The sequence below is a fragment of the Leptodactylus fuscus genome, chromosome 1 (assembly GCF_031893055.1).
Source record: "Leptodactylus fuscus isolate aLepFus1 chromosome 1, aLepFus1.hap2, whole genome shotgun sequence".
Lineage (NCBI taxonomy): Eukaryota > Metazoa > Chordata > Amphibia > Anura > Leptodactylidae > Leptodactylus > Leptodactylus fuscus.
The window spans coordinates 67385045-67457133 of NC_134265.1; the positions used below are offsets into that span (position 1 = coordinate 67385045).

The following is a 72089-nucleotide window of genomic DNA, read 5'->3' on the forward strand; positions in this document are numbered from 1 at the left end:
CTAACACAGCACGATCATCACTGCTAAATATCACATAGCCTGTGTGATAAATAGCCACTTATAATATACTGTATCTTATAAGAGTAAAATGACTCCACTTATCAGACTCCTTTTATTTTCCCCAATTCCGCCTAAATTATTCATTCACTCTGAATTATCTGCTGAACCATCTTCAGAGATGGATTGTCAGCTCACGGAGGGATCAGATTACTTGCTGCCCATATGAGTCTATGGAGAGGGGAGGAAGGAGGAGACGGAGCCGAGCAAAAGATTAGCTGAGGCACAGATATGGAGTTGCAGCTAATAGTAAGTTTTCACTCACCTAACCAATATTCACTACAATACTGATCAGTACTTCTCTATAATGACTGTATTCTGATTTTCAGTGAGACTTGCAGAGAAGTATCTCCTCTGTGTCCTATGTACAGAAGATGTAATACAAGCTGGTCTCCTCTCAGTAGTCCTAGGACAACTGAAAACTAGAAACAGAGCTCACAGAAGGAAAGACTGTTAAAAAGTCTGAACATATTTATGTAATGAGCAAGAATGGAGTTATTCCTCATGTACACATGCCACTGCTTATTGTAAATTCTACGTAAATGACAGGTATACTTTACGATGAAATATATGCAAAATCAACGTTATTGGAAGGATGTAATGCAGAACTGTAATAAACTATGAGAACCTTCTACAAGCTCTCCCTGATAAATAACATATATACAAATAGAGTACAGTCAAGTGTAAAGCTGTGTCACAATACCTTTGGTTGCTAACACAGATGACATACCTAATAATACAAGTATGTCTTTCAATGAAATTTTTTCACCCTGCACGTTTCACATCTGGTTTTGGCCTATAGGTACTTATGTAAAATACCAATCAGAATAGTGCAGTGTGAATGTGGCCTTTAGCAGAGATCCTATATAGACATGCCAAGTCAATAAGGTGTACTTACAAATATCAGCTCTTAAGCCCATGGAAAAGCATGGTCAAAACTAGACATTTTCTTTAAGACCATATCTGCCCACATTATTATGGTATATGAGAGTCATATAGGAGGGCTCAGCTCTGAGGACTTAATGCGGCCAGATGTTATAAAGTTGTTTTTTCATTTAAAACGTGTAATACCACTTTCCTCCACTAGTGTGCGGCTCTGGTTAAATGATAAATGTTAGGTAGATTGGGGTCCAACCTGTGGGATCTCTACAGATTAATCCAAACTCTTTGGATGTAAGGGAAGCAGTAGAATGATCCTTTAAAGCTTGAATGGAATACCAGGAAGCATGGTCGATGACATTCTACCCTTACCATTAGGCCGGGTTCACACAGGGTTATTTGGTCCGGAACCTGAGGCGGAGGCCACCTCAGTTTCCGGTCCAAAATACGACATCCAGTTGCACACTCCGCTCCGGATTAGGCCCAAATGAATGGGCCTAGTCGGGAGGGAGAGTCTTCAGGCAGATGCCACGAGGCGAATCCGCCTGAAGAATGAGCATGTCCATTCTTTTTCCCGGGAGCGGAATAAACTGCTCCTGGAAAAAAGAACTGACTGGCTCCCATTGATTTCAATGGGAGCCGTCGTTTTGGTCAGGATTTTGAGGCAGATAAGGCCTCGAAATCCTGACCAAAATACCCCTTGTGAACTCAGCCTTATCGTGTAGGTGGGACAAACTTGGGCTCCATTTTCCCGGTACACCAGTCCCCCACTGGTCTAGGATTTGTCACCGAACTAGTAGATATCCAAAAGCTCTGTGGCTGACCTGCCTATATTCGTTGTAAAAACAGAACTGAACTGTACTAAAGCCGCATTTTTCACATACGTCTTGTAGATCCATTAGTCACGACTCTCTGGCCATTGCTTCGGTGCAGTTGTTACATTTGGAACTCTCTAAGCTGTAAAATCTCAGTATGACTGTATGTGAAAGTAATGTAGAAAAACAGGAAATCCAGTTTTAAGAAATATAGTCATTAGCTTTAAGTGTTAAAAAGACACCAATATCTTATTGCAAATGCACAGAATTAAAAGGTACAAGCGCAGAGGGAACCTATCCCCAGAAGTTGGCAGCATCTACACTGCTCTTAATGTTGTACATGTTGTCTCGGCGCTGTTTGGTGAACACATTCGCTTCTCCCTTTTGTAGTCGTCTTCTGACGGCAGATTTCTGCTGCTTTGTCAGCTGTCTCTTCACCTTCTGCTTCACTAGTTCCTTTAAAAGAGCAAAAACAACAAGTTAGGGAAAGCAAAGACAGCTGTAAACGTAGAACTTATCACAAAAACTATATTACTTCACATGACTGTATGGTATATAGTCTGTGAAGTAAGTCTGAGTATTACATGTGTATGAGATCTGTATGGTCTTCCATACGTCATCTATTTTTCATGGATGTAAAAAAAACATGGAAAGTCCCAATTCATTGAAAACACCCACGGGAAGGTAATCTGACCACATAGAATCCATTTCTGTAGCTTTAAAAGAACAATATGGAAGGCTTCCACATGCTGTCTGCCATGTGGCTTGTGCCTGATAATTCCCATTGACGTGAAGGAAAATTCTGCCTGGTTGATGTAGAATTTTGGTCAAGTAGAAAAATTCAGCTTTGAATTCATGATGCTAAATTTTTCAGCTTGTACAAAATTACACCATGCAAACATACCTCTATGCCACATGCAGAACCGCATTTTTGGTTGGCGTGCTCTGTTATTGCAGATCCATAACAGATAGTACACGCTCCCATTCAATTCTATAGCCCCATGCACAAGGCTGTGTGAGGATATGTGAAGGTGCTGTAGGACTGATCCAAAAGTATAGAGCAATTCTTATTTCAGTTTGCTTTATGGCTGGTGCGTCTACTCTATTCAATCACCAAACCAAAAACACCAAGAGATGATGACCAAGGCTGAAATAAAGGCGACCACAGAGGCAAACAAAGAGCGGTACATCGAAGAATGGAGAAACGAAATAAATAACTCCAAGAAACTTACTGTGTACCAATTCCTGCAAAGTGACTACACCATGGCCACTTACTTGGAGAAAATACACCACCCCAAACACAGACAAGCCCTGAGCCGGTACAGACTGAGCGCCCACAGCCTAGAGATTGAAACAGGGCGACACAGGCAGACGTAAAAGCTACGGGAGAACAGACTATGTCAACACTGCAACCAAGGGGCTCTAGAAGACAAGGCCCACTTCCTGCTACACTGCACCAAATACTCAGCTGTGAGGGCCGTCTACTTTCAAAGACTCTCTTCCCACATCCCGGACTTCATATCTGCAGACGAGAAGAGGAAACTCTACATCCTACTGGGAGAAGGAGAGGCCACTGTGGAGATCACTGCCCAATATGTGTCCAGCTGTCACCAAACAAGAGGAAGATGAGACGCATGGACTATCAAACCCCCCATCCCCCCATGGACTGTTAAACCCCCCACCCAAAAGACCACTAAGCCCCCCCCCCCCATCACCCGTCTACCCCATACCCACACGCCCTAAACAAGAACAACGAGACCCTAAGGACACTTAAACCCCCAACCCACGGATCCCTTACCCACCCCCCCACATCCTTATTGCTTTGGCAACACCAAAGATCTTATTCTTTGGTAACGCTAATAAAGAACATTTGTATTTGCATTTATATTCATATGATTTGTAGAGTACAAATACAGACGAAAGCCGCCACTGTGCTGTCTGTTTCCTTTTCCACAGATCCATACACAAATACAGTTAAAAGATTTGGGCTGAAGCCATACAGATTTCTATGATTTATGGTAGAATTTTTTTTCTTTTCTTAAAGTGATAAGACCTGTTATCAGAGTTAAGAAATCGGACCATTCTTTGTTATGTCTACACGAAACATAAAAAAAACTCTGTTGCGGTTTGCCGAAATTCCTTATGGTTTTGGATCTGTGAATTTAAAATTCACTGCGTAAAATTCACTGGGCTAATCTTTGTGTGACATCACAGAAATCCAATGGCACAACTTCTGATATCTATCACGGAAATACACATAGGACTTTAATATCAAGTTTTGGAAAATCCCTTTAATGACCTATCATGGGCTAGGACAGAGGTAGGCAACTTTCGGCACTCCAGCTGTTGTAAAACTACAACTCCCAGCATGCATACTTGCTCTGCTGTTCTTGGAACTCCCATGGAAGTAAATGGAGCATGCTGGGAGTCGTAGTTTCACAGCAGCTGGAGAGCCGAAGGCTGCTGACCCCTGAGCTAGGACATTAATGTGAGATCAGTGGAGGTTGGACATTTGACTGGGAGCTGTGCTGAAACAATGTGGGAAGGTTGCTGCCCTGTTTATAAAGATATCCGCTTCCAGCTCGAAAATGGTTGACTAATGGGTATCCTGGTTGCCAGACTCCCCTCACCCCCACTTATATCATAATCCTCCCCAAGCATATTCAGCTGTCATTACCATGTTGCAGAGCACATTACAGTGATAACCATATCTTTGCTACATGTCACTTTCAGAGTTTTGAAGACAAAAAACAACAACTCTGAAATCTTATGCAAATGAGGCAGTTGGTGCACTGGGGGCGGGCCTTCAGCTCCCCGGAGCACTGCTCTTGTCACTCAGACGTCTACCATCTCCTGTCCATGCCACCCCTGTGCAGTGAGTGTTGACATTTCCACCTATATGACATCACCCACCCTACGGTGCTCCAGTGCTACATATAAGAAAGGCATATTGTTTATCAGTGTAATGTGCTCTGGAACAGGTTGGTGCTAGATTAAAATGCTTGGGGGAGTTGACAGACACCCTTTAATTTGAGGTCTTGGAGAACCCTTTCATCTAACATGTTATTGTAGCCAATAGTCGTGACAGTTAAGAGTGATCTTCCCCTTTAAGAGTTGGTTAATCCTTTTCACTTACTAGTACAGCAGATGAGTTACAGTTACTTCCATGTAATACATCCATTACTATTAAATAATGCTGCCTTTGTTGCTGGGAAAACTGAGAAAGATTTGTGTGGAGCAGTAAACAGGGGAGATCTGGAGCCCGGTCTCACCTCCTCCTACACTTGATAATGTTCTGAGAACATGGAGAATTATGGATTCCCAATGGAGCTCGTGATATAATGCCTTCCATCATGCAGGCCAGATGCAGGAGCATCCTGGCAACTATTCATGTGCTGGATGAATAAACTGGGCGGCCACACACAGACTTACATGATGATCTGGTTAAGATATTGCTTTTTCTTTCTGAACTGATCAAGGAACAGAAGGACGGAAAAGTCTTTTGATGCAGATAAAAACGCACCCAGCAAAAAACACAAAGGGGAAAAACACAGAACGATATCCCCCACACATTTATACATATGCACAGAGGGAGAGAGGGATAGGCCATTAATAAGAGAAATAGGATAACCCTTTTAACATGACTGAGCGAAATACACTGGGTGGGATTCATAAGGACTGTCATATTGTGTGCCAGTCTTTATGCCCCCAGCACCTGGTGAGGATGAAGTTTAGCCATGTGCCTTGTCATGAGTTAGGCACATCCTTACAGCTTCCTTGCTTCTAGGTGATCCCCATCCTTGCTGGCAGAGATGTTGATGTCATTTACAGCACAAAAGTCGTATAAATAATTAATGTAGTGCAGCTATAAGTAAGTACAATAATCCCCCCTCTGCCCAATAATGCCACCTCTTTAGTGCACCCTCAGCTGTCTCTTACTGCAGCTTCAGATTTTAGTTTTTTTGGTTGCATAAAAAAAATTTACGGCATGTAGAACATTATCATACAGAGGAGACTGCTAGAACATTGTGTGGGAAGTCAGAGCTCTGTTCAATCCCAAAAGACGCTCAATCTCATAGGAATGAACAGAAAAGACAACGACTTGAGATTTAGAAGTCAGATTGGGGGTCATGTGGTCTAACGGAAGTCCCGAACAAAGGATAGAAAATACTTAAATACAGAGCGCAATAAGTTATTTAACCAGTTCAAGACCAGACCATGTTCCCTGATTTACTAATTTGTGCCAGAATTCTAGTGTAGTTTATGTCACAAAACTGTCTGAAAATTGTAAGCAGCCATTTTCTCGTGGCCTGTGGGCATGCGCAGTCTGCTCTGCCCGAGGCCTAGAAGTCGGAAACCCGCACTGGAAGAAGAGGATGAAGAGGACGCTGCTGACGAAGATGAAGGCGGTGCTGGAGAGAACTCTCACAGCATTGGAAACGTCCCCAGTGCTATTTGAGCACTGGGGCCCGCCCCAAGTGCTGCAAGAGAACTCATTTGCATACTGTTAAAAACCGGGATTCCGATCGAATGGCGGCGCGGAGAAGACAACGAAAGATAAGAGAAGAATAACCTTTCTTATGGCTATTCCGACGTGTTACTCAGAAAAAAAAAAACCTTTGTATGATAGGATCCCTTTAAAGGAAACCATTTTAAACCAATTTTTTCTGGGATATTACTCCCACGATTCTTTAATATTAAAGAAACTAAGCAATATCAATCAGATGTTATATCATCATATGATATATCTTCTTTGGCAAATATTCAGCGTCCTGTGCAGTCACTTCCTGGCACAGGAAAACAACTTAACCTTACAGATAAAATAAGAGCCAAAATCATCTCCAACATTTGTGAATGCTATTTATTTTAGAAACATTCTGAGCATCTATTAGGTCAACTTCTTGGCGCCATCTAGTGGCCATTTATTGCTAAATGCTTTCCTATACTATCCTATTATGCCCTATAGAGCAGGCTCAAAAGTTGTTTAGTATAAGAGAGGTCAACACAAAGTAGCACTTAACAGTCAGGTCTAATCCTTTTCCTCTAGTTAGCCATTTAAAGGTTTAGAAGATAGATAGACCAAAAAAAAAAAAAAAAAAAAAGAATAATGTATTGTTGCTCTGTTTCCACTGGTTTCATGCTAGGGCTTCTATTAAGTGACAAAGTATTGGGCGGTTCTGCTGAGAGTTGCTGTATGACAAGATAGCTTTGTATGCAGACGACTTTCTTTCTGACCAATGCTGAGCCCACAAATAGATATAGAACAAATTAAGTAGCACTGAAAACTGACCATCATGTGGTATGTATTAGTCAAGTCACCACTGGACTGGAGAAATCTGATTAGACGATGGGCAAACCGTTACATAAAGTGTATCCAAATTTATGTATTATATGACATATGTATTTATTGGATTATATACGGTTAAAATGATCAATAACTAGAAACAGGTAACAAAATATCACAATCCGTGATGAAGCACATAAATCTTCTCAAAATGGTACATTTGCTGGGTAATTCTGTGCTGTGGCCACTGTCAAGCATACCGGCCTTTATTGGTACCACAGTGCGAAAAGGAGGGGTTATGCTTTTAAACGAGTTGTCAACTTAAAAAAACCCCAAAACATTAAAACCCTTTAAGATGGGGACCCACGTTTCGAAAACGCAGCTTTTATCTGCGAAAGAAACAATGTGGCAAAAAACACAAATGTTTTACATTACCTGCAAAGTGGAAGGGATTCTGTCTAATCCCATCGCCCCCTTTCAATTAAAAAAAAATAATAAAAAAAATCAGTTGAGGTCTGACACCCCCACTGACCAGCCGTTCTCAGCAGCTGACACGAAGAGCTGGAAGCAGACAACTTTGCGTAATGGTGAAACGGAAACAGTGCAGCTTAGCTCTCATTCATACGAATGGACGGTGATCTGCAGTATCTGATCTGACCACTAAACAGAGAACATTGCTGTCTGCTTCCTGCTCCATTCTCTGTGTATCAGCTACTAATAAGAGCTGATCAATGGGGTGTTGGGAGTCTGACCCCGCCCCACTAATCTTTTAACTAGACAACAGCCTTCAAACAATCAGCCAAGGAGATCTTACATGGAACTTCTGGCGCTACTTGGTTAATCCCAAGGAATCTTCAAATGTCACACCATCTTCGTCATGCACCTGCAATGTCCCCTTTTACAACCATGTGGGTCCTGGTGATGATGGGCAGAGGATTTGTATTTCCCATTTTAAGTGACTTTGTGATTTTCACTGGACAGACCCCCCCCCTCCCCTATCCCTGTGGAGAAGGTGGTAAATGCTGATGAATGGACCCTTTAAAAGCCCCCTACTCCAGTTCTGCAAATAAGCAGCCAATAGAAGCAACAGGAATGGCATGCCAGAAGAATTTACCGTATGCAGTACAGAAGCCCCCTCCTAGTCTCCAGGGGAGCATAGAGAACCAGGGTGGTAACCTCCAGGCCAATGAACTCTCTACTGAATAACTACATTGGGAAACCCTGGTTTTACCTCAGTTTCCCTTGAATTCATGACAAGTACTGAAACGCTTTGTACAAACAATACTACTTGAGATTCCTGCAGCTTTGTGTTCCTCTAAACCTCAGCGCAGAAGAGAAAACATATGAAAAATACCTTCTTCTGCTTCCAGAGCCAGGAGAAAGTCATAAAAGTTTTGTTTAGCAATTAATATGATTTATGTCTCATGTATAACGGCTGGAATCCCTCAATTCAGATATTATTTCAGGAATATGGACAATGTAGGAGGTTTCGTTAGAAAACATAAATCCACAGGCTACACATGAACATATTATGACCCGATGTCTGCATAATACTTACTGTTACATTACAATGGATTTCTATTGTGCTGAAAACAAACTTTAGAACTAGAAATATAGAAAATTGTGCACGAATAACTCTGATCTTAAAATTTGTGGCATAAGAAGTCACTTACCGGAGCAATTGTGGAGCAGCTGCCGACTGTACCCATAGAGGTCACACTGGTGGTTCTTGTGCGGTGCCGATTGATATGTTGCAGACTGTCCTCATCTCTGCAAAACAAAGACATGGACTTATCTAACCTGCACGTAGCCTTCCAGTAAGCCTTCAACTCTGGGGATTTTGTCTAAAGTAAGCCATACCCCTTTCTTGACCTTTAACATTAGCGGTGTTAGGGTGCATGCACACTGAGTAACGCCGGGCGTGTATCACAGCCGTACACGCCGGCATTACAGCAGACTGCCGAACACTTCCCATTCACTTCAATGGGAGCGCTCGTAACAGCGGCGTTTACGAGCGCTCCCATTGAAGTGAATGGGAAGTGTTCGGCAGCCCTGCTGTAACGCCGGCGTGTACGGCTCTCATACACGCCCGGCGTTACATAGTGTGCATGCACCCTTACACATGGTGTTATGTCATTGGACTACGAGGAAGGCCCCCCCCCCCTCCCACCGGGTGGTACTCTTCCTTTTACTGTTGGTGGGGCATTTCTCACAGCCCAGTGATGATGCTGAGCTGTAAGGCCGGCCCCTCTGACAGTACAGGGATATTGGTGCTGAAGCTAGCGGGGCACCGACATCTTTACAAGTGGGGCACATACCAGCAAAGCTGACAAGGTGCTAAAATGTAAAACTGCTAATGTCAGAGGACATGAAAGGTTCTCTTTAAAGGTATGTTCATACCGGTAAATCTGTTCAGTCAAGGGCTGAAATCAGCTGACTGATGGGCTGTTGGTCCCCCACTGTTCTACTAGTTATGACCCATCCCAAGGATAGGACATCAATAGTAAAGTTCTAGGAAAACCTTATCAGGCCTTATTCACACAATGCAGACTTGAACAATATTTGAAGCCAAAACTAGGACCAGGACCTAAACACTGGAGAAATATAAGAAAAAGATGAATATGAATACTACTCTTCTTTGGATCCACTCCCCATTTTGGCTTCAAAACACTGTTGAAATAAAGCTGAAAAAATCTGCAAAGTGAAGGGAATGACAGGAATATCAAACTGAGGAACAACAACAGAGTATATTGTGAGTGGGAGTTATATTCATCAGAAGAATCCAGATTACCATGAGCATTTCCTTACCTGAAAGGTCTGTATTCTTTATTTGACCCAGAAAGACCAACAAGGTCAGGACATTCATCTTCATAATCCTCAAGCTCATCACTTCCTTGGCTCCCAACATCTTCATCTAAGTTTGGCTTTTCATCCCCCGATCTGTCACTTTCATCACTGACGGCTGCACGGACCTCAGTGGTTTTCTTGTCACTCGTTTCAGCAGTTTTACCATCTAGTTCAGCTAAAGCTTTATTGAATTCCGCTATGTCTAATCCTGGCCCACAAGTCTCACTGTTGATTTTGGTTTCAGAGTCTTCAGACGTTCTGTCTGTGGCTTGTAATACACTGGTGTCTTCTTTGTTTTCTTGCTCATAGTCCCCAATATGAGGGGTACTGGCTGTTCCAGCACCTTCCTCCTCGGCATCATCTGGACCAGCGGGTTGTAAGAGCTCATCATCCTCCTGCATTTCCTTGGTGTAGCCACTAACTTCAATTTCTACATCAAGAGAGCACTCTTTCCTTAAAAGAAACCAGATCAAGAATCAAGATCTGAGGTGTCCATCACCATATTAACGTAAGTTGATACAAACACATGTCAGTAGTGAAGCCTTGGGCGGTGCTTTTATTTGTAGATATACTGCTTATTCTACAGAGGATGGATTTCCATCCTGTACTCCAAAGACATACTGATAGGGAAAAATATACATTGTGAGCCCTATGTGAGGCTCACAATCTACAAAAAAAAAAAATTGGTTCCAACTCAGACTCCACAGCCCTGGTGCAAGTAGTAAGGATGGATTGGGAACTGAAGAGACCCTGAAAAAAATGGGAGGCCCTAAATAAAAAATGTAAAAGTGGCTCCATTTTATAGGCAGACTCAGTACAAGTAGGCAAGTCCAGCACAAGTAGATCCTCCACGCAATGCAGTCCTGTATAAAGTAATTTTGCACAGTATTGCTTTACATGGTGGGAGAGGCAGCAGTCCTATGTAAGTTACCATGTCAGACAAACTTTAAGTTCCATAGGACTGCTGCCTCTCACTCTAGGTAAAGCAGACATTTTTGGTACACAGGGCTGCTTATATATATGCAAAGGCAGCAGTCCTATGTAAGTAAAGTTATAGGCAGTAATGGAGCGGCAGCCCAACCTAAGTGATTACTGCTCCATTCACATGGGGGTGTGTAGTATGCAATGACAGAAGATAGCTTGCTTAGTCTCAGACTATCAAACAAACATTGTAAAGAATAACATGCAAATTCCTTGTTAAGAACAGATGTTTGCAAGTGCACCATGAGAGTAGAGAAGTCCCTGCATGCTCAGCCACCATTTTATTCACTTCTATAGGTAAGATAGAGATTGCCGCTTCGGTAGTGTCATAAAAGAGTGAATGGAATGGTGGCTGAGCCCCACCGTATTATGTACACGGGACACCTGTGAATGGCAGGGAAGTGGTCTGAGCGAGCAAGCGCATGATGGAGATAAATGTTATTACTGGGATTTAAAAAAAAAAAAAAAAAAAAAAAAAAAAAAAAAAGTAAAAAACAATGCCTTTGCGGGAAATCCTTTGGGGAAAATAAAGAATGCAGCAGACACATGAGAACGCTATATGTTATCATATCTTCTGCTGTATTATTCTGCAATAATGTGATTCTCTATCTGCTGGGAATTGCAGAGTATACAATTCATGTGAAAACTAAAACTTCCTTGGCACAGAAACCTCACTTGCTTCTCAAGCTCCCATAAACCAATCTACAGTGAAAGAATTTGAGAAAAAAAATAAAATAATAATAATCGGTCCCGATGGAAAGCTAGTGGAGGGACTAGAACACAACCCAATGACGTCTCAAATGTTCTTTCAATATGGCCAAGCAGAATTCCCTGCAGCATTTAGTATCGCTGGTTTGCAGGGCAATTTACATATTCTGTAATATTATCTTTCAAGGATGTCAATTAAGCCAAGTACGTGTTTGCAATGTGGGAGGAAACCCACTCAAACAATGGGAACTGGGAGAGCGGACAAACTCTATGCAGATGTCCATGAAGCTTAGAATTCATTTATGGAACATTTCTAGAATATTCTGTGAAAATTCAATAATTGTTTAGGAGGAGAATACCCATTACTACTCACATGTAAAGAAACTTTAATATAAAAACATATTAAACAGGGACTGTCCTTTGTCACCCTACATACATAGGCTCTTAGTTTGAGAACAGAGGTCAAGCATTTTCATCTCTGAACCGTTGTTAAAAACATATATTTAAATCATACCACGCACGGTGCACGGTGATGCACGATTCGACATCATCTTCTGGCACGCCTACCTCTTCTTTCGGCGACGCCCTCCAGTCCTGGCTCCTCCCCGGCTTCATCGTCGTCTTCTTCTTCCGGCGGTTCAAATCTGGCACGTGCGCACTGCCATTGAGAAAAATTATGTCGGAGCGTGCGCAGTAGCTCAGGAGGGAGCGCTACTGCGCAAGTGCCGGATTTCAACCAATCGGATTTGAACCACCAGAAAAAGAGGATGATGAAGCTGGGGAAGAGCCAGGACCGGAGGGCGTCGCCGAAAGAAGAGGTAGGCTTGCCAGAAGATGACATCGGACCGTGGATCACTGCTCAGTGTGCACGATAGGTATGAATTACATATGTTTTTATGGTTTTATTTTAAAACGGGAGGGGGGGGGGGGGGAGTTTAAAATAACATTAGCGGTGCCTGAATTTTGCTGATAGAGCCCCTTTAATAGAAAAATGGCTGTACATGAACTTTGCTCCCCCCCCCAAGACTGGTGAGAGCCACACATGTGTTGCTCTCTTCATTCACATAAATCATGGCAAAGCAAAGAATAACCCCATTCTAGACATAGGTGAGACCCTTATTTGTAAGACATTATGGTATATTCTTGCTCAATATCGAAAAATCCCTTTAAAAGGGAGCCTGCCCTACAGCCAGCCCTGCAGATAGGTTAGGGTCAGGAGATTTAAATAATGTTTTTTTCCCTTGTTAATTGGTATCTACTTTGCCAAGATATCATTTTTTGTTAATATGCAAATGAGCACTTTGGAGCAACAAGAGTGTCACTGCTTACCTCCTTGGAGTAATAGCAATGCCCTTGTTGGTTACAAAGATCTCATTTGCATATTGACAAAAACAGAGGCATCGATTCACAATGTGAAGACCCCATTTGATTCAGGTGATCCTATCCGATCTATCTGCGGGGCTGGGTGCTCACTTCAAATCCTCCAGAATGTCCTTTGCTAGAAGATTCTCATATTCCAAACATGTACCAACATGATAGGAGGATAAGGCTCGTATAAGACATTACTTAAGGCGTCACTTACTGGATGTCACTGAAGGTAGGAAAAAGTTCACTTTCATAGTTGAAGCGTTTTAAGAAGAAATCTCGAATACATTTCACATCTCTGTCAAAATACCTAAAGAAAAGAAAAACCTGTTTAGTGCAACGTAGCAAAAAACAAAGATGGGATACTATAATGGATACTATGTCTCAACAACCATAATCAGTTCCTTTCTTGTAAGTTGCTCAAGTATCAGTGTCTTATTATCTGTGCTAAGATCATACTAGAGTATCACACATTAAAATACCTTCCTGCATTTACAATCGCAACCAATAAATCACTTGAACATGTTCTTGGCAGCACCTGGTCAATTCATGTCTCTATCAATGTACTAGCAGACAAAGAGGAATGATGCTATTACTAGGTAGCTGATGTATACATGAATAATTCAGCATAAAGAAGGCTGGTACCTGAGCCAAGATATTGCTCATATGCTATATTAATCAGTTCAAGGTTACTGTGTGTATGGGATCACTCTGCGGGGGGATTTACTACCAATAATTCTACATGATAGTTTTGTTAATAGATAGTGACCAGGGTTAACACAGACCATTCAGCATTTGCGTGAGACGTAGACACCATTTGTGGGAAATCAATCATGGTGACGTGATCCTCATCGTCCAGCATTAGATTAAACTCATTGAAGTCCCCGTGGATCAGGCCGTGATTGGCAAGCTTGAGAATCAGCTCCATTAACTCATTGTACAACGCCGCTGGATCTTCAAGTTGACGGACCTGGCACCTTAAGGGGAGAGAAGGAAATGGTTAAAAGGCATGGCCTACTATACTGACATTGTGAAATACTGGATATACTCACAAAACTCATGTGTCCACCAAATAATATTGGGGTTCTCACAAAAGACATATTGAGAGAATGGTTTATCTACCCAGGTGGAGAATGAATGAATGAATGAATGAATGAATGAGTGAATGGAGAGACAGCCATGCAGGTCTAGGCCTTTTCATTTCTAATTAGAGAACAAGCCCAGATAGTTTGGGTGTCCATTTCATTAGGTGCTTCAAAGGACCAAAAGGATCCCATTATGACGATAGGGTGGTGGTCCACACTTTATGACACTCAGGTTTCCAACATTTATAGCTTATCTTGTGGGTGTGAAAAACTACAGACACATTTTTTAAAGAGAGCTTTGGAGAAAAGAAAGGTCAGGTCATCATTTATAGGCCATGGTATAAAGGAACGCTAAACCCAGACACAGTTGTCAGTTTCTGTACGAAACCCTACAAATATGCCATTATGCTCGATTTTCGGCTGGAGATCAGAGGTGGAGGTCGGGCTTAACAAGATTTTTGTCCATCCAGTTGTCTAACAGCCAGACACAGGATGGTGAAGAGGAGGAAAAGGGGCCGGTCTAATCTCCAAAGAATTGATAAAAGTTTTATAGCTTTAATATTTTAGAAGTGCAGAGTGAAAAAAAAACTTTTTCTATCAGCAATTCTATTAACAAGGTAACTTTGGCTGACGGTTCTAAATAAAATGCCATTTTGCAAACATAAATGACTTGCCTGGGGTTGTTGTATTCTGACGCCTATTACTTTTATTTACTGTTTTGTCGACAGATATACGAGGGATTTTTTTTTTTTTTTTTTTTTTTGGGGGGGGCAAGTTGTAGTTTTTATTGGTAACAATATTTGGTATGTATGACTTTTTGACTGCTTTTTAATGCTATTTTTGGGCAAGGCGAGGTGATCAAAACACATTCATTAGCTCCTTGTGGTATAGTACAAGATAAATAACACTATTTTTGGACTTGGATACATTATGAACGTGGATATACCTATCATGTTTCTTTAGAATGTAAAAATACACAATGTAAACAAATAAAGCATTTTTTTTAAACACTTTAAAATTTTAACTTTTTAAAATATTTTTTTTTAGGGTATGTTCACCTGGTGGAAAATGAAGAGGAATTCCTCATCATTTTCCGCCGCCGGCATTTTCGATTCCAAATCCGAAGCAAATTCCTCCGTGTGAACACAGACTTACTGTCCAACAAGAAGACTTCAACCTGAAATCTCCTGATCCCCAGTCCAGTGCGCTGCAATACTTCTATATAGCAGTACATTGTGCAATGGAGAAAGGCAGTCAGGAGTCCGTTGTGTCCAACACTGGTAGCTAAACCCTTGTCCTGGCAATATAATATTACTGCAACCCATGATGGTCTGGTATAATCTCTGTCTTAATTTGCCTGTATTTGTTTCAGTCTGTCAGCCTGCTAGGAGCATATAGAAGATGTAAAATAATTATAGTTTATGAAGAATGGTCCCATGGGTTTAATAAAATTTAGAATGTGTTTTAGTGGTTATTCTGATTCTGGTTGTCACATCTAAATACAACTGTATGAAGAGAGTGAGTAAACTAAGAGTAAAAGTGAAGAATATGTTAGAAATGAGATATAATCCTAAAAGAAATATAATGGAGCATTAAAGACGTTTGTCCACAGGGACCCCCAGTGATCATAAGAACTGGAGTCCTCGAGACCCCTGTATAAATAAAGTAGCAGTGTGATCTATCTACACAGGGGACTGTGGATAGAGGATACGTGTCATAAGTGAGAAAACTGCTTTGAGAAAATTAACAAACTAATCAGAAGAACGTGCTTTCTCTCCAACTATCAGGTTAATTCTAGTTGGCTAGTTGTAAGCTGTCCGCAGCACATGTCCCTGGGCAGATGGGCGTGCTATTGCCATGGTCTAGAGAAACACAAATACTAATCAAGGGCCTGGCACAAGTACCCATCAGCACATGTGCTGGCTAACCTTGTGACAAGTCACTTGAGCTCAACTACTTGATTCAAGGTTTGCTTTCTCAACCTTGACTCCTATTACACAAGGCAATATGTTCCTACAAAGAAGACCATTGTGCTGGTCAGAGAAAGCAGAATTCATAGCTGCACTGCCACCTTGAGGCAAAAGAATGAAACACTACAAAAAAAAAAAAAAAACCAACCAGCTAAAGGCAATTTTATCCATAAAAAAAAATCTACTTTATTAAGAACAGCAAAGGGCGTAACATTATAGTTATTGTCTGGTTCCAAATCGAATTCTCATATTGATGACCTATGCACAGGTTAGTTCATCAATATGTGATCTAGAGGGGTCTGACACCCGGACCCTGCACAGTTCAGCTGTTTTAGCAGTCCCCGGGATGCTGGAAGCTGCTAAGTGATGGGCGGTGTGCAGTATGGATAGGTCATCAGTATAAAAATTAAATTTGTGGCCAGACAACCCCTTTAAGTTAAACAGTTAGGTAAGATCAGACAACCTTCACCCTTATGTCCTATCAGTACATATCGATACCACAGAGGTGCGGCGATTAATAGCTTGGGATACACTAGCAAAAGAGACTCAGCACTCCATATCCAGACATTACATGTATTGTCATTAAAGAAGCACTCTCCCACCACCCACTTTTCTTTTTTGCCTTCACGGTTTCTAAATTGTTAGCTCACTAGTGTGCCACGTGTGGAGAAAATCACAACTGTGCTGTAATCCACAAACAGCAATTGCAAAGCATGGCCGCCATTATGACCTGCTGATTCGCACAGTGTTTTTCAGTGAAGTCGATGTCGGGACTCTCAATACATTCCTAGTCTCATTTTACTTCAATATGGATGCATTGAGAGTCTGGACTAACAGTTACGTGAAATATACTTGTATCAGAGAGGAGATCATGTGGGGCAGTTGATCAATATCTACATGATAAAGCAAAGTATAACTTCTTCCATACACTACACACCATTGACCCGACAAGTTAGAGATGGAGGGACAAAATAGCAAAACAAAACAAAAAAAAAAAAAAAGGGATAGAGATAGTTAGAGAGAGAGAGAGAGAGAGAGAGAGGGTGCTTCTTTAATCTTAATGGCTGCCATTTAATACTACATTTTATTCAGTGGCAGCTGCAAGGGAAATGTCAGTCTGGTTGCAGCTGCCATTGGTTGACAGATCTGTGCTTAAGTCTTCTGAAGTGGGGCCCAACGTGATGATCTGGAGACAACCCTATAGGGAGCCTGCACATGGAGTTTACGCTCGCTCATTCTGAACGTAAAACTCGTTCAGAGTGAGCCGTGTAAAAAACAGATCCCATTGACTTGAATGGGTGCCGGCATTCGCGCGCTCCCCTTTGAAATCAATGGGAGGCTTTTTTACCTATTGCTTTCAGTGTGATACGCGCGTATGCAGGCACCCATTCAAGTCAATGAGATTTGCTTTTTACGTTCAGAATGAGCGAGCGTAAACTCTGTGTGCAGGCTCCCTTAAATATATTCTGTACATCTGTAAAATAAGGCATTCAATGAGGGTAAGGAGATCTTTTAAGCCCTTCTCATTCTATTTTTGTGAGTGAGTTGAACAAAACCTGAGTATAAAATACATTTGAAATATCTAAAAATATTTTATAAGCTTTAACAAAAAATAGTGTGACGCATTAACCCCTAAGGGTACACCTGCGCCTTCTCTCCGCTGAGGGATTATGTTCCCCATTCCATTTGAAAAATGTGGAGAGAAAAGCGATCTCTGGGTGGAAACCAGGTAGACCCCATAGTTTATGGGGCCCGTGGATTACCATGGGTAACCCCTTTTTAAGTGGATTAGTTGTGAACCTAGTGTAATAAGCACATTAAAATTACAAAAACCATGCTGAAAACGTCACTTTTTTTTCTGGTTCAGATAAATATTGCTTACCGTATTTTCCGGACTATAAGGCGCACATAAAATACTTCGATTTCCTCAGAAATCGAAAGTGCGCCTTATAGTCCGGTGCGCCTTATATAAGGCTTGAAGCGGCGGCACGCGAGGAGTTAAGCAGCGGCCGCCGGCAAAGTCTGCATGCCGCTTCCATACATTGCAATGGGAGCGCGCTATTCAAATAGTATTCGTTCATCTCTAACTATTTGAATAGCGCGCTCTCATTGTAATGTATGGAAGCGGCATGCAGACTTTGCCGGCGGCCGCTGCTTAAAGAGATTCTACTAGAGATGAGCGAGTACTGTTCGGATCAGCCGATCAGAACAGTACTCGCTCAACTCTAGATTCTACCATTAAAAGAACCTCTTCCCCCTAACCACGTCGGAATAGCCTTAAAAGACTATTCGTCTCTTACCTTTCCCATAGCCAGCGCCGCCTTCTCCCTGAGCTGTGTTCGCGCCTTCCGTGTCGTCTTCTTTGGGCCTCATGGATGACGCATGCGCAGTCGGCTCTGGCTGCGAGAGCCTGTTAGAGCCGACTGCGCATGCGTCATCCATGAGGCCCAAAGAAGACAGAGACGGAGCTGCGGAAGGCGGCGGCGCTGGCTATGGTAAAAAGGTAAGGAGATTATTCCGACGTGATCAAGAAGGAAGTTCTTTAACTCCTCGTGTGCCGAGCGCTTCCATTCATTTCAATGGAAGCGTACCATTGAAATGAATAGAAGCGGCTGGCACGCGGGGGGTTAAGCGGCCGCCGGCAAAGTCTGCCGGCCGCCGCTTTCAATCATATAAGGCGCACCGGACAGCGCTGCGCCTTGTAGTCCGGTGCGCCTTATATATGGACCTAGGCAGGACTATAAGGCGCTCATGGGTAATGCGCCTTATAGTCCGGTGCGCCTTATAGTCCGCAAAATACGGTATTTATCCCTTTAGCAATCCCACACATTTTATCCTTCTCTACATTCCAGCTTTCATAATTTTTTTTTCTATTTCGGTGTAGTATATGTGCATCATCATTACTTACAATGGGTAACCATTAATAAGCTCCATCACTACGGCATGTCGGTTGTAGTCATACGGTTTTGGTACAGGGAATCCTCTGTCATATAAGGCCTGGAAAAAATGGTTTAAATGTTTATCAAGAAATAAAGTTTCCAAAAGCTTTACAAAAAAAAAGAAAAAAAAAAAAAAAAAAAAAAAAAAAAAGAAATGCATTTTTAGGTGGGGCACAAACATCACAGTAAGTATTTGCATGACATTATTTAGCAGCATTTCTCGCTTGGCAGGATTCTGATCAGAGGCGGTATTATTAAATTCCAAAGAGGGGGCATATTGTAAAATAATGTACAAGTCTGGGGTCCCACCCACACACGAGGGGCAAACTGTAAAATGGGGTACACGGCTGGGGTCCCGCCCACACATAAGGGGCACATTATAAAATGGTGTACACGGCTGGGGTCCGACCCACACATAAGGGGCACATTATAAAATGGTGTACACGGCTGGGGTCCGACCCACACATAAGGGGCACATTATAAAATGGGGTATATGGCTGGGGTCCCGCCCACACATAAGGGGCTCATTGTAAGCTTTCTTAATGGGAGCTTCAGCCACTATAGGTTATTAACAACAAGGCTGTGTCTTTGGGGAAAAGGAATGGAGGTAGGAAAACCTCTCTCTGTCCTACCCCTTCCTATAAAGACTTGTGTCTGTGTCTACAGGGAGTTCGGCACATCCTACACTCGTTGGACATATTGCTAAATTTAACCTAATTTTTTTTTAAGGAATTACTGTGCCTACGAATCCTTCATGTAAAATAAACTACAGAAGTAAAACAATTTACATAAAAGAAAAAAAAAAATCACAAAATTATCTTATAGCTAACAAGAAAAAATAGCCTAGTTCTAAAGGACATATAGAATAGACATGATGGGGAGAGGTGTTTCGTGTAGGCCTCAAGTATACTGTTTCTCCTTGTGTCTCTCTAGCGCCACTTATTGGCATTTTTTACCAGCATTGAGCATTACCTGGCTTATAACACTCCCTATGCTGGCTAGCATTCTCTGCATGAAGAAATAGTGACCCCCACCACACTCCGCCATCATACAACAACCAGCCCCCTGCTCTGTACCAATGAGGGTTTAGAACCTCAACAACCGTCTGCAGAGAACTCTGGTTTGGTTATTATCCTCGGTCATGCTGTAAGATCTGTTAAAAGGGTCTGATATTGACTTACACAATAGAGATAGATAGTTTCTCTTTTCCTGGAGGAGAACATCTATCTATCTATCTATCTAATCTATCTATCTATCTATCTATCTATCTATCTATCTATCTATCTATCTATCTATCTATCTATCTATCTATCTATCTATCTCTGCCTGTGAGCACTGTCTGAGCTATACGACTCCCTACTCCAGCTGGCAGTCTCAGCAAAGAGAGCAGACATTTGGAGTAGGTCCCATCACATACAAGTGACTGCTATAACCCTGGATATATACAGATTCTGCTTGAACCGGAATATAATAAATAGAAATCACGCTGATGCGTCAATGTGCAAAGCGATCATTTACCATTTGGAGTATTAGCGATTATCCAGACAGACAAAAGATCCCTGTGCCCAGAATAAGCCAGGCTTTGATCTGCAGGTCTTTAGTTGATGGATATACAGAAAACCAATTAGACTGGGGAATTTCAGGCTTAAGGATGACATTCTTCCTTGGGAACAGCAGAAGCTATTTAATACGCCTCTTACACAGCACGAACCGTACATATGTCTCCTGCTTTCAAAGGACGGATGAGAGGCATAGAGAGGAAATAACAAATGTCTTAAACGTCTTATTCTCCTCAGAATATCTGAGGTATTCACACATCAACCTACTGAAGAATGAGGAAAGGAGGGATTCTTAAGAAGGATTTGTTAAGGTCCCAAGGTAACATTGTACTCATGAACTTACTACAGTAGGACTCTCTATACACTGGCTGACAAGTAAACCCTGCAACAATATAAGACATTCATGGCGGTATGATCCTTGAGCTCCAAACATATGGACATATAAAATTATCTTAAATCTCATATGCCTTTGTATAATACAACAGAACATTTTATTTCTGCATCATATGAAATGTTATTATATCTATATCCTGCTAGATATCATGACTTTGAAGGACAAGAGATCCCCTAGAAACGTTCAAAATGAATAAGCATTTAGGGAAACAAGACTTTAAAGGGAATTTGTAAAACTTTTACACTGATGATCTCTTCTTAGGATAGATCATCAATAGAGATGAGCGAGTACTATTCAAAAAGGTAGTTTCGAATTGCACGCGCCCATAGGAATGAAAGGGAACGTCCGATGCGCGGGGGTTTAGCGGCAGGACGTCGGCCCCGGCTGCGTCCATTCATTCCTATGGGAGCGTGCTATTCGAAAATACCGTTTCGAATAGTACTCACTCATCTCTAATCATCAATATCCTAGGGATAGTCTATCAATATGTAGGTCCTTGAAAACCTATTTAAAAGGGGTGGTGCACGAATTCCTTTGGTCACATGGCAATGCCACATCTCCATCCCATTAGAACAAATGGGACTGAGCTGCAGCATAGCCATGTCACCAACAGACATGATGTCCATTTTTTCGAAGTCCTGAACAACTTCTTTAACTTAACCCAAAAGTGGATTTCACACATAAAAATGTTCTCCAAAAGCGTGACATACATAAAAACATAGTATTATGATGACACATGAAAACTATGCATATGACATATAAAAGGGGCAAAAAGTGACCACTGAAATATTTTCTCTGATGTTTCCAACGTGAACGGCTAAATATAGGGTTTTATATGGAGAGACCACCACTCATAGCCAACTACATCATTTTTTTAATGTGCAACAAACCTCTAGGTTTGACAATATACAGATATTGTAATGGGGTGACAAACCAGGTGAAGTTTGTGGTGGGCTCAGATTATTAAATTTGCTCAAGTATAGTCATTCATGCCAATGGCTGACATATGAGAGTGCAGGGGGGTGTCATTTGCAAAAGGGAATGACAATTCTGGTAGTTTTACCAGATACACCAATGCATGCAGGTATAGTAAAGGTGTAGAATGAAACAAAACAAGTCCCGCTTTCTCTATTTTTTGGACATCTTCCTTAGGTGGGATTCACCCAAAAACTTATTAATAGAGATGAGCGAGTACTGTTCGGATCAGCCGATCCGAACAGCACGCTCGCATAGAAATGAATGGACGTAGCCGGCACGCGGGGGGTTAAGCAGCTGGCCGGCGTCAAAGCGGAAGTACTAGGTGCATCCATTCATTTCTATGGAGCGTGCTGTTCGGATCGGCTGACCCGAACAGTACTCGCTCATTTCTATTTATTAACAAAAAGAATTTTTTTGTATATATCTATACAGTCCGCATGTGTACATGAAGACTGTATATGGACCAAAATTATAGAAGTCTGAAATAGGTCTTAGCCAACCAATGTGATGAGTCCTAACTCAATATATAGCGGATCCATAACGTTCATCATGGCTCCTGCAATTATATGACATCTATGTGAACAGTCTTATTTGATCAGAATGCTGTGAACTATTCCATTCCTATATACCATTATATATAAGAAATGGTTTACACCGAATACCACAGGTATATGTACAATGACTCCTTTGAAACAAGGGGAATAGGACACCCCTGTTCTCAGTGAGAGGCGACAGCGGTATATTTGATAGCACCCAATAATTTTACCCTTTGGCGTGTAACGGTTGCTCAACATTTGGAGAGGCTGACATTTAGGTAAAACACAAGCTGATCTCTAGACGCAGCACTGTTCCTGATTCTCTGCTTACTTTGGATTGTATTAAATAAAACTGTGGTTCACCATCTCTAACAAGCCAATAAAGAGAAGCCGGGAGACAAAGCCAGCATAAGCAGCTTACACGGTTTCTCTTATACAAGTCACATTTGCCCAGTGGCGCAGATTGAACATTTTGGTCTCAAGTGCAATATTTGTCCAAGTCAGAAGATGTTATTAAAACACCATTGGCTTGTCTGCTAATAGTATAAGTAATGCGCCAGTGCCAAGCCAAACGACACAACATATCTCAACCAAGCTAACCTGAATAGATAAATCTGTTTTACACCTCTCACTATGCCAGGCCGATGGGGAAGTAAAACTGCCTTGGACAGACTTTGCAGATTTTTAATGTCACATTTAACCCTAAAAAGCAGCATATCACTGAGATCAGTACACAGCCCCATTCCCAATCTACATCTAGGTACTTTAAAATCCTAAAGGCCTCTAATAAAGAACATTCCCTTTTAGAGCTTATTCTCATGGTTAAAAATGAATGTTAATAAACAATGGTTCTGTACATTTTTATGATGGCTGCGCAGTGTTACTGTAGCTCTGCTCTCGCTGAAGTGAATGGAAGTTGAGCTGTCATAGTGGGACGCTGATATATGCTTCTAGTTACGTAAAATGGCTTTACTTTGGCTATTTTTAGTGGTTGTATTAAAAGGAAAGGAGCAGGTGACATGTAGAGATGAGCGAGTAGTATTCGATCGAATACCTCCCCTCCATAGGTATCTGTGTAAGCGGCCGGACACCAAGGGGTTAAAGAGGACCTTTCGCCATTTTTCCCAAAGGCAGTTCTATATACTGCCGGAAAGCTGACAGTGCGCTGAGTTCAGCGCACTGTCGGCTTTCCCGATCTGTGCCCGGTGTGAAGAGCTTACGGTCCGGTACCGTAGCTCTTCTATGGTCAGAAGGGCGTTTCTGACAGTCAGTCAGAGACGTCCTTCTTCACAGCGCAGCCAATCGCGCTGTACTGTGGAGCAGGGAGGAACGCCCCCTCCCTCTCCTGATAATAGTCGTCTATGGACGAGCTGTGTGAGCAGAGGGAGGAGGCATTCCTCCCCGCTCACACTGTACAGCGCGATAGGCGCCGCGAGGCAGAAGGACGTTCCTGGCTAACTGTCAGAAACGCCCTTCTGACCATAGAAGAGCTACGGTACCGGACCGTAAGCTCTTCACACCGGGCACAGATCGGGAAAGCCAACAGTGCGCTGAACTCAGCGCACTGTCAGCTTTCCGGCAGTATACAGAACTGCCTTTGGGAAAAATGGTGAAAGGTCCTCTTTAAGCACATCGAATACTCAATGCATTTAACCCCTTGGTGTTCGAATACTACTCGCTCATCTCTATCGACATGCATTTACGACCAGCTCCCAATTCAAACTTGGTTTTCTCGTGATAAAATGTTTATGCAGAGAGGTTCTCTAAAGAGGATCTTTCATGTCCTCAGGCACTTCGGTTTTATATACTGCTAGAAAGCCGATAGTGCGCTGAATGCCATTATATGCCCCGGGGGCTGGAGATATTGGTGCCGTTATAATTGCACTGATCTCTGCCCACTGTCAAAAGAGCGTTCCTGACAGTCTAGCTGGGCTGTGAGGAACGCACCCCCTGACAGTAGTCGTTCATATCTCTGTACTGTCAAAGGGGGGTTCCTTACCGCCCAGCGATGACGCTAAGCTGTGAGGAACGCCCCTCCCCCCCCCCAGTACTAGTCTAAGGACGAGTACAGTCAGGGGGACATTCCTTACAGCCCAGCTAGACTATCAAGAATGTCCTGCTGACAGTGGGCAAAGATCAGTGCCCTTATAATGGCACCAATATCTCCATTCCTGGGGCACATAACGGGAAAGCAGACAGTGCACTGAAGGTAGCAGTGCCTGAGGACATGAAAGGTCTTCTTTAAGAAAAAGAACAATAAGAATATGCACATTATCTATGGTATAAACATAGAAGCCTTTTTACCCTTCCACACACTGAACGAATATGTTAACCAAAATATCACCAAGTTACCTTCATGTATGCAAACTCTTTCATAGCAGCCAGACGAGACAGATAGAGCCACGACATCTTATGTCTGTGCTTGTGATAATCTCGCTTGTTTTTAAGATTACGAAAAGATGTTCTTCCAAGGCGGTGAAGTTTTAATGCGAGTTGTTTATCATCGTCATTCGCAACAATGTAGATATCTATAAGGAGCAGTAAGAAGATGCCACTGTTACTGTAGAGCAAATTAATATCATAGTACCAGCACGTGTAAACATTACATACACGTATATACAAATGTGTCCACCCTTAACTTATCATGAATTTGGTTAAAGGGGTTATCCAGTTTCTGATGGCCTATCCTCAGGAGGAGAACACTTGCGATGCGGCAGTGTAGCAGAGCTGTGCTGCAGCATTACCCCATAGACTTCTAAGGACTCCCCTTTAAGGACGCTCATGAAAGCAATCAATATTATAGAACTACGTTCTAACAAAACCCTTGAAATGCTGCCTTGCCCAACATAACCACAAGGTGGCTAAAGGCACACACTCTCAAGATATCACAAAACAGTATTGTGTTGAATAGCTGGTTGTTTCATGTTTGGATATGTTAAACCAAGTAAGAAACAAGTTCCTCCAGTTAAAACAACTTTTCAGAAATGAATAGTGCTGCTGAATATAATAAACTTTGTACTATATCTTATTAAGGAGATCTGTTTCCTTCACCACTTATTAATCTATCTTCCCAGTCCTTACCCTCAATCTGACTGCTTGCTTACATTACATTGGCGTATTCATCCTCACACATACACCAGGGAGGGGTTCAGAAGGATTCTCCTGCCTAGTTGATTGATTTATTGCCTCATTCCATGTATTAGTAGCTTTTTATCTACAACCTCTCAGTGTTAAAAACACAAGGAGTAGCTTTAGTATAGTAGCAGCCGCAATTATTTGAGTGTCTTTTTTATCCCCACTCCCCTCTTCATAGATTAATATGGAGAAATTAACTCTATCTGAAGAGTGGAGAAGAAAACAAATGTATATTTTTAATAAGATATAGTACAAAGTGTGACATATGATCTTACTATTCATTTATAATGGAGGCACGAATTAAGCAAATCATTGCATCCAAGATAAAAGCGATGAAGGGATAAAAAGGATGAAGTGGTCAGATTTTATGCCCCTCCAACAAGTCATAGATAGATGCTAAATGCTTGAAGATTTGATCATTAGCATATGTTTATGGATTGTCCTTCATGGGTCTGCAAATCCAATGTGGAGGAGTGTATATAAAAATTTAAGCTCTGTGAACTTTTCACACAGAATAGCCAATTTAAGGGCATTCCTAGTAGTAAAGGTGGCCAGACACTGTAGAAAGCGGTCAGCTGTGACAGATATTCCTACCCCATACACATACAGAGTCAAACATGCATGTATCCAAAAAGCAGAGAAAGGAATAAGTCATAGCCAAACACTTCTGCAACTGGAATTTAACATGCTGACCCTTTTTTTCTGTCGATATATGGCATAAAGGGAGACATGGGAAACCCCTTTTTCACATTTGATTGGTTGTCTGATCCTACTGAAATTCGCTGGTTTGTCTAACATTCACCTAAAGGCTAAAATAAAATCTTTAACCACAATCACTGTTTTGTCCTGTAGTCTAAACCTCTGAAAACATCAGTATGTGACTAATATTAGCAGCTCATTTTATCATATGTATGCTTGTAAGGTCTAAGCTTTGTGTGTACAGCTCCTAAATCTAAGTATCTGCTTTTTGCCACTCTTTGATTCCGGTCAGCTTCATACAGTGACATGCACAGTCAACCTTCTAGACGCACGGACGTGACATCTTGATGTTTAATAAAAAATGCAGACTAAATCCACCACTGGTTTTAATAGAAGAACATTCTTACCTGACTCTTTACCAACACCCATCTGGTTGCCAACTGAAGTGACGACATCTCGAGATGAAAGAGTCTTTAGTGCCAGGTAGTCATATCCGCCATAAATTAGCCGGTATCCCTGGACAGCTGAATAGGAAACACAAGAATAAATCACTGCCTCCAGCCCATCTAAGTGTTCAGAGGAACAGCATGCCACCACAGTGCCAATAAGGGAGGCAAAACCTCAAACCCTCTGCAATACAGTTAAAGTTGTTGAGTGATGCAATAAAATACTGTATTTGCTACAGTCTCGCTTATTCCTTGTTTACTGCTGTAACCAATATGCCTTAAAAATTGCATATATATGCTGTACAATAACACAGGCTTTGGTCATTGCAGTATACTCCGTCCCCCTTGCCCTGTATAGGGGACAGGTACACTTTAAAGAGGTCCAGTGTTAGACTTCTGGGTCCAGAGCACTATAAACCAATTACATAGAAGATTCTCTCTCATAAAAGCTGTCATGGCATTCAACAAAAGCAATAAAGGCAATCTCAGCTGGCATTGTAAATACTGCATATAGTATGACAGCATCCACACCCAAATCTACTTTGTGTAAAATTCCATGTTGCACAACAAATTTCACAATGGATATAATGCAGATTTCAATATTTACATTATTTTTGTAACTATACCACAGGCTGAAAACCCCAAAATACAAAGTCTGAACTTAGGGCTAGTTCACACGTGGGCAAAGGGGCGGATTTTGACAGCGGATTTCGCTTCAAAAACCGCCCCTTTACAATAGTGGTCTATATAGACCGCTAGCTTTTTTTTTCCTCCTAGCGGTTTATCGCCGCTAGCGGAAAAAAGAAGCGACATGACCTTTCTTCAGGCGAAAAACGCCTGAAGAAATCCATAGAAGTGAATGGGAGGCGAAAACCTTTTCTGCAAAAAAACGCGCGCTTTTCGCCCGCGGTTTCTATAGCACATATAGGAAAAACAAACCCTAGCGAAAACCACATCAAAAACCGCGCGGAATGCTAAAATCCCCGCGGTTTTTAACCTCGCACAAATAAGCTAGGCGGTTTTCACGTGTGAACTAGCCCTTACAGTGGAATTTCATGTCCTCTATCATGTGCCATGTTATATTGGTGCTGTTACCCATATCACTGCAATGTCAAAGGGATCGTCCTCACAGCTCCGCGCCATCACCCCCTTCACAGTACAGGTGCAAAAGAGTACCGTCAGGGGGACAAGCTGTGAGGCCGGACCCTCTAACAGTGCATTGATATCAGTACCAAAACTAATGGCACCAATATCTGTGTCATAGAGGCACATACCTGCACTGAATTCAGCACAGTGTCAGCTTTGTAGCGATATGTAACATGGCACATGTTTGAGGGCATGAAAGATTTTCTTTAAAGGCTTGTATCGCAATCATCACTTATCCAATATCCACAGCATAGGTGACAAGGCGTTTGGTGAAGGTACAACAACTGGGATCCTCACATTTGACAAAAATAAGGGACATGGATCCACCCACTTAAATGAAGTGGTGCTCACACATCTGCTGCCACTGCATTTACCCTTATGGGACTGCAGATGTGCAACTACTGCTTTACTGAAATACATAGAGTGGAGTTGGGACTCAGGAACCCCATTTTGACCTATAACCTTTAACCTACGGCTGCTGTCGTGAGTTGCCTAAACTGAAATCAATTATGTTGATGCAGGCTTGTTAAAAAAAAAACAAAAAACAAAAATACTTACTCTTTGTGCGCTCATATGCAATAAGTTTATGCTTTACAAGCTCTCGCAAGATTTTGTTGCAACCGCCATGTTTCAGACTGGCTATGGAGGCAATGAGACTGGCGGGCACTATCTCATGGTTCCTCATGCCCATTTCAACCTAAAGAAAACAGTAACAGTCATTAATGAAGACAATGCAACCAGAGTGACTACTATTAGGCTGTAACTGAGCATATCCTCTTCTGTGCAGGGGCTACATAGAAAGCTGACGCAGTTAGTACCTACACAGAAGAAGATGTAGCTACAAATAACAACAGAAAGAGCGGTCACATAGGTAAATCAAGCGATCACACCAAATGGTCTATAGTGTTTACATGGCCTATAAATGAACAAACTGCGACAAGGGTAAGTTATAATACAATTCACAGATACAGTAGGCACGACACAATTAAATTGTAGTTTAGCGGATTTAATTTTTTTTTTTTTTTTAAATAAAGTTGCTAACCCCTTTAATGTGACCCTGTCAGGTGATTTCTTCAGCACTATCAAGAAGCTGAGCTCCGTGATATACAGATTTATACAATTTGAAGTAAAAAGAGTAAATCCTAACAAGACTCCAAAGACAGACAGTAAGGCTGAAGCCCCACGTCGCGGAAACACAGCTTTTTTTTGTTGCAGGTTTTTTTTTAGCCAAAGCCAAGAATGGCTACAAAAGGAATGGGAAATATATAGAGTCTATAAACTTCTCCCTTCTGCTCTTAGTCCACTCCTGGCTATAAAAAAAAAAAAAAAAAAAAAAAAACGCAACAAAATCTACAACTAAAAAATCTGCATTTCCGCAACATGGGTCCTCAGCCTAAGAATCTTAGGCTAAGGCCCCACAGGCTGGAAACATCACACTAAAGCGCAGTGGGAACAACCGCAGTGGGAACGCATCGTGGTTCTTTGAACAGAAAGTTCACAGAGTTTTCCTCCGTGTTTTTTTTTTAATATGTAGATTGTGAGCCCCATATAGGGATCACAACATACATTTTTTTTTCCTATCATTATGTCATTGTAGAATGGGAGGAAATCCACGCAAACACGGGGAGAACATTCAAACTCCTTGCAGATGTTGTTCCTGGCAGGATTCGAACCCAGAACTCCAGCACTGCAAGGCTGCAGTGCTAACCACTGAGCCAGAGTGCTGCCCCCCTCCATGGTCTGTTACAATTATATCTACTGGAAAGCCACCGGCGTTTCTGTAGATATAATTGACATGCCGCATATTCACGCTGTGGATTTTAACACAGGGTGGGTACGGGATTCGCATGAATCCCATCCACTTTGCTGTTGCTGTATAATACCACAATTTTTCTTGCAGCGTTTACACCATGGTAGAATCGTGCCGTTTCCGGCACGTGGGGCCCCGGCCTTAAAAGGGTTCTGCACAGATTTATTTATTTTTTTTTCTCAGGAATGGGGTTTAAATTTTGTACTCGGTGGTTCTGGGCTGAGTTCATAGGTCACATTATTGGTAATAGCACCAGGCCCTTGTGTCGCTCAGCCTCCTCCCTACTATCACCACTAATTACCTCCGCTATGGGAAATGGCTTTATTATAACCAACCCCATAGTGCAGGTAACTTCTGTCAGGTTGGCTGGCTTTATATGTATTTTGATTGCCGACTTACATTTCACTGGTGGGCATTATCAGCTTAGATGAGCGAACACTGTTCGGATCAGCCGATGCGAACAGCACACTCCCATAGAAATGAATGGAAGCACCTGTGACGCTGACTTTGCCGGCGGATGGCGTCACAGGTGCTTCCCTTCATTTCTATGGGAGCGTGCTGTTTGGATCGGCTGATCCGAACAGTGTTCGCTCATCTCTATGTGCAACTATATGCTGGTCACACTGGGTATCGGACCCTGACAAATCATATACTGACGACCTATCCTGTCCATGTCAGTATGAAAAAAAATGATATGAGGCCAGAAAACTCCCTCAATGGATTATTACGGTCCCTTTATCCTACTCATATCAGTTAACAGCTCAGTGAGGGTCCGATAGCGGAGACCACTGCTGATCAGCTGTGTGAAAGTGATGCAGCATTTATTTAATTCTGTGACTCCCTTCTGTGATTACATGGAGCACCATCTGACTCATATTGGCCGTACAATGTAATTATAGCATCCCCTATAGAAGCGATCTGGGGAGGGGGTAAATACATTGTACAGCTCATCTGAATCAGATGGCATTGGGTGTAAGCACTGAAATCGTCATAGAGGTCACATGACCCCTTCATACAGCTGATGAGTGGGGGGTCTGGGTGTCAGACCCCCACTAATGTTTTACTGATGACCTATCCTGAGAATATACATAAGGTCCAGCCCGAACTCTATGCCCAATTCAGTAACTGGGAACTCTGGCTGAACTAAAGGTCGTCAGTGAGAACCTCAAACCTCCCTACTGGAGTGAGAGCTGCGGCGGGTCATGGACTGTAGTTCACCCCGAGCTCCTAGGACAGACTGCTATGTAGACGAACTATCGCTCAATGTAGACACGACCATACCCCCGTACATACCGCAGTGAGCACTCTGAAGTCATCTCTGGACAAATACCGCAGCAGCACCACGTTCAGCTTCCCCATGCTGACCACCTGGCTGCCTGGAACGCACAACTCTCACACGTGCGTTCCACCACCACGAACACGTCATCACGCTCGTACCGCAGAGCATGCCGGACTGTCCTGGCAGCTGTGTAGTGAACTCTGTTGTATTAGCTGACGTTTATGGTACAATGTGGACATAGAACAATTCATGTTACTGAAATGAAAGAGAACATTTTGCTTTGTAAATTTCCGTGTTATGTTACCATTGCGTACATTTTAGGAGCGTACTGACAGGGTGTTGTTGGTTGTATCACCCTGCCAGGACCTTGGCTGCCTAGGTGAAAACTGGAAAGTTTGAAGTGGGCGGGAGCAGAGACTGGAGGGGCCATCACTGCACGGGACATAGGTACAATAATGGAGTATGGCCAGTGGTAGTGGAGCACGTACTGTAGTCATATGGGATGGTGTAAGAGGGTTAGGCAGCCAGGGGGTGGTTATACTGCTGGGATTTGTAGTGCTGCAGTATACAGCTACATACTAGTAGTAGGATACTACACCTGTCTTCGCATTGGTATCAGGTAGAGGGGTGCAGTTAACCTTTTGGGCTGGGGCTACGCTGTGATTTTGGCAACAATTCCTCCACTAATGTTACCGAATGGAATTGCATTATAACCCCAAGGGAGCTCAGACTGCGACTAGTAGCAAAAACCTTGAACTTGCTTGATAATATTTGTAACTAGAAGTCGCGGCACACTTGGGGTCTCAATGCAACTCCATCTTTGGTCGCGGCCAAAATCGTTGTGTTGCCCTAGCCTTAATATAAGCAAGGATGGGGTTAATAAACATGCACTACATCTCCAAGAACAAATCAGATCGTCATGGAAACACATACAGGAGTATAAGGCTCTGTTCACACTTATGCTGGTTAGATGCAGTGGCGGATACATACAAGAAAATAACAGACAGCGCCCAGTGGAGGGGGTTGATAATTTTTTTTATTGTTTTTTATTTTTTTATATAATATTCCTATAGACTGGTGTTACCGAACTGATCTGCTTGTTGTAATTTGTTGTGAAGCGTTCCCATTTCCAAAGTTATTGGCGACCCCATAGAACATCCCCCTCCAAATATCAGAGGCAGCTGGTACTGTGGGGCATGTAGGTATTACAGGAAAACTATTGATTTCAATAGAGCTGAGTATCAAGGACGTCAACCAGACCGACTTGCCCTTTAATTTCCTAATAGTGATATTGATTTTTGTATTTTCAGGATTATCCAGTTATAGACATCTGCTGCTTAGACCAATAAAAGGACATGTCATCCATGCATTCTTCTGAATTTCTCCAGGTATCTTTATGCTTTTCTTGCAGACATTTATTAGACTTTGTTCACTTCTGTTAGTAGCCTCAATGAATACAACCAAGGCTAATATTGACACTTTAGTGTGGGAATTCCATATAGAGCCAAAAAGAACAATCCAACCACACATATAGAATAATAAAATATAGTAATACTTTATTAATTTACACTAAAATGGTAACATACAAATGTACCTAAATATACTGACAACAATTATAATGGGGGTGTATATAGCCACATGTACCAGACTACCAGTATACTGCATAGAGAGGTGGGAAAATAAAGGAACAATACTGCCAATATAAAGCGGACAAGACTCTAATCATATACCAATATCAAACAGTTTCTCATGGTGAAGGAATCACCTTGATAGTAAACCAACCATAATAACACAGAGAGTGTTGTCACCACAATAACCTGCACTTATATTGTTAATATCTCCCACACATACCTAAGCAGTATCAGGAACACAAAAAGTAACAGAAACACCAGTAACGGAACAGAAAGATGGAAATACTAAGCAGAGATTTGCATTTCCTTAAAGGGTACCTGGATATTCATAAAAAACTGGAATATCTGCAGGGTCTTGCTGGGTAGTCTATGACTATAAACTTTCATACATTAGGTCCTATCTGTTTTTCTGCTGATAATAATCACATTATGGTTAGCTGTAGCACATTTATTATTTGTCTCAGAGGCTGTGGGTTTGTACCACACAGTGTCATACAGTAACAGCAAAGTGGATGGGATTGATGCGAATCCCATGCCCACTTTGCAGTAAAATTTGCAGCGCGAAATCCCAGAATGTCAATTATGTCTACGGAAACACCGGCAGCTTTCATGTAGATATAATTGTAACAGAAAGTCCGTGGTGGAAATCTCTGCCAACTTTCTGTTCAAAGCACTGAGGGAAGAGCCGTGATGCGTTCCCGCCGCGGTTTTTCCCGCAGCGTTTTAGAGTTGCGGATCGTCCTGTGGGGCCTTAGGCTGGGGCCCCACGTTGCGGAAACGCAGATTTTTTTTGTAGTTGCAGATTTTGTTGCCTTTTTTTTGAGACAAAAACAGGAAGGGCTAAAAAAGGAATGGGAAATACCGGTAACTAGTAAGCTCTTATACTTCTCCTTTCTGTTCAATCCACTGCTGACTTTGGATCATAACGCCACAACAAAATCTGCAACAAAAAAGCTGCATTTCTGCAACGTGGGACCTTAAACTAAGGCCCCACGTTCTGGAAACTCAGCTTTTTTTTTTTTTTTTTTTGCGGTTTTTTAAGCCAAAGCCAAAAATGGCTACAAAAGAACTGGGAAATATATAAAGAACACTTATACTTCTCCCTTCTGCTCAATCCACTCCTGGTTTTGGCTCAAACACAGCAAACTCTGCAACAAGAAAAGCTGTGTTTCTGCAATGTGGGGCCTTAGACTTAAAGTGTATTAGATTTTTATCAAGAATAACGGATAAGAATAGCGGATTTTTCTTGTCAATAGCAAAATAGCTCTTTGGAGCTATGAGAGTGTTAGGTAGAAGACCCATGTTGCGGAAATGCAGCTTTTTTGTTGCATATTTTGTTGCTGTTTTTTGAGCCAAAACCACAGCAAAATCTGCAACAAAAAAAACTGTATTTCTGGAATGTGGGGCCATAGCCTTAAGCAGCAAAAAATCCTGACTAATTTCAGGGAGGGTTAGTCAGATGGGATGATGTTTGGTCTGGCAGTCATAGTATGCTTTCTTTTGCTTGCGCACAGCAGATGTTTTTAATGGCCATACAAAAGACCAAACTCCAGTGAGAAAAAAAAAAATTATTAAATGTTAAATAAAAGGAGTTCCTGGCAGCAGTGACAAGACCAGGGGTGTGCAGCCTTTATTGGTCTGAGGACGCACCATTTTATTGTTAACTTCAAGGGACCGCAATTAAACATAAAAGGATTTTCCCATCACTCTCTCTCATCAATTTAACTGCTATCTTTTTTTTTCTCACTTTCTGTGTTTTTCAACAAGCTGATTAGATATAGAAATTGCCTTTACCATCAGATTATATGAATACTAGAAATCTAATATAAATGCAGATCAAATAATAGGCATAGTAAATGTATTACTATTACATTACACAGGGTTGTAAAGAACAGTACAGAGAACATACTTGCAGTAAACTCAATGTTATCTTTGCGTTTACATAGACCGATAAACAAAATGTGTCCTGACTGCAGAGTAGTTAGAGAACTCAGCCCCCCCCCCCCCTCAGAAAGCATTGTCTCAACCTCCAACCTGTATTATCAGATACAGACTGGGCACCAATGAAACAGCTTGTATACAATGGGAGGAATCATTTCACATAGCAAGCAAATAAAGCAGCATTTCTAAAGCCATGTGCTTAGGAAGACTCTTGAATTTACTTAAGCTAGCAGTATAGATAAGATCCTTGAGCTGGCAATACCCCTTTAAAGGGAATCTGTCAACAGTAAATTGGTTATAAACCTAATCCAGTACCCTGTAGAAACGATTTTACAATTTCCAAATTTGGAGACCCATTTTTGTTTAAATTGCTGTTTTATTTTTATGCATATGAGGGGAAAGTGTATTGTTCAGGAATCTAGGGCTGAGACCAAAGACCAGGCAATCTAAGGCACACGGTCAAAGCATTTTTTCCATCGTTTACATATGACTAAAACAGTAATTTACCTGAAAACTGGGCTCTACAAGATTCTGGGTTTAGATTTATAAGCAATTTACTGCTTGACAGACCCCCCCTTTAAGCTGCTGAAAATGCTTACTTGCGGCTTTAGTACAAAATAACTACAAACTCTCTGCTATTATACAGTACAGGTTTGTGCAACAACAAATAGAAGACCTATAATGTCAGATTGCAATAGCAAAATCAGTAGAATGGAAATGATAGGTCTCAAACCAGTAAGTGAACCATCATTAGTTACTTTAAAGGGATCCTATCATTCAGAAACAATTTTTTGTCCCTAACTGTGTAAGCAGCCATTTTTCTTGTGGCCACAGGCATGTGCAGTAGGCTCTGCCCGAGGCCTACAAGTTTCAAAGCCTCCGCCGGAAGAAGACACAGGAAGAGGCCGTTCCAGAAGAAGATGGAGGCGTTGCTGGAGAGTTCTCTCGCAGCATTTGGGATGCCCCCAGTGCTGTTTGAGCGCTGGGGACAGCCCCCAGTGCTGCGAGAGAACTCATTTGCATACCGGCGAAAACCGGGAATTCTACGGAACGGCGGCGCAGAGAAGACATCTAAAGGTAGGAGACGAATAGCCTTTCTTAAGGCTACTTCAACGTGTTAGGGACAAAAAATTGCTTCTGAATGATAAGATCCTTTCAAAACACCATGGCCAATTGAAAACATGTCATGGTAATTGGCGTCAACAATACATGAAAAAAGTGGCAGCAAGAGGGCGAAAGTAACATTTATGATACATGGTGAATACCCTAAAAACATTGGCAGTTTTTTTGGTTTCCATTACAGATTCCATCTAAATTGCCACACAAAACAGCACAGGATGCTGCACTATTTTGCCTTGCAAAATGATGGGCACCAAGATTGGAAAAGGGTAAAAATAATGTACTGTATAATGTTTCGGTTGTGGGTGGGACAGGATTTAGATTATCCTTAGGATAGGCTATATATATCTGATTGTGGGGGACTGATTGCCAGTCCCTGTACTGATCAGCTAGAGCTGCTTCTGGTTCCCATACTATGCATAACACGGGGCCGGAAGCATATAGCTCCAGTTCCTATATTGAAGTATGCAAAACACAGAGCCAATTGCTTCTGGTTTCTTGTTGTGTATACTACAGGCATTGAAAGCAACTTATACAGCTCATCAGTGTGAGGGTCGGCTGTAGGCCCTCCATCGTTCAGATTTTTATGGTTTATCCATAGGATTGGCCATAAAAACCTAAATCCCAGAAATACATTTAAATACCTGCCAATAAACCTCCTTTAAAAAATAAACACTTTTCCTGTCTGTGTCATTCAGTAACCAATGAGCGCCGTTCTATTCTCTGGGAAAGGGCTCATTGGTGTTAATGTCACACTGACATCTCACTGTGGAAAAGAGCTTTAATAACCAATGAGCTGCAATGAAGGAAAATGTTCCTTATCGTAGTCAAGGCCATAAGCTCTGACAACCTAGTGCAGCTGAGTCCTGCTCGCAAATTCCAGTTCAGGTTTGTCAGCAACATGAGGTGTCAGTGGTAAACTTTCATTATGACTGGCGGGTGGTGACTTGGCTGCACACAGTTGCTGGAGTTTGTGGCCGTGCCCTCACTAAGCTAGTACTATCGTATATACAGTGAGACATACAGACCTGAACGCCTGCTTACATGTCAGTCTATGTATGTTATGGGTCCAGCGAGGTGCAGAGGCAGTGCAGGCTGCAAGTTGTGCTCTAGACTGCGGACTCACCGGTGGCAATATTGGCACTAAGTTGTGGACACAATGCAGCTTTTACTCTAGACTGCGGACTGACCCGTGGCAATGTTGGCACTAAACTGCGGACATACTGCAGCTTTTACTCTAGACTGCGGACTGACCCGTGGCAATGTTGGCACTAAGCTGCGGACATACTGCAGCTTTTACTCTAGACTGTGGAATGACCCGTGGCAATGTTGGCATTAAGCTGAGGACATACTGCAGCTTTTACTCTAGACTGCGGACTGACCCGTGGCAATGTTGGCATTAAGCTGTGGACATACTGCAGCTTTTACTCTAGACTGCGGACTGACCCGTGGCAATGTTGGCATTAAGCTGTGGACATACTGCAGCTTTTACTTTAGACTGCGGACTGACCCGTGGCAATGTTGGCACTAAGCTGCGGACATACTGCAGCTTTTACTTTAGACTGCGGACTGACTCGTGGCAATGTTGGCACTAAGCTGCGGACATACTGCAGCTTTTAATCTATAATGCGGACTGACCCGTGGCAATGTTGACACTAAGCTGCGGACATACTGCAGCTTTTACTCTAGAATGCGGACTAACCCGTGGCAATATTGGCACTAAACTGCGGACACACTGCAGCTTTTACTCTAGACTGTGGACTTGCCTGTGGCAGCCATGACTCTAGATTGTAAATTGATCTTTCTAGAACATCTGACCTCTATGTTCCGTTTTGTTTGTACAGATACTAAAAACTCTTTCACTAAGTGACATTCAGCTAAATTTGGATAGCAATTATGTTATTTCATCTAACAAATTCCTGGAAAATGTAAAAAAAAAAAAAATACAGCAATAAAAAACGCCTTCATTTTCCAATGCTCATTTCCCAGAATCATTTTCTAGGCACCCTGTTTGCAAACAAGTAGGTGCCATAAAGCATTTACCAGTAGCCGTCCCTCGTCTTTGCAGCACTTACAGTGTCTGTGTGGTAGGGTATGAGCAGTTACGCTTGCAAATCTTTCAGTAAAACTACAATTACAATTTCTTACAGTATTTAGACATATTTTTCTTTTTTAGTTTGGTTACATTATTTCAATAGAACTGGTTTTATAGACCCGTCTAGACTGCCCTCTCCCCCAAGCCCCCTTATTAATTCTGAGAATGTGATAATCCAGCACTTGTTTCCAGTACAGAACTGCAATAAAAGGATTAAACCATTTGTACCGTATTTTGTTAACATTTTATTGTCATTTTATAGTTATTTTCTTCCAGAAAGTTCTTTATTTTTTCATTATTAAACTTTTATTTAAAGTTTCAAGAAAAAATTAAATCACAATGAGTACATAAATGCCAGCCAGGGGTGTCACAAGTGTTCTCTCGCTCTCTCTATGGAGTCCTGTAATAATTTTTAGTGCAATTTTATTTGAGGTGCAGTTGTTAAAATCTCTTTCAAACAATTCATTGAGTTAAAGGGGTTTTCTAAGGCTAGATATTTATTACCAGCCTTTAGGATAGGTTATCATTATCAGATTGGTAGTAGTCCGGCACTTGGCACAACCTACAATCCGCTGCTGGATCTGCAAAGGCTACAGAACCAGACTCAGACAGCTCTGTACCCAGTGTAGTGGCTGTGACGGGGTACTGCGACTCAGCTTACATTTCAAGGGGTTGTCCAGGTTCAACAAACAATTGTTATTTCTTGTATAATGAGAAGTTTTGTAATTTTCCAGTGTACTTTCTGTAGCAATTCAGCACAGTTTTCTAGATCTCTGCTTCCTCTCATTCTACTTATTTCCAGTGGATAAAACTCCCTCCATGGTCATGTAATGAGCAGTCCATGGTCATGTGATGGACACACAGGTGCACGGCTTGTTACCAGACAGAACTCTGATTACTGTGCTGTGACTGTAACGAACTGTGCACCTGTGTATTCATCACATGACCAAGCACTGTCCATCACATAACCATGGGCTGTATATCACATGACCATAGACTTCTTTTTCACTGGAAGTAAACAAAGAATGGCAATGAGCATCTAGAAAACTGTAATGAACTGATATAGAGAGTATATTGGAAAATTGTACAACTTTACATTATACAGACAATAACTTTTTTTTTTTTCTGATACTAGACAACCCCTTTAAGTTTTCTTCAGTTTCCAAAAGGAGATGCCTGACATTAAAGAAAAAAAAAATAAAATTAAATACCCTTTTAGGTTATTCTGAGTTAATACAGGGGGGTCTCCACTTGGGCTGGGCAATTCTTCACCAAATAATCAAAATCAAAAGTCAGCTCAAGTAATCAATGTCTCTGTGCCCACATCGATTATATCAATTATTGAGAAGTTTACCATCCTGTCTGACACTGCCATTAGCTAAAGCAGGGATTTTCACCTGGTATAAAGCAGTCTGGACACGGACCATGGCCTCCAGCTGTCCGGACCCTTCCCTTCTGGCTCTTTTCTTATTACAGCGGCCAGAAGAAACACTCCTCTCTCGACCACTATCCCCCAAGCCCTGATACCTTGAGCAGCAGGGACGACTGCCCATTCCTACTGATGTTATTGTAGGGTATCAGGGCTTGCACAACAGCAGTCGTGAGATGAATGCTTCTCCCAGTCACTGTTAATATGAATTGTTTGTGGGGGCACTAATGGGGCGTTATACTGGCAGTGTGGGAAGCAGAAATACTTCATGATAACATGTGGAGACCACTAGTGGCTCATTATACTGTGTTGGGGGAGGGGGCACTATTTTCTCACTGGTGCCTCACCCACAGTATATTGTTCTTTCACCTCCTGAAACAGTATAATGCCACGTTAGTGCCCCCTACATAGTCTAATGCCATGATATTGCCCCCACAAAGTATAATGCACCATATTGTCTCCCACAGTTTAATGCTCCATAACCACCTCAGGACTGAGGCCTATTTCCCTGGTTCAGGAGCGGATACTTTTTTTTTTTTTTTTTTATATGTGCGATTTTGAGGACTATAAAATATTTTTTTTTTTTTTGTTCAGGATCTTCAAATAATTTTTGGTGACACATAGAGCTCTGTTTTTCTATTATTTTTGCGAGAAAAATGCAAGCAAAGCGCAAAAGTACTTTTCTCTCTGCATTTTTCATGCAGAGAGGAGACCAGAATGACCCGAACGGAGATGTGAACCGAGCCTAAGAAACTTTTTAATATAGTTTTTATTTCAGGAATTTTTATGTAGCTGACACACAGTTTTGTCGCCAGGGGTGGGGCCAGGACCTGTAATATAGACGTGGTATGAGAAAAAAAAATTCAGAAAAGCCCTTTAAGTAAATATTTTTGGGATTCAAGGCTGCAGAAATTGTCTTTGTCTTTTCCGAGTTTGTTGGGAGTGCACAAGTGAAACTAGTACAAAAACATTTTACACCTCAGTAGGGACTCCCAGGGTTCAGCGACACTGGTGCACACAAAATCCTGCCCTACAAAGTGAACTGACACATTCAGCTCTGCTGTACCTGGATATCTTATGCTGAATACAGAATGGAGACATTGATGGTTATTAACCCTGTGTGCGTTTCTATATACGGCACATTAAACATCAGATATAAACAGCAGCTTGGAGGTAATACTGCTGCTTTCACTATATAATGCTTTTATTTTTGCTTCATTGGAAATTTATGATGTGTCTTTTGCGCGGTTGCCTTTTGTGTCGATGTATGGCCGTCTCACAGCTAGGTTGAGGCTTTATTTGACGAATGTTACAGCTCTGGAATAGCACAAACATAACATTTTTCATGGTTTGCAGTATGTGAACTGATGTGTGCTGTTTTTTTCTCTACCTCAGTCCTTCCTTTAATAGATGAAACTACTGCATCTGTATTTTTCTGCACTAAAGAATGCATGCAAGTATACACTCCGGGTTTTATAAGATCCTAACAGCAAGTGCAATGGCATACAAGTGTCCACAGCGGGACCATGAAATACATTACATAATGGGAGCTTTATCTGCTTTGTAGCAAAACTTTGTCGCTAGGGACGATCTTTTAGAGTTTGTCGATTCCAAAGATGTATATTTTCGTACCCTTTATTGGTACAGAAGTTAGCGATAATCCCTTACATCGGATTTCTGTTTGTTTTCAAGGGAAGAAAAAAGCACAGCATGTTGCATTTTTTCCATTAATTTTTTTAAAAAAACGATGCACAGCACCTTTTCATTTTTATTTTAATATTGCTGTCAAAGATGATGGCAGTTTTATTATCTGTTGTTTATCTTGTGATGGATCAGAACAACATACAGAAAAACTGTATTGCAAAACTAGCCTAAGTTATCATGGGAATTGTTAGGGTCTATAAAGACACTGCCCCTAGACCCTAAATAGACATTGCCCTATACAATACCTTCAATACTACAGCATATGGAGGACTATACAGCTCTGTATAGCAATTACAACCAGGTAACCCACAGGTCATGTCACAAAACAAAGCTAAAAACGCAGCAACAACACGCAGAGCGTTTGTTGTAGTTTTTTTTTATTTTTTTGTGTTTTTGAATACACCGTGTTTTTTTCTTGCAATATGTAGATGAGATTAAAGAGGAACTGTCACCTCCTGGGGCACATTCGGTTTTATATACCACTAGAAAGCCGACAGTGCGCTGAATTCAGCTGTTCTATTGCGCTATACAGTGTCATGGTTGGGCGGTAAGGAACGCCCACTCTGACAGTGACTGACTGTCGGAAACGCCCTTCTGACAGTGAAGAGCTACGGTTCCGGCACCGATAGCTCTTTACCGGGGCACAGAACGTGAAAGTTGATAGTGATGTAATCAGTCACCCCAAAATTAGTATTACTATATAGTTAATGACCCAAAAATAATTTTGCTATGCACAGTGGCGTAACTAGGAACGGTGGGGCCCTGTGGCGATCTTTTGACATGAGGCCCCCCCCCAACTGACACCCGCCGAAGACCCCGACTGACACTCCCCCCCCCACATTCCTGTGCTCTCTATCAATCCCCATAGTGGCCCCTGCACACAGTATTATGCCCCATAGTGGCCCCTGCAAACAGTATTATGCCTCATAGTGGCCTATGTACACAGTATTATCTCCCATAGTGGCCCCTGCACATAGTATTATGACCCATAGTGGCCCCTGCAAACAGTATTATGCCTCATAGTGGCCCCTGCACACAGTATTATGACCCATAGTGGCCCCTGCAAACAGTATTATGCCTCATAGTGGCCTATGTACACAGTATTATCTCCCATAGTGGCCCCTGCACACAGTATTATGACCCATAGTGGCCCCTGCAAACAGGATTATGCCCCATAGTGGCCTATGTACACAGTATTATACCCCATAGTGGCCCCTGCAAACAGTATTATGCCTCATAGTGGCCTATGTACACAGTATTATCTCCCATAGTGGCCCCTGCACACAGTATTATGACCCATAGTGGCCCCTGCAAACAGTATTATACCCCATAGTGGCCCCTGCACACAGTATTATACCCCATAGTGGCCCCTGCAAACAGTATTATGCCTCATAGTGGCCTATGTACACAGTATTATCTCCCATAGTGGCCCCTGCACACAGTATTATGACCCATAGTGGCCCCTGCAAACAGGATTATGCCCCGTAGTGGCCTATGTACACAGTATTATCTCCCATAGTGGCCCCTGCACACAGTATTATGACCCATAGTGGCCCCTGCAAACAGTATTATACCCCATAGTGGCCCCTGCACACAGTATTATACCCCCATAGTGGCCCCTGCAAACAGTATTATGCCTCATAGTGGCCTATGTACACAGTATTATCTCCCATAGTGGCCCCAGCACACAGTATTATGCTCCACTGTGGACACCCATGAAAAGACTCCAGAGTATAATAATTGGAGACTGAGAGGGGATACTAACATAAAAAACAATGTTAGTTACCTCTCTCCAGATCCGCTGCAGTCCTCGGTGGTGTCGGCCATCTCCAATGACGTCCGAGACGTCACATGACCCGGGATACAGGTCCCCGTCATGTGACGTCAGGGAACGTCCAGAAGTAGGCCCGGAGCGCGGAAAGTTAAGTAACACTGTTTTTATGTTACCTTACCTCCCCTGGACCTCCGTTCATTATACTCGGGGGGAGGGGGGGGTATCTGAAAAGACCCCCGAGTATAATAATGATGTTTGTGGGGCCCGCGGCGTCACTTACCGATCCCGACCACTGCCAGGATCGGTAAGTAAATAGGTAGTTGACAGCCTATTAAGAAAAGAAAAAAAAAACACAGCTAGTCCCGGTAGTTACGCCACTGGCTATGCACATAGTGCTAGATATATATAGTGCTCCCGCTTTAATCACAAATATAAATCACACCCTATGAAGTAGTGATGTACATTAGTGCCACACTCGGCTCCCCTTACAATGGTGGCGCTATATTGTCAGTGCAGTACATCGGCACTATTAGGGCTGTGGAGCTTTACCTAGACTATTGATTTTCTGAAATCCACTTTCTCTCTATTCTTTGTCTTGTTTCTGTCACTGGCTTATCACTGGAATACGGGTACAGAGACTCTGTTAGAGCAGGGAAACTGAGTCTGGTCACTTTAGGCAATTATGGCTCAGCCATAATTAAACATGGAACTATGCTTCTGGTGTATTTAACTTACATTATTTTTGGAAATAATACAGCTATATCTTTCATATTACATCATAAGCTCTATGCTAGGATTTATAATAGGTGAGATATATCTGTACAGTATAATGGATCCATCCAGATTCAGTTTCTTTGCTCTGTTCGAGCCTGTTCACCTCTACTCCAGGGAGAGAAACAAGGCAAAGAATACCGAAGTGGATTTCGGCAAGTATTTCAATTAAAAGAGCAAAAGTCCAATAATCATGTACAATATTTATTGATATCACACAGTTTAGGTATGCTTTGAAGAACCATTTTGAGAAAGTAGTAAATCTATGTTGCAGTTATTATCTTGGCCACAAGATGTCAACAAGCATCAACTTCAGGTAGGTAAAGCAGAGTCGGCATGCAGAAGACGGAAACCATAGAACGGAGACCCTGAACGCAGGTGTGAACCTAGCGTAACTCCAATATATTCCAGTGGCCAACAGAAATTTGTTTTGTAAAAGGAAAGTATACATTTATTTATTTATTTTTTTAACAAAAACTACCAGTGTGATCATTATCTTAGAATTCATTTGAAGGTTACATTGCATATGCTATTCAGCATTGGGAACAGTAGGAGGAGGATTAAATGGGTTTTCTAGGATTAGAAAAACAAGGCCTATTTCTTCTGGAAACAGTGCCAAACCTATCCTTAGATTGTATCTGGTATGTCACCTTAGCTCTATTAAAGTTAATGGACCCAATTTCAATACCAGGCATAACCTGCAAGCAGGGGTAGTGCTGTTTCAAACAGAAAACTACTATGATTTTCAAAGGCTTTACCCACTTTCTACTATTGATGATCTATCATTAGGATAGTCCATCAGTATTGGGTCTATGAGGATCCAACAGCTGGAACCTCTGCAGATCAGCTGTTCGGGGACAGCACAGATCCTGGTAAAGGTTACAATGAAGGCGGCTGTGTTGCTCACTCACCGTGAAAACTGTAGTCGTGGTTATAGTTACTGCAATGTTGTCTCATTTAAAGGGGTTGTCCTTGCAAAAATGGACTTTTTTTTTTTTTTTGCAGTGAAAGAAAACCCTTACTCCTCTTTTCTGGTGCCTTCCAGTGTGATCCTATCCATTGTTGTCTTCGGGCAGAAGACACCAGAACAGCAGGACCTCGAGTTCTTTGGGTCTGCTCGGGGACCAAAAAACCAAAAAAAAACTATCTGCTTAAAAATTGGTTACCCACGAAGCCCCTATAGTATAATAGAGTCTATCTAAAAATCCCCCGTTGACATAAAAGTAAAAACGTTATGGGTCTTGCAAAGCGGCAACAAATTATTTTTTTTCAAGCGTTTTTATTGTACAAAGGTAATAAAACCAGAAAAAAAAACGTACAATTTTTTGGCTGTAATTGTATCAACCCATAAAATACAGTCACCAGTTTTCTGTTGTGGATGGGTGATAATGTGTTGCATCTTTGGAGAAAAGCCCTTCCTTTCGTGGGGGTGCCTTGGCGTGACATGCCTATCGTAATGCACTCCAGAAAACTACCCGGTTTCTGACCGTCGCAGATTTTCATTCAGGTGCGCGGGGCATACGCTATTAAATGGGAAACTTTTTATTTATTCCACTCCTCAAAAAGTTATAAAAGATTTACAGAATGCAAAAACGAAAAGATAAGTCCCAAAAGCAGCTGGTCATGATAGGGTTAAAGAGAGATGACTGACAGCTACAGATAACGTTTACAACTAATATGTAACCTTGTGCTCCAATTCGGTTTGCATTAGGCAAATAACCCTATTCCATTCAGACCCGGGGCGTATATACCATCTCTTGCGGCCTGTTAAATATAATTAGGATTAATTTAAATAAAGCCCAGCGACAATTTGGCGATTTCATTCCTCTTGATTTGCCTCGCACCACATTTGCCTCTTTTCATTCTTCTTAAGGCTAAGCCAGTTTTGTGTTTGCCTCTAATTTGTTGCACATAACTAACGGCTAAAGCTATGATCGGTCAGATTGTGTCACTTGTTTCGTAAACAAAAGAGCCAACAAAGCCCCAGCGACCCCTCTCTACCCCCAGCGCTTCCCTCGCCTTTGCCAAGTGTACAGTTCAGTGTTCGGTCACCTGTATCTGTTGGTTTAGCACATTTTAAAGTAGTTCTCAGCTCCCTTCTTGTTCTCGGCAGCTTATTTTTAAGCTTCAAACATTGCCTGGCTCATTATGGCCTCCAGAAGGTTAAGGCCTTCTTGTCAGACCGGAACTGCGCACTAATTAGAGTGTGGTGCTTGGCACCGAACGTGTCGTGCTTGCAAGCTTTCCTACTGCGATCTCTTCTATTCAAGGTCTCCTATTAGAACAGGACAATAGACATTAGTGTCAGTGGATAACTACAGCTGCTGCTCCAACGCAGCATAAGCTACTAAAATATCTGAAGGAGAAACATATGTATTTCCGATACGGATTTAATCACTAAATAGACATTCGGGTCTCGCTGTTCATGTTTACCATCTAGGATCAAAACCGGTATATGCGTTATATTCCCCTGACCCTTAACCTATCCATCAAATAGTTTGGAATCACTTATTCTATTAAGATTCTGCGCACACTGGGGGGAATTTATTAAGACTGGTGATCCTTACATCTTCATTGACTCCCCGCCAGGCGTACGACTCTCCAGAATTAGTAAGAGGCCCTGGCCTGGCCTTAGTAATTCTAGTATTCTTATTTCCTAGCTTTGCCAGTCTTCTGTGAGATATAGTAACATCTGATAGACCATGGCGTCTCCACTACACCCACTGTCTAAAAATGTGGTGAGCAGAGGCTGAGATGTGCACAGTACTCCTAAAATGTGCCCAGTTGAGGTGCGTTTTTCGCCACTTTCGAGTAAATATGGGTCACAGTGTTCAAGCCTGACTTCTGTAATATATATATACTGGAAACTTTTCATGGTGTATACATTAAAGAAGCAGTCCTGTGAAAAGACTTTTTTTCCCCTGTATCCCCCCCGCCCCACCTCACTCTGCACTTCTCGTATGTACAGTAATGTGCAGCATTTTTCCATATAAATATAAATGTTAATAGTTTATTTCCTACAATTAGCAACATTAAGTGAATGAACAAAAGAGACATCTAAATCGCATCAATATTTGGTGCAAGAGCCCTTTACGTGAGTTCTGGAAGTGATGATATGGCCCCCACAGAGCCCTGATCTTAAAATCATCAGTCTGTCTGGGATTACACGAAGAGCCAGATGAATTTGAGCAAGCCTACATCCATGGAAGTTCTGTGCTTACTTCTCCAATATATTTGGAACAACTTTTCTGCCGAGTTCCTTCACAAACTATGTAAAAGTGTACCTAGAAGAATTGATGCTGTTTTGAAGACAAAGGGCGGTCACACCAAATATTTATCTGATTTAGAGTTTTCTTTTTTCAAACACTTTGCATTTTATTTGAAGAAAAATAAACTATTAAAACTCCTATTTTTAGAAGCATTCTTCCTTTACAGAATTTTTCCACACCTGTCTAAACCTTTTATACAGTTTTATATATTGATCTCGTATCCTGCAGTCCAGCTGATCCTCCTAATCAGACACCATTTTGGCTTTTATACTTCTCTGCTTTGCTATCAATCCTATGAAGCCTAAGCACAGCTTTATATGGGCAGCTTTATTTCTGCCCTGCAGGGCACAGTGTGGTTAGACAGCAACTGTCTAAGGGTGGAAACCTTTTCCGCCGTGTGACTTTTCCGTGCGGCTAGCCGCAACAGGACGCCAATGCAGTGCAGGAGCTGAAGAGCTGCCCCCCCTGCAACAACTACTTAACTCAAAGTTATTTAACTCTACAAAAGTGATGTACGTAACATAGGTAGGTTGTGTATCACTGTAATGTTCTCTATAACATGGTGGTGACAGTTGAACATGCTTTGGGGGAGGGGGGTGATACACTGCAAAGCAATGACTATGGAGTTTCTTTACCTGTATCCATGTGGCCATATTCTCCCAATGGAAGACACCAAGTGTGGTTTTGGCCTCCATTGGCTGGAATTAGTCTGTGCAGTTGAAGATTTATATCAGATCTTCCCATGGTATACCTCCATAGCCAGGCTTGAAGGTAGTCTGTACAGATCCTTAGCTAGGTTTTATGCTTACTGATGAGTGATACAGTGATTCAGCGAATCATTTTCGCATGCTATCTGCCCCGATGCAGCTCAGTGAGGTCTGGTAATGAAGAAATAATAGACAGCTACACAATTAAAAATTCTCTCCTATAGTAAATCCTAACTTGTGCCCCTTGTGGATGTACAACTGAGGAAGTGCAATATTATACTTCTTACCGTCCTGCATTTTAATCACGAGTATGTTCCCCCTGGTAAATGGAGTGAATATAATGAATGCGATCTTTTCGGCCATTGCCTCCTCTACAGTTTATATAAATTAGTATGCGCCGGGCTACCTTTAGTATTGGCTATAGATACAGGAATTCTTTATGTTCTGTTTACAGCAATGATAAGGCAAGGGATATGGATGGATCGTGCAGAAAGGTTCTGCTTTAATTTCACATGAAGGAACATTTGGTCGAACATGCATGTACATAAGGAGTTAGGGAGGAATAGCTGTCAGCGGAAAAATGTCTTCATCTGACATCTCTTGGTATAAAGGTTACAAATAATAAACATACTCCAGTTGTAATTTTTGTTACAACGTTAAGATTTTTTTAAATAGTAGAGTACATATCTCCATAAAGCAATAATTTCTCACATTATTCATCTCTGTCCTAGAAGTCTCATACTACTCTCTTTCCATAGTGGTTGATGCCTACCCAGGTTCTTGCTGTGAGATATAGTCACTTTTTGTGTCTCTTGTTATTACAGTCATGCATCTGTATGTTTTTTTTCTTACCAGGCTGGGAAGCCTGTCCGTCGGTCCAGTGCAGGAACATATCTTTCCATTGGCCCAGGAAATCATGGAAAGCTGCTATTAAAAGGAGATGGCCAGAATGAGTTCCAGTCACATGCCTCAAGTAGGAGGTCTTCAGGAAATGAGCAAAAATTGGCGGTCAGTTTCCCACTGTGTTCCTGTATATTTCCCAAAGAAAATAAACTAAAAGTAAAACATGAAAAATTCAGACTAAACTAAAATACTTTGCTGAAGACGGTGAAGCGTGAATGTCATTTCTATGTAATTCATATTTAAGATTTTGTAGAAGCCAGGGAGACCATAATAATGTTGTACAAGATAGGCCGGTCATGGTCTCTTATCATAGTGGAGGCATCTGTTCTGTTCTTACACTGGTTTATGGATAGTCGCAGTTGTTGCAGCTGCAATTGGGCCCAGACGCCGGGGGCCCCCACAGGTCACCCCTAACACACTAGGGCTAGATAAACTTCTTTGATCTCCTTTCTGATTTTCTTTGGTGTCTGGCAGTCTGAGCCGGAGACCTAGAAAGGTTTTTATCATGAGCAGCCTATCAGTGCTTTGGAAACACTTTAATGAGAGTCAGGACCTAAAGTGTCATGAGGTTTGATAGGTGTCACGAGTTTCTGCTTTTATATGTTGACTAAATATATGATCTTCACTCAGATCGAAAGCAAGTTCTTGTAAAGTGGTTTACATAACATTGGTTTTTCTGTATGTTTGGTCTTTGATATAATCTCTTATTCTTTTAGAAACTTCAGGAAGAAAATGATCAACTAAAGCAAGAACTGGAAGATTTGAGGTTTGTGCATTTTGATAAACTGTTTCCTGTTATTGGTTGTAGAGGAGATGAGCTCAATAATACATTTCCCATTAGAACATGGTACATTTTGTTTGTACGTCATACAGGTACAGAAAGGTACATCAGGGACCCATAGAGCATTTTCAGGGCCCTGCTGCAGCACCCTAAAACTTGCAACTTGTACAGAGTCATTGTAAGGCCTTGTGTCTGAGGCTAAAGTCATAGATTTATCATAGGCAGTTAAAGCTTGTCTAAGTAACCAATGCTCAGGGTTGGGCTTAAACTAATTTTGTCATTTGGCCTCCGAAGATCAGATGACCACTTCTAAAACCAAGTGAAAGCTTGTAATGCTATTGTGTAAGGGGGATCCTTGGAAAACATTTTAATATAATAATAATAATAATAATAATAATAATAATAATAATAATAATATTTTATTACCTATTTTACTTCCGGTTAGAAAAAAGAAAACAAGCTCTATAGTTCTCCCTAGCATTGTAGTGTATGTTACTGCCAGTAGTATTAAGGACCTTCAGTGTTCAGAGCATTTTGGAAATCTGCAATTTATGGAGAAGCATGAAGGACCTGATAGCATTGTCATGTGATGGGATCCAAATATAAAGTGATCCTACTATGATGGAAATTTACTCAGAGCTGCACTTGCACTTTATTCCTGGTCACAGATGTAAGCCTTATATGCCGCATACACTCAAGTATAAGCCGAGTTTTTCAGCACAGTTTTTGTGCTGAAAAAGTCCCCCTTGGCTTATACTCGAGTCAAACCAAAAAAACCAAAAATTTTAATTCTTTTTTTTTGGCCGGGGGGTGGTGGTGTGTGTGTCTATGACCAGCCGCAATAGTAATGTATAGAATCTCCCATAAAATTGTGTATTATGTAACATAGGTTTTCCCTGTGTCGGAAAGTGCCCGGTCTACTGACTATAGGGTATCTGAGTGCTCCTGTTCCGTCGGAAAGGGGTTAATAGGAGCACTGCAGATCCCCTATATTCAGCCAGGCTGTATTCCAAATGGGGGAAAAAAAACCCAGTCTTCAAGCTCAGGGAAGGGGCAGACAGACAACCAAAACACCCCCTCCCCCAGCACCCATCAACTACTGCACCCAAAAACTCCACTGCTGCATTTCTCCCGACGGCTTATACTCGAGTCAATGAGTTTTCCCAGTTTTTTTTGGTAAAATTACGTGCCGTGGCTTATACTCGAATATATACGGTACTTGCTTTTACCGATTTATGCCAAGTTTATTAATAAGTTAGTGAACATTTAATTAAGACAATGTAAAGTCAGAAAAACAAGAAGGAATACCGAGCCGATTCTCGTGTATTATCATTCAGTAAGTGAGCCAATATGAAAGAACAGACAAGTGCCTGCTCACCTGGGTGGGTTGTGAGGATGTCACAACAACCCAAAAAGCCTTTAACAGCTCTAGGTCCTATGTGAACAGTGGTGAAGGCAGCAGCTGTAGACACGCCTCAGGGACGTTGTGGTAAACCAGTGAAAAATGGACCAACCCGATATACAGAAATAAACAGCGCTTCACCCAAAATGACTTACAGAAATTCTTCTTTATTGGGTGCCCCTCAACATACTCCCAATAAAGAAGAATCTCTATAAGTCGTTTATTTCCTGTATATCGGGTTGGTCCATTTTTTGCTAATGTAAAGTCAGAGGAAGCACCATTGCTGCTGCTCCTCCAGTGCACTACTGAGGTCTGTGGTTGGCTGTGGTGGTCACATTGTGCAAATAGTGCGACATTCCTGTCACTAGGAAAAAAACACCAGAACACGTGAATGTTGGTGCTGGAACGACAGTGGATTCAATATTTAGGAAATGCTTCTTTTATTATTTTTCCCATTCTTATTTGACTATAGACAACAGCTTTAATATAAGAAAGCTAGTGATATTTACTATCTTATAAGATTTACATATTACAAGAAGCAGTAGAAAGTTTGATCTTCTATTTTAGGCACTTTTACTGGGACATTGACTTGTGTGGGAAGAAGTGTTTTTCTCCAGTATTGCCTTGGATGAACTACCATTGCCGTCATCATGGAGCTCAATTATACTCTTGTGGTCACAATTTCTGATCAGCAGTGGGAGACAGTTCAGAATTCTAAGATTTCATGGGAAAGATAGTCACACAGTACAGGGCTTGGCTACATGCCTTGATGTTATTTAACAAGAAATGTTTGCTATCTTATTATTCTGTGTTACTTAACATCATATCAGTATCTGGAGTATTGTATAAAACAGCAGCTACATGTGATCCCGTTTACCTTGAACCAACTCTATTAAAGAACAGAAATTAAATAAAATTTTATTTCATTTAATTTTTTTTCGAACAATACCACAGTTTGTCTATGGAGTCCCACACGTGTTGTGTCTCCCTTTCTTGTCCCTGACTACCCAACCTGTGGCAAACAGTCCAGGACATCTTGCACTCTCCTTGAATTCAACACATTAGTGCTTTTTTCCACTTGACTTCTCCAATACTAATCTGACTAGAGGGAGCAGTGTACAAAGTGACAACTACAATTAAAGGAACGTGATTCATTGCATGTGTTGTCAGATCGACAGGTCGGATTTTACAGAGTGGGAGGAAATGAGCAGATTGATATTTAGTAAAAAAAATCTGCATTTTCTTCATTTATATCTCTGCTCTTGCTATGCTTAGGAGTCCAGTGGGCGGTTCTATGCAGTGATTGACAGCCTGTATGACTGTGCATCCGAATATTACAATCTGTGACCAAGTAGGACCGCTCGCATGGCTCCTAGGCATAGAAAGAGCAGACTCAAATATATAAGTTATATTGAAGTTTTTCTTGCTGCTCACAGATAGGACTTCATGTACAATGTGTCAAGTTCCCTTCTATAGGAGATTCCAAACAAAGCCAAAATCAGTCCCTGGCTTCTCTCGTCCTCTTTAACATGTGATATGACACTTTTCTCCTTCTTCCTGCTGGCCTATAACTTGGCAGCATGGCAGACATAGACGGTTTCCAGAAGTGTAATATACAGCTCTGAACGACCCTTAGTACTTAAGTCACTAGTCCTATTATTATAATATTACTATACTGTGAATGTAGCAGCTGCAGATATGTCGTCTTTACATACAAATTCACTATCATGTACAAAGATAACCTAGAACCGGTTTTCTTATTGGAGATTTATTAATCTTTTTAACTAGAAATTTATTTTTATTTTCTTATTATCTTATATATTTCCCTGCTTGTCTGTAGATTTCAGTACAGACAGCTTATTGATGACGGCAAGAACCAGTCCTTAGATGAACGACGTGTCAAGCTCTTAAAGTCCCAGGTTTTACAGCTGGAAAGACAGGTAATATATGTCAAGCTGCCCCAAATGTGATGTGTCTGTATGGACCAGTCTGTGTGCTAAATGCTATGTTTTAAGAGGTTTTGGGCTGGGTTCACATCACATATATACTGTACTATATAGTTCATACATCTGTTTAAAGAAAAAAATGGACACATATGTATATGTTGGTTTTTTTTTTAATTTTTCTCTTGGCATCTGATTGCATACATTTTTGTGCCTACGTCTTTTTTTTTCTTACAGATGCATAGTGTAGGGCAAAATATATAAAGTGATATTGCTGAATATAAATATAAGCTGAAATATTGCACATTAATGATATTTCTCAGTTTAGTGATCATTCTGTGGCCAACTACACTCTTATATGATATATCCTTGAAGACAATAACCTTGTATTTTTTTTCTATCTAAGCAGCTCCAAATTTGTTTGTTTTTAAGGTTATAGTGTTTTTCCGAATACGATCTCAAATTCAAGGTATAGCCATAGCGTTGAGTGAAATAATCCTGACTATGGTTATATTGTACATCGGATTTCACATTGTATATGAGAGTTTGGAGCTCCATAACCTGAAAGAAGATCATAAATTGGAGTTAATGAATATTGGCCACCACCATGCCTGTTTATAAGCATATATATGGGCCATAACTAGAGTGTAGTATTTTATAAGGTTGAAGTCTGACACAATCTGAGTAACACAAGTGAAGAGTTACATGAATGACTGATGCCAGGGTATGTAGATATACATCATTCACGCCTATATCTGCATATGATTTGGCAGATAAAGTATTTTGCAAAACTATCTGCCAACCTCATGGGAGCCATAATAGCAGCCTGGTTATACATCCTACAACCTTCCAAGGATGTGGTTATATCCAATAGAAAAATAAAGAGAATTTTAGAAGATGATAAAAGAGGACACCTGAATAGTATGAAGGTGCATTCTGATTTTACTGAGAAATACTCTACACATTTCTATAAGGATATTCCGATCCATGGACCAGTATTGTCAGTAATGTTACATATCTTGTGCTTTTTTGGCAGGTGATGTTGCTGACAGAAGGACTCAGTTCTCGAGCTTCTGTACTACTTGAACTCGGCGATGCGCTGCAGGCAGTCCTTGATAAGATGCAGTAAGTGCTGAACGTGGTGTATTATTCAAGCCATGGTTTACAGTACAGTATAGTCACTGTGTTCTGCAAATCAGACTAAATGGAACTTTTGTCCTCTTAGGCTTCCCTTAAAAGTAGGGTTTTATATTCATATAGATAACTATAAATTTTCACAGTAGGCAATCCATGCAGATCTATATGCTTTTGTTATTCAGAAATATGAATTGTATTAGTTCAGGTATAGAACATGAATTTAATTGGAGTCTACAACCACTATTATCATTACTATACCACTTATAAGCTGGTATTATTATTATAAGGGGCTGTTAGTGGGGTTTGTCAGTCTTTGTTAGGGGAGGTTCAGACTAGTAACCACAAGCAAAAAACTGGTGTTCTAGCAGGCACAGCCATGCCCTGGGTGCGCCAAATAACTTGTTTAGGTACAAATTTTGTTGGGATAAATATCGTACTTTGAGACTAAAAAGGTACTATGTTACTAAGTGGCCCTACAACAGCGTCTATTGGTTTAAGAGAGGAGATGGTGATGGTAAACTGCTTTCATTGTCCAAAATAATCTATTTGTCTTTGCAAATCAGGTCTCTACTTACCAGTGAAAACCGAACTCCTGAAGTGCCAGTCGCCAGGGTAGATCTAATACGGATGAGTGAAATATGCCAGTCCATGCAAGACAAACTGTGCCGGAATCATCAGGTGAGGAAAACTATAGGGACCCCTGACCCAAATATCAGTATGTAGAGGCTTCCCTGGTTAGCTCACCAGCTGTAGAGCAGTTCTAGTAATCTATTAGGTCTCCATGCCTGGTCTACAGCATTCTGGCAGCTTTCTGTGTGACCAAATTATTCTTGTTATACTAAACATGGTAAATATACATCCGATTTATTCTTCTGTCCTTAAACTATACAGTTGTGTTTACCTCCGCCCAGATCTGTTTTGTATGGTATTCAGCAGGTAGAATACACCGTTACATTGTCTATCTTGTACTGTCAATGCTTGCAGCCCCTCCCCCAACTGATGTTCTCTTTTTGAGCCCCATTTCATTACACCCTTACAAGTCTGAGTCCATGCTTACTATATTACTGTTTACACCTCATTTATTAACTCTTTATACACTTACAGTCTTTGCACTTTGTATGACAGATGGGCAAAGCTTACTGAAAAAGGGTGAGGCTTATCAGGAGAGGGGCATGGCTGAAAGGGAAAACATCACAAAACCTATTTATCCTCCTTCCACAGCATAGAGGATAAATTGCTGATGGGTGGAGGTCTGACCACTGAGACCCCCACCAATCATAAGAATGTGGGCTGTTTTACCCTCACAGTGAATGCAGCTGCAGGAAAAGTGGACAAACCCCCTGCTGGACGCAGATACAACTACGTTTTCATTCACTTCAATTGGAGCAATGAAGTCCCTTTAAGACACAACACTGGGCTCCAGAAATCTACTTTTATTGCCAGAAACTAAGCCAATTCTTTGGTAGTGTAAACTTAGACTAAACAGTCTAACAATGCACCAGATTTATAATCCAGCATCAGCCACTGTGATAAATCTGGCCCATTTTAAAATTCTCTAGTCTAAATTTGCACTTTTGGAAAGTACCGGTAAGTTTACTTTTAGAAAGCATTAGCAAAGCTGGGTAGTTGCGTTCTTTGTAAGCAGAATCTATGGTATGTCAGTAGACATAACTGTAGTCACCAATAGTATACCTGACAAAATTGGCACTGCTATGCCTTTGGATACTGTATTCAGCAAATATCTTAATAGTGGATAAGTTGAGATAGGTTCACACCGTTATTCAGGTCCATAGGTGGACCACTAAAACAGAGGTCCCAGAAGACCCCATTCACCACATTGTGCCTTGCTTTTAAACTTTGTGCAGGACTTTTTCCTCCACCAATTTCGGTAGACATTGCAACAGCCTTATGCCCTCTTTATAACCATTTCTATCATGTTGCTCTATTCTGAAGAATGATTTGACCCAAAAAAGAAATAAAATGTCAACAAAAATATGAATTCTAAAGGTTGAGAGTCTCAACTCATAGGTTTCAACCACTGAAGACTCTCAATCTTTACATTTCATATCCACTAGCTAATACGGTACAAAGATATATTTTTCCTTAAACAAAAACATGAAGATATTCCTAACCTTCTGTTATTCTCTTCTCCAACACTAGGTGTCTCCATGTAGCTATATAAAAACATTACGTTGTCTTTTAAGATCCTGCCAAATGTTCTTTGTTATAGGCACAAAAAACATGGAACTGCTCACAAAACAGATACTTGTCAATTATTTCAATAGACAGTCCCAAAGCCCATGCATTGTAATTTAATGATAGAAAGAGCAAAGGGTTTTCCTACGTGTATTTTTTAGCATAAAGCGTTTCAAGGACAAAGAAAAACATCTCCCGTTTTATGTTATTATCTTTTCTGTGCAGACAAAAAAGGCAATCTAGGATTTCCTTTATTTACCTGAATTCATTCAGGAACGCTAATTGGAGGCCAAGGTGGCTACTGATGGCATTTAGCACAGGCCTCGCTTTCCTCACTGGGCCTGGCTGTGACTCACATAGCTAGCAAGATAATGCAAGTATCTATTCACTGAAGCCCACAATGAAGCCCATGTGTAGCTCTAAATAAAAAAAATCATGAAAGGGACAGCTACATTAAACAAATTCATCATCATTGTTTATGGCCACACTATGATTTGCGGCTCATTTAAGGAGTCCTGTTGCTACAATGTATCACATTTAGACCCATTTTAGATGTTTCCTATCAGTCTTGGTTTTATACCACTATAGCAATGACCGCATGGTCAGACAAGAATTAATTTCAGCACATTTATAAGGGGATATTGTCACTCCTTGGGGAGAGACCACCATATAGGTGTGTGGAGACTTATTAAGCCTTTAGCACTCCACTTCGCAAGGGACTATGGGAAGAATATGCAAATCTGTCTTCCATGATGTAATTGGGAAGTCAGTTGCTGCCTGGTTTGCAACACTGAGGCAGCAACTGACTTCCCAATTACATCATGGAAGACAGATTTGCATATTCTTCCCGTAGCACATTTATAGGTAATGATAGCAATCGGACCATCAGGTATAGACCAATGTGAAGGCTTCGCTCCCTACAATAGTTCCTTTTATCTTCAATGGAGATGTGCTGTGAGTGCAGGGTAAATCTTTGCCCAAGATTAGGGACTTGAGACCTCTTGTTTTTGGTAATGATGGGGATTCCACACTGATGAAAAAAGGATATAATAAAATACTGTACCTTGAGGTATATACTGTATATAGGTAAAGATGAACAGTGCTGTTAGGGTATGTTCACACTGCTATGGTTCATTGCTTTCATCTATCATAGGATGAGAACAATGGACTTAAATGGAGTTAGTGACTGTAGCAGACGGAGCACTTTAAAAATAAAACATGATGGCTGTTTCCTTCTGTCGTATTTGATTACTTTTTAAATAGAAGAAAAAGTTGTGCATGCAGGAATTTTTCTTACATTAGAATGAATAGATACAATTGAAGAAATCGAGGAAGGTTTAGCTATGATATGCAAATGGTCAAACGGCTAGCTTGTGACCTGTGGAGGGGAATTAAAGAAAGATGGAAAGCAGAGGATTTTTTGCCCCATGAAACCTCAAAAAATCAGAGCAAGTGTGGTAGGATTGTGCTAGTTATCCCAACCGGTTGTAAATTGAGAAGGCTAGAATCCTCACACTAAGAAACCTTGGTTCATCACTCAAAAATGTTGAGGCCAGTTTTGGCGTAGTTTGAGTCGGGAAAGGGTTTTCAAATCTGGTTCAAAATAAAATGATAAAATATTTTAAAGTATAACTCACATTTTATTTAATTTTTTTGCCATTGTGTCTAGGGGTGTTTGGTGAACATTTCGGTAATGTACTTGATTAACCTATCTAACTTTCTTTTAATAGAGAATGGGCTCTCACTAGCGATGCTCTAAAAATTAAAGGGAATCTGTACTGTACACCTCTACTCAATGCAGTATGTAGAGCCGTAACGGGTACCAAAAGGGGATGGTCACTTTAAATGGCTGTATCTCTGGATTTATACCTTGTAGAAAGATTTTCGCCGTTTCACGAATTCTCAAATTCTGAGATTTCATATTTTCCCAACATACTTTACAGCTAGAAAAGAACTGGAGATATCACTAGTAAAAATCACATACTATCCGGAATGTGATCTTTATATGTGGAATGAACTGCTACATATGAAGTTCAAATTCCAGACTGTGTTTTTAACTAGTGATATCTCAGGTTGTTTGATAACCAGTACTGCAAATTTGGGGGCATGTGAAAGCTGAGAATCAAAAACTTTCATGAGATACCTGAACCTTATTATTTGGTGGCATAAAACTAAAGATACAGCCATATGAAGTAACCATTCCAGTCTTAACAAATGCTACAGTTCTACATACTGGCAATACAAATGTGTACAGTTTTCCTTGAATGGTGCAAGTGAAAATTTTAGAGTTTAGATAGCATTAGATATGTAATTAAGTAATTACAAAAATATTCACCAACCTTCCCTCCCCCAACACAACAGAAAAAACTGGAAGTTACACTTTAAATTCTAGTATACAATTTTTGATATTGTAGCATTAGATGCATTGTTTGTTGCATATTTAATTTCATACAAAGTCAATCACTACTTTCATTGTGAATTAGAGGATTTTCTGCATTTGTCCAGCCATGACTCTCAACCATTACCAAGAAGTCAGAGCAGGAGTTGGACTATGGAAATTCAGAGGAGTGAAGGTAGGCAGTTTGGCTTAGCGATTCCACAACCCTTTGAAGAGTACATAGACAACGCTGTGACTAGGACTCACAAAGGAAGGTCACACCAGTCCTACTTCCGGGAGTATGGCGTGACATGGCACAATTTACAGTAACCGAGCACCTTTAGCTTTCATTTCAGGTACACTTACAGCTCGGCAACACATTGATTTTATTGTGGAATCAGTGGTCCAAAGTGTCCTAGGAGTTGTTTTTCAACATGACAATACTAGGCCGCAGGTTGTTCGTGTTACTGTGAGCAACGTACATAGTCTAAATGTGCTACTATGGCCTGCAGTGTCTCCCATCTAATACATCATGACATGGGTTGGCAATTGGAAAGGGAGCTGCCAGCAGCCAATATTGATGATTTGGGTGCCCGAGTGTATTTAGTATATAGCTCTGTCTCGACTATTGGACTTCAACATGTCCGTTCCTTTGTATATAAGCAGCCACGAGAGTCTGATAACAGCTTATTCCCCTTTCCATCCAACCCATGGATGGTTGGATGAGCCAAGTGTATGGGGGTTCCAGAGGAATAACTGTCCACTGAATGCTCAAACTTTAGTCCATTTTTTGTTATCTCTAATGTCTAAAAGGGCACAGACTCTTGCACTCAATTACATAGTGTGTAGTGTAGGTGACCATTAAGGCCCCATTCACATGGTGAAATATGCCATGATTCTATCATCCATTTTGGTCAATGGGAGGCAGAAATTGTAGCAGCATTCTGAAAAAATAAGTGTTAAGCCTAATCTTGCTGTGGACTCTGTGTCTCGAGACTCTTTGCTGATTGGACCCATTCATCTGGTCCTAATCAACAGCGGAAAGCCGTGACGGAGTGCCAAGCCTCTGCATCGCCATTACGCCGGGTAACAATGAAGATCCCAGGCCTCAAATTCCTCTTCATTTTTGACATCTGAATGGGGCCTAAGTATTTTTAGAACTGTTTTGGGTTGGTGGGTCTGTTGTGCTGTATTTGTTGTGTATGTATAAAAAATTTCTGACATTTTTTGGAAGAGGAATGTGTTGTAACAGGTACACCCATTGTAGCATTTGCTTTTCTATAATCTATCTATCTATTTATCTATCGTCTCTCTCTCTCTCTCTCTCTCTCTTTGTATCTATCTGTGTGTGTATCTATCTATCTATCTATCTATCTATCTATCTATCTATCTATCTATCTATCTATCTATCGTCCTATCTATCTCTCTCTCTCTCTCTCTCTCTCTCTCTCTCCGTCTATCTATCTATCTAGTTTCTTTCCATTTAACTCAATGTACCTGCGTGGCCTTGAACTCTTAAAGGAGCCTTGGTAGTGATAGCATATGAATTAATTGCACCAATCCTGATCCCAATAATGTAAAAAGATCATTTTTGAATCAACATCCTAATAATTGATTTAATGTCTCATTCTGAATTACAATATATCCACTTTCTGAAATTTCAAAAAATATATATTATTATTAAGGAGCAAAAAGTTTAATGTAGCAGTGAAATAAATCCAGGAGTAAAGTGGATTGTGCCTTATGTAAGCACTTAACTACGGTGACAGCCCCGTACCCATTTATTTTTAATGCAGTAAGTGTTGGGGATAGGAGTGAATTAGTCAGCCACTTTGCTGACATAGACTTAATAGCAATATTTGATAATGTGTGTCAGATGAAGGTGTGTAAAAACCTGAAGCTAAAACTGTTCGGATGGAAAGGGAGCTAATTTAGGTAAATATGTGCAACATTTAAGCAACTAGATGTATTCTGTCTTATTGAACATGATGTGGAGATAGGATTCAAGCTGCATTACTCTTCTCCGTTTTCTTTTTTTTTTCTTTTTTGAATAGTCAATATTTAATTGTGAATCCATTAGCTCAGCAGTAGATTTTATATGGTTACATATGACTGAAATCATAAAAATTTTTGTAGCAATTACATACTGCTGGAATTTTAAAATTGGAAAAAAACATTCTTACTTTTGCCAGGACCTAAACGTTTAGTGGTCATCTGAAATACTTTTTCTTGCCCCTACATATTCTACAGTATTATGTTACTTACTACAATATATGGGAGATACAGGGCGGATTGACAATATGTGCTACCAATGGGCAGCATGATGGCTTTGGCGATTAGCACTGTTGTTTGTATGTTCTTCCTGTGTTTGTATGGGTTTCCTTCAGGTACTCTGGTTTCCTCCTACATGCCAGAATTATACAGATAGGTAAATTGGCTTCCCATACAATAACTGCAATAACTGAGCCTTGTTAGGGGTGGGAATGAGCACCTATACGGCAGCCATTAAGTCTCTTATTCCACAACACTCTCTGAGCTTTGAGTCTCTAAGGGGGCGTTCACACTGCCACCGCTGTCCGCCCCGGTTTCTGTCCTAAACCCGGAGGAAACTGGATAGGGTACAGCGTGCCGGCAGTCAGCTTTAAAAGCGATTCGTTTGATTTGACTTTGTTTCACGTAAAAAAAAACCAAAAACCCCCCAAAAAACAGTATTCAGGCGGAGAGGCTGCATGAATGGGTTTTAAAGCTGACTGCCGGCAAGTCGTCCCCTGTCCAGTTTCACTGGAGTTTAGGACGGAAACCCCCGGGTGGACAGTGGCGATAGTGTGGACGCCCCCTTAAAAGATTAAAAATATTTGACATTGTTATACTCTCCCTGATCTCTTTGATTACACCGTACACCAACCAGCCTCTCCCAAAGGCTTTCCCAACCACCCTCCTTTCTGGGCACACAAGCCCATATCTGCTACCAAGCTGAAGGATATCCTCTGAGGAGTCAACGCTGCAGGTCTGTAGGAAAATTAGCTATGAATATACCATTTTTATCTTAAATGGAGTCTCCCCAAACATTTTTGGATGACTGCAGGATTTCGCAGAAAGAAACCAAAATTTGTATATTACAATATTTATTAATTATGCAAATGCTACCAGAAAAAAGTTTTTCAAAAGTTTATTATTATTATTTATTAATATTTTGGTCAGAAATGCTAAGGCCTGGACTGCCCCTAGTTCTCTAAACCCTGCAAGAATGAGGCATGGCATAGTATACTCACTAGACTACATATAGATAGTGAAAAATATATTTTTGTATAGTATTAGCCAGTGTATATGAAATATGAAAATTGAGAATCTTCAGTAGTTGATACCTTTTTAATAGCTAACAAAAATGATGACAGATTGCGAGCTTTTGAGACTACTCAGGTTCATCAGGCATGGTACATATAAATAGGGAACATAGAGCATCCCATGCAGCCTATAAACTACCCAGTATATTATACATAGATGCATTGGGGAACTGTATGGTGGGCACTCAGAATAAATTCTACTAGTGGGCCCTAGGCAAACCTCTCCACACCTCCCCTCTGTTTGTGTGGGATATTGCATTGGAAGCAAATGAGACTGCGCCAATTCCATACACAACTGGTGAACTAGTGTGGAGCTATTTTTGGAAGAAAACGCCCATATTGTTCTGATTCTGAATCCTACTTTAATTGCATGCGTTTTATGGAGGAAGGGGGTTCATTCATTGGATAGTTGTGAAAGTAGAATATACATATTTAAAGGGGCTCTATCAGCAAAATCCTGCAGATAGAGCCCCACATATGCGTGCATAGCCTTTAAAAAGGCTATTCAGGCACCGTAAAAGTTAAATTAAACTACCCCCCCGTTTTAAAATAATAACTTAAAAAAGAATGTTCTCTACTTACGGAACGTGCACCCTGGGCGGGCATTCAGGGTGTGTCTTCATCTTCTTCCCCGCCTCTTCTTCATCTGATGTCCTCCGGTCCTGTCCTCCTCCGGCGCTTGCTCGCGGACACTGATAAAAAAAAAAATAGCCCGGGCGCATGCGCAGTAGCCGTAGTAGAAGCCGCGTGCTACTGCACATGCGCCCGGGCTATTTTTTTTTTATCAGTGTCCGCGAGCAAGCGCCGGAGGAGGACGGGACCCGAAGACGTCAGAGGAAGAAGAGGCGGGGATGAAGAAGACGGCGCACCCTGAATGCCCCCCCGTAAGTAGAGAACATTCTTTTTTAAGTTATTATTTTAAAACGGGTGGGTAGTTTAATTTAACTTTTACAGTGCCTGAATAGCCTTTTTAAAGGCTATGCACGCATATGTGGGGCTCTATCAGCATGATTTTGCTGATAGAGCCCCTTTAAATACATTGGTCCATAATATGAATAAATATTATAACTTTTGGCCAAATTAGTATCAGTCTTTTTTAGCTTCAGCGTTCATTTTCTTCTGCGCAGGTTTGCAGCCTTCCCTTTTCTAAGAGGAATATTCACATGACTGTGCACCAAATTTCCAGACAAAATAATAGCCACTAATAGAAAGCATATTGTCACAGTGAATACTAGAAAACTTGTCTAGCTTAAACCCAGAAGGAGTTTTTTTTAATCTTATAATCCCGCCTACACCACTAATGGAAATACAACTTCCCATCACTGACTGTATATCACACTCCTTTACGCATGTTTTATTTACCCTATATACTCGAGTATAAGCCGACCCGAATATAAGCCGAGACCCCTAATTTTACCACAAAAAAACTGGGAAAACTTATTGACTCAAGTATAAGCCGAGGGAGGGGGAATCCACCATTGCAGATAGTCTGGTCATGTGCATTGCAGCTTAGTAACTCCAGGTGCCTCATAGTAATAGCAGTTAACCCCACGATGTCTCTCACATTAACCCCCTGTGTGCCTCACATAAGAGTTACTGATATGTGGGACATACGGAGGTAATAATTATGTATCTTCATAATTAGGGTCCTTCATTAGTACCCTCATGTGCCTCACATATTAGTAACCCTTATATGGGGCACACAGGGGTTAATATGAGGGACATGATGGGGTTAACTGCTATTAATGTGAGGTACATGGAGTTACTGAAACTAAATGAATAACCCCAAATGCCTGACATTACTAGGCAGAGTAACTAAAGGAAGGGACCTGTGTGTGTCACGTTACTGCAGCTTCCTCTCCTCCATACAACAGACATCTTCCATAAGACACAACGAATCCTGGCCACTCATCTGCAGGGTAGATGCTAAATCCTAGTGTGCTAAAGGACCTCTGATGATGTCATGGCCATGTGATCGGTCTCTGGTGTGGGCGGAGCTACTAGGATTTAGACTCCACTTTATCTGCAGATGTGACATACCAGTGGCTACAGGACCTTTGATGACATCACAGTCACTTGACCTCATGACAAGCCAATCACAGAGCAGTAGCGCTAAAGGACCTTCCCTCTTCCAGGTCCTTCCAGTTTTCTGTTCTCCGTGGACCCTGACTCGTGTATAAGCCGAGGAGAGCTTTCAGCATGAAAAATGTGCTGGAAAAGTCGGCTTATACTCGAGTATATATGGTACTTTTTGCAGTGCAGCTTCCTCTTTGCTTCAGATCAGGACCATCTTGAAATGCAGCAGAAAGGAAGTTCTGGTGTCTGTATGAGTAACAGGCAGATCTCCATAGACTTAAAGATAAAAACATGTCACCAGGGCCTGATTCAAAGTTTTAATATTAAAATCCATAGGTAGAAACAGTAATGCTGAGTTCACATGGAGTTTTTTGGACCGGATTTTGATTAGAAGCCGCTTCAGAATCCGCCTCCAAAAAACGCCTCCTGTGGCTAGCCATGACTGGATGCCGGTGGAGTGCATCGGCATCCTGTCGCGGCATTCCGCTCCAGGTTTAGGTCCAAATGAATGGACCTAGTCGGGAGGGAGTCTCGCGCCGTGGACACCGCGGCTGATTCAGCCACGGAATCTGCAGCAAGATAGGACAGCTCGCTTCTTTATTTCTGCTAGTGGAAAAAAATAAGTAAACGGCTCCCATTGAAGTCAATGGGAGGCGTTTTTTGGAGCTGGATTCTGAGGCGGATTCCACAACATAATCCGGTCCAAAAAACTCCGTGTGAACTCAGCATAAGAAAAACAACAGGTGACAGACTGACACATGGAATTCCTAACTAGAGCACATGGGAAAGTTTAGTTTTGGGAGGAGTTTCCATTTAGAACAATTTGTCCCTAGGAAGCATTGCTCTTTTCTCCTCGACATAGCTTATATTCTTTTTTAGCATCAATAACTGATATGATCAACGCCCTCTGTTCCTGGCTCTTCCACGCCTTCATCTTCTATTCTTCCAGAATGAAGAAGTTCGCGAGGGTGCTGTGCATGCGCAGTACACTCGCGTAGTTCTAAGGGTTACTTAGAAGTACAATAAAAATGACACCAGCGCGTGCGCAGTAGCGCTCTGGAGGGAGCAATACTGCGCATGTGCGGGATTTGAACACAACCTACACAAGGCTATTCAGGCACCGTAAATGTTATATTAAACTACCCCCCCCCCCCCATTTTAAAATAATTAAAATAAAACCCTAAAAAAAGAATGTGATCAACTTGATCACATGTGATCCTGTGATCCTGCGATGTCCTCGGGTCCCGTCTTACTCGCGAACTGACATTGATAAAAAAAAATGGCGTGGGCGCATGTGCAGTAGCCGTAGTAGAAGCAGCATGCTGCTGCGCATGCGCCCACGCCATTTTTTTTTTAATCAATGTCAGTTCGCGAGTGCCGGAGGAGGACGGACCCGAGGACATTGGAGGAAGAGGAGGCGTGGATGAAGAAGACGGTGCACCGTGAATGCCCGCCCACCGTGCACGATGGGTAAGTTGATCACATTCTTTTTTAGGGTTTTATTTGAAAACGGGGGTGGGGGGGTGGGGTGTAGTTTAATATAACATTTACGGTGCCTGAACAGCCTTTTTAAAGGCTATTCACGCATATGTGGGGCTCTGTCAGCATGATTTTGCTGATAGAGCCCCTTTAATCTAGCATTTCAGCGTGTTATTTTATTCATCAGAAATCTATGCTACCATGTCTAATACAGCTTTTGTTGCAGCTTGGGTTATGATTATGGAAATCTTACAGTCTTTGGTGTCATTGATCTTAAATTCAATCCCACACTAAGCATTATTTCAGCAATATAATCTTGTATGCATACTCAATCAGCTTTTTATAGCTAACTAGTCACCCTTTTGTGGGTCCCTGGATTGCTGATCTTGATGACCTCCATTATTTTATAGTGGTACATTCTTATTTGGATTATGAGTATATTGTAAAAAGCACTTGTAAGTATATAGAGGTCATAGATCTAAAGTACATAGAGGTTTCAGAGTCATGGACTTCTGGCTGCTTCTAGTATCATGACTGAAGTAGGTAATATAATAATTGTATTCATCTTCCTCCCTTTATAGGTACTATTAACTGTGGTGGTTACAGGCATGCTTTTTCTGGATATCAATGTGTTTGCTTTTACTAATGCCTATAAATCTTCACAGATTAGCCAACCAGATCCAGTAGGCAAATAAAAGGATACATTGTTAAAGGGGTTGCCCACGGGCTGAAAAACATTATTTAATTGATTTTCTAATAGGATTTAAAGAGAAGCTTTTACCACTTCCTCCAACTTCAATTCTTTGCATTCTTCAATTGGTGCTACTCCACTGATTCCAGTAGAGTTAGAATTGTATACTCTAGTCCCCACTATTACTGAACAATCATTTATGTTAGTGTGAACACCCGATGTGCTAATTCAAGGAGTTTTTCCATCTCTCTCATTTAGCAGCTTTGCCTGCTGTCTCTTATTCTCACTTCCTGTATTCCTTTCCTCCCAGCTTGCTGAACAGGACACTTTGAAGTATGACAATTCTTATGATTACTAGAAATCTTATAGAAATGCAGATCAGATAATATGCACATGCTTGTAGAGAACGGACTCAGTGTTATCTGTGTGTCTACATAGAGAGATAACAGACTTGGCTTTATCAGCAACCTGCAATTAGCTGAACTGATTGTCCTGCCTGCACTGAGTAAGTGACATCACTTGTCCTAGCACACAGGTCTGGCGTTATGGAAACGTTGTGTAAACAATTTAAGGAATAATTTCACATAACAGGCAAACAAAGCAGCATTTCTAAAGCAATATATTTAGGAAAGTCTTCAATTTACACAAGCTACCAGTATAGATAGGATCCTTGAGGTGGAACAACCCTTTAACCTCTTTACTGTCAGGTGGGCGGTCCATGGAGAGAACAGATATCTCAGCACCGCCCACTTAACAGTAATTAGCATAATGAATGCTGAAACTAACAGCCTTGACAACTTGGGAATGGTAGAGGCTAAAGAAAAAATTCCAACTGCTCCCAAATCAGTGGATCAGCACCAATTGAAGGATATAGAGTTAGCATGGAAAAAGGATTTATTTGAATAGAGCTTTAATATAGTTTAATTATGAGATTTCCATCAAAGTCCCATTTTCAGTACCTGTCTAAGTCTCACTTTTGATTACCGTACTATCTTTTCTATCCTTCACCTTGTTAGTGATGTGTATATAGGGGCGAGCAGTATGGTTCAGTTCATTAGCTAAGTCAGCCACTTCTCCATCACAGCTGATGCAGAGACAGAGAAGGGACTAAGTTCATGAACTAGGCCATTTAGTCGGCCCCATTCAAGCATGTCACTGACACAGAAAAGGGGGGCACCCATCTGCATCAGTTCAGAAAAAGGACTTCCTAGACCCACGGTGAATTTAGGCCATCGATAAAGCTATCATAATAAAAGTATATTAGTTTAATATTGTGGTAAACCAATCATATAACTTTCTTGTCCCCAGACAACCCCTTCAAATGTCGGGTGTAAAACGTATAATATTCTAAAAACATATACTGTATTTTTTGGCATTTGCAGTCCTTCAGTATATCCAGTTATAGGTCTTTTCATCATAGGTGAAGAATATCCAAGCATAAATATGAATTTCCAGAGATTGTATTAATGACATAGCATTTTTCAGAGCGCTTAATATATGTTGAAAGTGAACCGGTCATGTAATATCCAAATATAGATGTTTTCCACAGCTGCACTTATTGGCTGCTTTCAGTCCCCCATAAAATCTTACTTGTTTCCGCTTTTCTACATGAGTTAGAAACCTAGTTAATTTCACAGTGTGTTCTTTATTGACTGCGCTGTTTAACTTAGTTTTTTTTTTTCTCTCCGCCATATGTTAGTGATTCATAGCATAAAGATTTTCCATGTCAGTCTTGCATAGTCAGAACTGGCTAGCCCTTGCTTTTCACTTGCTGTGGTTTTTAGAATTATAAATAGCATCCATGAATCAAGGCAGGCAGAGTGATGTAGAAGAACAGGAAATTTCTTGTTTGATGGTTCCCTACTCCTGCTATAAATATAGTTTAGAAAAGTTAATGGATTAGCAACTAAATGCAAGATGGCTTCATCCTAAGAGATAATTATGTAACGTGCCGCGGCTCTAAAGCCTGGTGTCAGCAGTTCCTGTTACTAAAAGGCTGGCATTGCAAGCTCTAAATGGGGCTTTTCATACTGTCTAGGTTATAGAATCTAACATAAAAATAGTGCACAGAAAGTTTATGGAAGGGCAGAATATACAATAATCAAAGGATACTCATCGGCTGACATGAAAAACATTGCTTTTCCGTTAACAAGCAGTTTACGCCAAAATGAACAAATCGTGGCAAGCTCCAAATATAATAATCGAAACGTATAACTCATTAATGTGGGTAACACGGCCCACATCAGTGTGTATGTTCTGTCATACGGGACAGCACAGTGATCAGGGGTTAGCACTCTTACCTTACACCACTTTTGGAATCCGACCAAGGACAACTGCATGGAGTTTGTATGTTCTCCCCTTTTTTGCGTGGGTTCCGTCTGGGTACTCCGGTTTCCTCCCACACATTGAGAACACACTAATTAGATAAATTGACTTCCTGTAAAAACAACTGACTCTTGTGGGTGTTAGGGATGAGCACCTGTATGGCAGCCAATAACTTTTCTATTTCAAAACGCTCCCCGAGCTTTTAGTCCCTTTGGGGTTACAAATTTGTAACATAGTACACTGTCTTCGAACTCTATGATTTTACATATTTGGACATAATAAAAAAAAAATCTTTTCCTTACGAGGTCTTAAAGGGATTCTACCATTAAATCCTCTTTTTTTGTGGATAAGACATAGGAATATTCTTTAGAAAGGCTATTCGTCTCTTACCTTTAGATGTGATCTCTGCCGCGCCGTTCCTTAGAAATACCGGTTTTTACCGGTATGCAAATTAGTTCTCTCACAGTGATGGGGGCGGGCCCCAGAGCTGAAAATGTGATGGGGGCGTCCCCACTGCTGCTCGAGAACACGCTCCAGCGACACCTATCTTCAGCTGGATCCTCCCCTTCTCTGTTGTCTTCCTCCTGCGTCACCTCCGACGCCTGCGCAGTTGGCTCTGCCAGTGAGGCACCAGCAGAGCCGAGTGCAAATGCCGGCCGGCGGCCATTTTTGGGGGGCCGCTCCTGCATTGAACTTCAAGAGAAAGAGCGGCCTCCCAAAAATGGCCGCCGGCCGGCACGCACAGTCGGCTCTACTAGTGTCTCACTGGCAGAGCCAACTGCACAGGTGTCGGAGGTGACACAGGAGGAAGACGAAAGAGAAGGGGAGGATCCAGCCGAAGATAGAGGCGTCACAGGATCGTGTTCTCGAGCAGCAGTGGGGACGCTCCCATCGCATTTTCAGCACTGGGGCCCGCCCCCATTGCTGCCAGAGAATGAATTTACATACCGGTAAAAAACAGTATTTCTAAGGAACAGCGCGGCGGAGATCACATCTAAAGGTTAGAGACGAATAGCCTTTCCAAAGGCTATTCTGACCTCTTATCCACGAAAAAAGAGGTTTTAATGGTAGAATGCCTTTAAAGTTACATAAATGCAACTTCAGATGAACGACAACACAAAATAAGTTTACATTGTTTCATCATTTATTTAGCACAAACAAGGCCAAAAGGAAGAAGCAGTGTGTGAAATATTAAGTGCACCTTCACTGCATATTCTTTCATATGAATTAAGAGGGCATGTAACAATCAGATGCTGCTAATCAAATGTTCTGAACTATAAAAGCAGAGGTTTTGGAAGTTTGCTGGTCCAGAGCATTCAAATATGTGTTAACACAGTGTCAAGGAGGAAAGGCAGCGATGTTAGAAAAGCAAATGTTGCTGCCCATAAATCTGGGAAGGGTTATAAGATAAGAGATAAGATAAGATAATCCTTTAATAGTCCCACATTGGGGAAATTTCAGACCATTTTAAAACAATTTGAAGTCCAGTAGTCTGCAGTGTGAAAGATTAACATGGAAAAACTTGTAAGACAGTTGATAATCTTCCCAGAAGTGGAAGTCCCATCAATTTCTGTGCAATCACAATCACACTGTGCAATACTCAGATATATTGAAAAAAAATCCAAGAGCTACATCTAAGACTATATAGTCCTCAGTTAGCATGTCAAGGGTTGGAAGGGTTGCCAGGAGAATGCGTCTTCTTTCTGAAAACACCATGGCAGCATGGCTTATAGGGATTCTACCATTAAAAACCTTTTTTTTTTTTCTCGTTGAAACGACGGAATAGCCTTAAGAAAGGCTATTCTTCTCCTACCTTTAGATGTCTTCTCCGTCCCGCTGTTCGGTTAAAATCTCGTTTCTCACCGGTATGCAATGAGTTCTCTTGCAGCACTGGGGGCGGGCACCAGTGCTCAAACAACACTGGGGGCGTCCCCAATGCTGTGAGAGAACTCTCCAGCGCCGCCTCCATATTCTTCAGGAACAGGGTCTTCACCACGTCTTCTTCCGGGGGTTGGCTTCAAACTTCTAGGCCTCGGGCCTAGGGCAAAGCCAACTGCACATGCCCGCCGGCCACAAGAAAATGGCTGCTTACAATACTGTGTAAGCGGCCATTTTCTTGTGGCCCTGCCTGACACTGCTCTTCCGACATTACAGAGCTTAAATAGCACATGAGGTATCAAAGCTAACTGTGCTTGTTGCTCAGGAGTGCCTATTCACATATGCGAAGAACTAGAATTGGTGGAGATGGTGAAAGGTCTTCTTTAGACTGCGGCCCGATGGGTTTGAAACGCCGTGATTTGCCCACGGCGGAAATGCCGCAGGAAAAATTGCAGCATTCTAAAGTAACTGCAAAGTGGATTGGATTCTTGTGAATCCCATTCCCACTTTGCAGGAAAAAACTGTGACACGGACACACCGCCAGTGCTGTTTTGGAAATCACAGCATATCAATTATATCTACGGAAACGCCGACCTTTTCCCCATAGATATAATTGCAGCAGAAAGTCCGCAGAGGAAAACTCTGCAAACATCCAATGTATTCGGACAGAACAGACTGTACAGTGCTTAGGTGTAGTCATATGCTTTAAAACTTAACATTTTGAAGGATAAGTTAATTTGGACTCCTTTCTGATAACCCTGTAATGGCAATACCACTCTGCCCCCCAGATGGATTTTCTCAAAGTTTTTATAAATCTGAATTGCTAAGCACATTTGTATGGTTATGTTAAACCCTTATAAAACAGGAGCTGATCCCATAAGTGGAAATCAGGAAAGCCACGTTAATCAGATTAACATTCAGGCAGGGGGCCTCCGTAAGTGGAGTCATGTGTACGGGTATACAGCCATATCATACACATGCATATTATTATATAATTAGTATGTTTGTGCTTTGCAAATATTATTCCTTGATTATAGATGGAGAAGAAGTTAGCACCGGAGAATATTTCGTTCCAGAGCTGGAGCCGCTGTTTTTACTCCATTTGACATTCCCCTGGTATATGTCAGTTTTTAGCATTCCCAACCAGCAATCTGTCAGGATGGAATGAATAACCCCACTCAACATTTCATAATCATCCCTCTAGTATTTGCAGTCGATATGCAAACATACTATTTAGAAACATGTCAGAGAATGCAAACAGATCAGTGTTTGAGCACAGGATCACTTGGCTTCCAAGTTATTTACTCTCTTCACTCAAAGGAACACATTCACTTTTCTTTCTTATTTTATATAACCTTTCATTGTTTGATTTTGCTCAGCTTTTGCACTCTGTACAGATATTTATTATGGAATATTAGCTGGAATGGTTCAGTATTTTCTTAGAGTTCTCTTTTTGACATATAACACCTGTCTTTAGTTACCCCCCCCATCCCATCCCATCCCCAGGGACCTCAGCATTACAGTAGAGGTCTCCCAATCAAGTTCCCATTATTATAGAATTCCAGGCACTCCGACATCAATCAGACTATCCCACATTGGTCACTTGGACTTGATGTTTATATATTCCTAGGAATAAAAGAACCTTCTGTCATTGTAATCCAAAATCACTTTATACTCTCAAGCTTATATTAAGAAGAGGTACAAGTCTACAAGACTGTTACCGAGAAACAGTCATAAAATGGCCATACACATTCAATTTACGCTGGGTAAAACCTGGTGTTGTTGGTTCCAACCATGGAATGCTTATAGGGTTTCTTGACTCTCCAAATAGCAGATGTTGGGAGAGGTAAGAATCAGGAAATGTGGTTAAACATACTGAACTCTTTTGCTCTGAGGAGAGAGAAACCACGACTAGAAGTGTCTAGCAATCACTTTCTGTCCATAAAGAATACATGCATGCTTGGCCAAACTGAGTGTACATGCATACTGTATGTGTGGAGTTAAAGGGGCTCTATCAGCAAATGAGTCACACATAGGCCTGAATAGCCTTTAAAAAGACTATTCAGGCACCGCTAATGTTATTTAAACCACCCCACCCCCATTTTAAAATAAAACCACAAAAATATATGTGAATTATACTTATCATGCATGCTAGGCGGTGATGCACAGTCCGGCGTCATCTTCTGGCACGCCTTCCTCTTCTTT

The 72089-nt window shown here is 41.4% G+C and overlaps 1 protein-coding gene across 1 annotated transcript; it reads right to left on the reverse strand.

Moving 5' to 3' along the window:
- Positions 1-534: 534 nt before the first annotated feature.
- On the reverse strand, positions 535-31051 carry RIOK2 (RIO kinase 2). The gene is made up of 10 exons (XM_075271461.1): positions 30927-31051; positions 28382-28520; positions 26639-26755; positions 24750-24925; positions 18900-18988; positions 13722-13913; positions 13154-13246; positions 9844-10335; positions 8709-8805; positions 535-2207 (listed from the first exon to the last, which is right to left on the reverse strand). The coding sequence occupies exons 1-10, from the start codon at positions 30990-30992 to the stop codon at positions 2046-2048; spliced, it is 1623 nt and encodes a 540-aa protein (XP_075127562.1). The 5' UTR covers positions 30993-31051; the 3' UTR covers positions 535-2045.
- Positions 31052-72089: the final 41038 nt, after the last annotated feature.

Bases quoted from the DNA above. Each gene is read 5' to 3' on its own strand.
- RIOK2 (XM_075271461.1), bottom strand. From the start codon at position 30,992: ATGGGGAAGCTGAACGTGGTGCTGCTGCGGTATTTGTCCAGAGATGAC. The intron at 28,521-30,926 runs GTATGTACGGGG...TGTTTTCTTTAG, and splicing joins ACTTCAGAGTGCTCACTGCG to GTTGAAATGGGCATGAGGAA. The intron at 2,208-8,708 runs GTAAGTGACTTC...GCTCTTTTAAAG, and splicing joins GCTGCTCCACAATTGCTCCG to GAACTAGTGAAGCAGAAGGT.